Raw genomic sequence first — 51,817 nt, 5'->3', positions numbered from 1 at the left:
AGGAGAAATTCCTCACAGGAATAGAATGCATGAACAGACGAACATGTAGGACCTTTGGGAGCAGACAATGTTGCCACGTGGAAGATTCCTTCATCCTTACCAAAAAAATGGAGGAACTCCTCTCATGAGTAGACGAACGCGTGGGACCTTCTGGAGCAGATAATATTTCCACGTGGAAGATTCTTTAATCTTTCTAAGGAGTCTGAATCAGAGTATTTTCAAGAACGTGACTAGCAGACTAGCACCCATTATCTTTCCCCAAACAAATTATATATGAAAGAAAGAAAGAAAGAAAGATGTTACATCTGCATAATGCTGACGCTTCACACGCACAGTACCCATCGGAGTGAATATGGACAAACAGGTTTCACAGCGGAATTTTAATTTGCTATTATTTAAAGTCAATTCGTTAGGATTTGGAATGAAAGAAATGCTAAAGGGAGTCCAAAAAGCGTTCCAACCCTCTATCAACATAATCTTACACCGCACATCTTATATATGATAGGTCGATCCCAATCTCATAGTGAGATGTGCCGTGTTAAATTAAGTTGGTAGAGGGTTAGAACATGTTTTGTTAGCAGAAGATCTCAACTCTGTTTTTTGTTGCCAACTATATATATATATAATAAAAAAAAAAACAAAAATCAAAATAATTTGGTTTTCATTGAAAACAGATTCAGTCTCAAATAAAAGCATAGAAATTTTGTTCTTGATTGTGAATATGTTATTGAATCTCTAGTTTAAAAAGCAGATTTTCTTTGGGTGATTTAATATTATGTTTCATAAATTACAAGACATGTATAAATAAATTCTAATCATATGGATATTAGTTTTCTCTTCTCTTATTTCTTCCTAAATGGGCTTACAGCTAATCTAGCCCATATTATATGGCTACAAGCTGGCCCAACCCCTTATGTTCCTTGGGCCAAAGCCCATGGTTATTGTTTTTTTCCTTCATTTCTTGACAATATGGAGTTGATCCCGTATTTGCATACAGTTCATGGTTTTGTATAGTGAACAAAAATACAAGTGAAGCGATAAATTAGTTCTTTAAAATGAATTAAACAAGGAGTGGTTTGGGTCCATGCTGATGACTTGATGAGGTTATTTGGTCAAGGGGGTAGTTGATGGGGTTTTTAACTTTTTTTTTAGTACTCGAAAGAGTTTTTTTTTTTTTTCTGAAGCAAATTTTGTAGATGAGTAATATCTGATGTTTCTAAATTCTAATATCCGAATCTGGTCAAAGCACAATCCCAATTGCATTAAGTGGATAAGGACTATAAGAATGCTTGGTGGTCTAATACTAAGTGCAAACTAGGCCCAAGCCCATTTCAAAATTAAGGTTCCATTCATTCTGTCTTCTTGCAGATCCAGTTGATATGTATCAGTCATCACTCATCAGACGTGTTGGGTCTGATCTTACACGAAAACAGGAAATGGAGAGATAGATATCTTATTACCCTGTGAAAATCGATCCAGTGGTGACAATGACACCAGCTTTACAAATAATTCAACTCAAATTCCACCCGATCTGGTCCATGGATTAGCATTAGCTAGATATTATACCTATCCTGTTATATTCCAGCTTCTTATTTTGCTTTTTAGTTTAAAAGAATAAATATCAAATCTTCTTCGTCAGTTGGATATTTCCTTCGTCATCAAATCCTAGAGTAAGTAAGGGGATCCAACAGTAATAGATATCCAGCAGATGTAACTTCACAAATCCTATATATTATATTCCTTCTTTAAACATTTCATGGTCACCATCATCGTCGTTGCGTCCATTGTCCAACCTGGCTACCTCCATTACCGAACAATACCAGTCCCCATTATTTATCATCCTCATCTTCTTCTTCATCTGATTTTAATTAAATTAGGAGTGTCAATTTGGCCTGATCCAATATGAATCCATTACAGATGGACCAGGCCCAATCCAATCCAATGAATTTTTTGGGCTATTTTGGATCAGTCCAATTCAATGTCTGAACCATATATCCAATCTGTTCAAATTTGGCTTTAATTTAGATTGGTTCAAACCTAAACCTAGTGCACTTGACATCTATATTTTTGATCTTTTATAAATGGACTGGATGCTGGTTCTATCTAACCCAATACAATATAAATCCATTGCAGATGAATAATGTCCAATCCAATCCAATAAATACTTTGAACCATTAAGCCTGGACTGGTCTAATCCAATGTGTCTTATTGGCCCATCCAATCTATCTAGACTGATTTTGATTTGGACAGGTCCAGCTCAAAACTGATCCATTAATTAACAACCCTAAATTAAATTAAACCACCTCTAGCTAATTTCATGTTGTTGATTTGATTTGAATGCAAACCCGGGTTGGTTGGCTCTAACTTCAAGCTAAGCCACTACAGTTAGTTAGCCTTTGGATTGCAATGATCAAACCATGATGCCTTAGAAATTTGAAGTTGGTGTGGAGAAATTCAATTTGTGTTAAAGACAATGTACAAGCATCTATTCCTTAGCGTCGGGATTCTACCAATTCAAATTCATGCATTCTGTTGGTTCTTTTGCTTTCACAATTAATTAGGGTAGCATACCAGAGAAGTCCATTAGTATCCAAATTCTATTAATTTATGTCAAGCGCCATTCTCGTGCACTCAAACTAATTAATTGTTCTAATTGATCACGCCTTCCTATTGTTTAATTCATTATTTACACCAACAATTCAAATCAAACGTGCCATTTGCAACTGCAACCAAATTCCATCCATCCATCCATCATAATCCAAACCTCTCCTGGACTCCTGCTATTGTGAATTTGGTACACTACTGTTAAACTATACAAGAATTTGCATAAAAACAGGTTTTTATAACTAATAGTCCTCCAAACAGCATAAAATTTCATTCAACCAACTTCCTCTCTCTCTCTCTCTCTCATCCCCGGCAATTGGCATCAAGTGAAACTGGTTGCTTGTAAAACTCTACCAAGTGTAATTGATTTCTAGCATAATTTCCAAATGTTTCAGCAGCCGCAGATTGTATTTGTAGCTTTCATAGAATTTTCACTTTCTTTTGACTCTTCATCTTTACAACTGGAAATTAATGAAACGGGTGATCTGGTTCTGATTCCTATGGGCTTTAAGACAGATTCCAGTTATTACCAAACGAGTGAAGAAGAGCATTGGCATCCATGGAATTAATTAAAGGTCTCTGATGCTCTCTATTTTTATTCCTTGCAGCTAGCCTGCAGCCAACGGTAGGAGATTGGATTTTGGCACATGAGAAGAATGCGGTACGTAAATAACACGTGAGGCCAAGCCATCCATTTTTAAAAGCTCTGTATTAGCAGTAGCAGTCACCAAAAAAAGAAAGATTCGTTTGGGGTCACGTCCGTCCATCTCTCTCTCTCTACATATATATACAAACTACAAAGAATGGGGGATACTCTCTTAACTCTCTGCAGTCTGAACCATTGATAGGTCTACGATATCTGGGAGAATCTTTTTCGTTTGCTAGAGAGTGAGAGAGAGTCCAACACGTTGGTAAGTCATCGACTTGTCAACTCTTTACAACTCAACACGTGGCCTTTCCAAAGACGTTCACCATGCAATTAGATAGACCCTCAACTTATCACACAACAAATGTCAGGTCACCATTAGCCAACATTAATTGTCTCATCTCTCATTCTCATTAGTCGTTAAATCGTGCATGAAACAACACAAACTAAACACACCCATTAACAAATTTCAAACTAACGGCATGCCCAACCCAATTGCCCATGTATTTTGGAAATTACAAAACAAAACCAAAAAAAAAAAAAGAAAAAAATCATCATGCAACACGTCAGCTCTGGATCCACATTTCAAGCTGACTTGGCTCATCATCATTAGTCCATTACATTTGCTCCGGATAATTCAGAAAATCGGAATATATTTGGCTTCTTAAATTTGGTTGTATTTGGTATCAGTTTTTGTTTCTTCATGACACGTCTAAAGTTGATCAAGAGAAATTGGTCTTAAAATATGAGTTGTCATGTCATGTCATGTCATATAATCAGAAACGTTTTGGATTAATCGATACAAATTGTTAAACATCAACTTTCATGTTTCAACTCTAAACATCAATTATCAGAGCCCACGCACCTATTTTTTTCAGTTGAAGTGATAACACGATAATTCATCATTCTTGCCAATTTCTACCGATCAACCCCAAAATTTTTCGTGGCAATGGTACCAAACACAATCTTAGTGCGCAAATGTCCTTAAAGCTTTAAACTAACAGACGCCTAATTGCAAATTGCCAACTGGCAAGTTTTGGTTGTAGCAGAGACTTGGGTTATCTAAAAAAATGCATTATTATGAAAAAATACAAACTACTAACAAGCAAATGTCAAGTATTTTTTATGACTAATAAAACTCCAAAAATGGCAATATCAGTCTGGAGTCGAGTGACTACTCTGAAAACCCAGAGTTGGAGAGCGATGGTTGCATGCATGTAGCAGAGTGGAGAAGTTGCTAACCTGCAACGTGATTCCACCTTTATTATTTTAGGCCCCGTTTGGCATATTTTTCCGTGTGGTCTTTCGGTTGCTTACAAGTTGGAAAGACCGAAAATCGGTTTATTTCCGTTTGGCATGCGAAAGATCTCGTGGCCAAAAAATGGAGTGCCAAAAAAGACATAAAAAGCCTATTTTGGACTGATTTTGAGAAGCTCCAAAGCTCCAAATGAAGCTTTTCGTATCTTCCGCATTTTAATATCACAATGAAAGACCCGAAACAACGCACAGAAAGATGCACGTCGACTAAACGGTCTTCGGGCTATCCAGATCTTATGTCAAAAGTTCAATACATTTATTGACTGTCAAAACTACAAGAAGATCTTCTCAAAAGGACTTGCCAAACGAATCCTTAATTTTTCATTTCTTTTTTCACTTGAACTGGAATTTGTAGACCGTTCATCACCCCATCATGGGATTGGGACTCTGAAAAGGCCAAAGAAGTAATACAGAATATTGTTAGTCACCATCGATCATTGGACGGTGTCGGGAGGAGTGGACAGATAAAAAGATAATTTGAGCAAATATAAAAGCGGGTGCTCTCACTCTCAGTCTCTCAGGTTCAAAGCTGTCCTTTTGGTATGATTGTAAGCCCAAGGTTTTAGCTGTTTAGCATGAGACCAAGCAACGGCCCTTATCCAGGTAACCAATTAAACCCGTCAGATAAGTTGTTGGGTGCTCTCCTCTCTTAGTAATATTAGTAATACCTTCATCCCCATGGGCCATAACCCAACGCTGAATTGGATTTCTAACTTTCTTCTGATGGAGTGAAATTGACCATTACTTAATTAATTAATTAATGTATATGTAAAAGTAATTGAAAAGGTGCCGCTGCCGATGCCGATATAGATGATGGCAATGGCATTGTTTTTTGGGCTTGAATTTAATAATAAAATCATAGAGAAATATCATAATCTCTCCAACATCATGGAATGCTACCAAATTTATTATTAAATGCATAATGACATTAGCCTTCATTTATCTCCGAATTGAACAATGGTCCCCCCCACCAACCACGCAAACATTCTTACCCTTTTGCTTTAATTGATGAGGAGAAAAATTTAGTTCCCTATCCCTGATTCTGGGTTCTAATTAGAGAGAGAGAGAGAGAGAACGAAACATGGGCTTCCAGGTTTGCTTCCCATGTTTAAGTTGAGTTGGGTTCTCTCCGTTGATAGATAAAATAAACCTGGAAACTTGATATGTATGTGAAAGTGATGTTGTATGGATATGTCCAGGATGTTCTACTCTACTGATGTAAAGGGTCACTTCAATCAACATTTCTTCATATATTGATTTTCCATTTTGGTCGCTGCATCTTGATACTTCATGTAAACCCTCTTTCCACTACACAACCCCACCCATCGAATAAATTTTGTTTGCTAGGCACACCCTTTACAAGTAGAGATAGAGAGGTTCAGCTTCCCAAACTAAATAGCGTCTCCATTTTCCTGCACAGCCTACATCTCTTTGCTTTTTTCTCTGTCCTATTGTTTTTTTTCTCTACCTGACTTGATCGATGTTGCTAATTATTCAACTATACACCACCCTCCAATCACAACTTTTCTATGTGTACAAGTGCTACGTGGAAAGACAAACTTTGTGTTTGTTTAAACAGGAATTTTTCTCCTAAATGATACAATCGTTAGCTAGGCTACCCAACCAATTAATTTAATTGATTTAATTAATTAAAGCAGCATCATCAATTGTAAGTCGTAACTTGTATCAATTACTTAATTTGCAGTGGGTCGCTTATATGGAGACAAATTACTTCACCATGTCTGGGCTGGGCCTTCTTCCTACAGCCCCAAACCCAATACATCGCCCCTTCCATCCATAAGGTGACTCGTTTGCTGAGCCAAGTCCCTGAATTTTGATGAACACGGCTATTCCTTGATAGATAGATAGATAAATATTGACGTTGAAAAAGTTTCCTACGTGAGTCGTCACCAAACCTCGCTACGATGATACGGCAGTTGCAAACCGTACATCATGGCTGCTTGTTCCTTTTCATGAGTTGCCTATGTTATTATGTAACTATGTATATTATTCAATACTCCCATGATCTAACTCAGCCTTGTGCCCCCATCTCGATGATTTTCTCCCTTTAAATATTAGCCGTTCGAAATACTGTATTTTAATATACGGCGAAATCTTCACCGTATATGAGTGGGCCAGTAGGAATGAAAAATAAAATAAAATCAGAAATGCCGAGTGGCAGACAGAGGATGTCGATCGGATCAGGCCGTCAATAAGACATTTTTAAAGTAGGCCTCAGTAACGTCATTATTTATTAATCTAAAAAGCAAAAACTAAACAATAACCAAATCCCTCTCCCTCCAATTTTACCTCTTTCTTGTTCGTTTCTTTTACAAATCCCCCAACCTTACTGGGAAATCACCGCGATACACAGGATCGTCAAACAGAGAGAGAGAGAGAGAGAGAGAGAGAGAGAGGCATAGTGAGTTCAATTCTGCTTCGCCACAAACCAGAGAAGGAATCCAAATCCTCCGCCAACGGCAACGATGATAGCGTTCCTCGAGCGATTCGTTCATGAAAATGAAACTGAAACAAGACCAGGCGACGACGACGATGCAAGCCTATTAAGAGGCCTCGAGTTACAAGGCACAATAGATTTCGTCCGCACCGCTGCTGCTGCCAAGGATTTCGGCGGTATCATTGAAGCAAAGCCGCTAGCAGTCATCAGGCCAGCCTCCCGAGAAGACGTAGTAAGAGTAATCAGAGCGGCTTCCAGGTCCGCCCATCTCACGGTCGCTGCAAGGGGTAACGGCCACTCCATCAATGGACAGGCTATGACGGACAGAGGGCTGGTGATCGACATGGGGTCCATGGAAACTCAGATTGAGGTGGTGAGGTTTGGCGACTCGGCTTACGTCGACGTCGGAGGGGGAGTGCTGTGGGAAGATGTGCTCAAACGGTGCGTACGGGGCTTCGGTCTGGCGCCCAGGTCTTGGACCGACTACCTTGGCCTGACGGTCGGTGGTACGCTATCCAACGCCGGGATAAGTGGTCAAGCCTTTCGCTACGGACCACAGACATCGAATGTAACGGAACTAGAGGTCGTAACGGGTAAAGGAGATATCTTAGTTTGCTCTGAGACGCAGAACGCGGAACTATTCTTCGGGGTTCTTGGCGGTCTCGGTCAGTTCGGAATCATTACCAGAGCCAGAGTTCCGTTACAAACCGCTCCAGACAGGGTGAGTATCATGACGATACGTAACGTAGTCCCTGGTGTATTTTGAGTATTGCATGTAAATTTGATGTTTGTGTTGTTTGGTGGCGACCAACGGATTTCCGTGATGGTTTTAGGTGAGATGGATAAGATTAGTGTATGTGGAGTTCAAGGAATTCGCGGGTGACGCCGAGTTCCTGATAACTCGGCCGGAAGGAGAAGGTGAGTCGTTCGACTACGTGGAGGGATTCGCTTTCGTTAACAGCGACGACCGGGTGAACGGTTGGCCGTCGGTGCCGCTACGGTCAGACCAACGGTTCGATCCTAGTTTGATCCCTGGAACCGCCGGACCCGTGCTCTACTGTCTGGAGCTTGCCTTGCATCATCACAACATGAACAACAACAACGACAAAGACGACGATCCCTCCACCGTGGATGAGGTATAGTTCCGGTTCCCCTCCTTATTAAAACTAAAATGCGGCTCCGCTCACTTGGCAACCATTAATTGGCTAGTGGAACCGGGGGCGGGGTTCCATGATTTGCAACTATTTACAATGTCACCCTTCATCCTTCCTTCATAATAATATTATTTTCTCCCGTCCATGTTGTATAAGTAAAAGGCCTTTACCTAAAAACGTTGTCGTCTAGAGCAGCACTTGTAATTTTTTATTTTTTATTTTTTTTGTTTAAAGAGAGAGAAAAGAGGAAATGCTTTGAGTGGTCACTCTCCTTCACTCACACAAACACAAGCACACATTGAATTGTTTTGGCATTTGGGTTCATTCATAGTTTGTGAGTTGTGAGTGGCTCCGTATACCTTAATAATTTAATTTTACCATGGTGTCAAAACAGCTCAACAGCTGATGGGATGATTTTAACCTTCTACTTGTACCATTCCTTATTCTCTGTTCCTCGTCATTGAGTCATGACGCTAGCATCCATTCCCCATTCCTTCAATCCTTCTTCCCTTATTTGGTTAGAATCGATGGATTGTTATGTTATGATATGGGGTCCATCGTTTCGTTGCTTGCATGTCTGGAAACTGACTATACGTACGCCCTGTACATCTTCCGTTGGATTTTCCGATCTACTCTACTGCGCAAATGCCCCTACGTCTCTCCACAATTTACCATCAACACCCCACCCATTTTCCGATCATCGGTTTCTCTCTTCCTCGGATTTGCTTTCCCATTATATATATATATATATATATATATATATATATAATTTGCGTTAGCGTGGTGGCTCCTTAATTCCCTCCCCGCAGCGCAAATGCGCAATAATCGCCAATCGGGCAGTCCGCCTCCGCCCGGCGCCCTTGGAAGTTTCGCAACTTCTCTTCTTAAATTAATTCTCAACTCTCGAGTGTCCATTCTCGTAATTTGAGAAAGTGATATTAGGGGCAAGGCAGTAAATCCCGATTGGCTTTCGTACCCCAAAGCTGAATTGCTGATTGGGATTGAGAATTGGCTGACGCGGCGGGCCCCTCGTTTCCGCAATTGTCCAAACTCCCCCATCATTTTCCTGGATGGGCGAATCCCCATCCCCCCACCCCGGCCCAATCATGAAAATACACGTAGGACCCTTCTAACATCACCACCATTTTACATTGTGCAGGTGATGGGGCACAATCTTGGACGGCTGAGATTTTGTAGGGATCTCAAGTTCGAGCTGGATACTAGTTACATGGAGTTCCTACTGCGTGTGAAGCGGGTGGAGCAAGAGGCAAAAGCCAACGGCATCTGGGACGCACCTCACCCTTGGTTGAACCTCCTCGTCTCCAGCCGGGACATCCTGGATTTCGATCGCCTCGTCTTTAAGAACATCCTCAACCATGGGATTGGTGGGCCCATGTTAGTCTACCCTCTACTCAGAAGCAAGTAATCAATCTACCCCATTCACAACCCAATTTTCATTTATTTGTTCATTTATCTTGATTGAATCGGATTGGTAGGATTGGGGAAAGGATGGGACCAATTATCTATCCCCATTGCCCTCAACGGCTAGGATTTGGCAATGGATTATGGAGCATGCAGCATGGGATCCAGGTAGTGTAGTACTCTACTAAAACGGTAGGGCCGTAAGGGGCGCTGGTCTACTAAAAGGGTTTAACTATGCCTTTTTCTTTCGGTGGGTGTGGCGTGTGGGTCCCGACCATTTTTTTTGTTTTTCTTGTCTGGGCACTGGGCAGCTAGCTGCGGTGGCGTGGTCCTGCCTCCCTTTGCTACTACTAGCTTCACATTCACTGCGTCATCCTGATCCATCCATCCGACGGTGTGGAGCTGGAACCTGGACCACTTCATCAGCCACCCAATTAGATGCTTCCTTACTTCACATTTTATTTCTTCTTTTGGTAGTAACGGGGAATGACGGATGATGAGGCCGGGCCCCCACCCCCCAGTGGTGTGACAAACGTACTATTGTCCACCATCAGGATCAGGATATCTCTTTTTGTCCATCTATTTTATTATATTATATTCTTATTTGGGATTTTGGATTGAGGGAAGAGGGAGAAAGGTAATTTTCATGATTCTTGAATCTTGACTCTCAAGTCTCAACCTGTTAGATCTGATCGGACGGTCACCTTAGGATCTATTCCTGTTGAAACCCATAGTTTTTTTTTTTTTTATTTAAGCCACCACCATCTCATAGTCGTAGTCATGGACGGTGGAGAGTGGTAAGAGTGGATCTTAGTCAGCTACTGCTAAGTACCAACTCAATCAACCGTCCGGCTGACGTGCGAATGACATGAACCACCTGGGCAGGAAGAGGAGAAATTAGATCTTTCTTCCGGATTCCAATCCGTCGGTAGTCTGGATTTCTAACCTAAGAGAAGGTCGAGTGACACGGCGATGGCGTGCGATGCCCATGCCCGTCGCAGTCAAAGGGAGTATGTTTTAGGAATTAGGATTAGGCTAAAAAAAAAAAAAGGTGGGGGTGTAAAAGAGTAGCGTATAAGCAAACACGACGCGCCCGATTTTTAATATATATTTATTGGTAAGTAGAAGACGCGCCCGATTGAGACAAAGATGCGGTGGGCCCACCCGAATCGCGTTGCATAGGTTAATAGGGTGGTCCCCACTATTTTTGAGGTTTCTTATTATTCTTGGACTTTTCGAATTCGTTATATTTATTATCTAATAAATATCAAAATATATGTGGGTTTTTGTTTCGTGGGGAAATGGAGTAGGAGGAGGCTCATAGCCGTAGCCGTTGATTTGAATGTTGTTGAATTAAAAGAGACTCAGGTGATTGAGTTTTGGATGATTGTAGGGGTATTCTTGGAATTATATGACATGCGGTCTACTAAATTGGAAAATTGTTGATTTCAGGTGGGATGGCCGGACGTCGGTGGTATTACCGGAAGCTAAAATATTCTATTTGATCGCATTGCTGCGGTTCGGTCCTCCGTGTCCAAAGGGTCCGGCCGTGGAAGAATTGATATCCCAGAACAAGGAGATCATCCAGTGCTGTATAGATCACGGGTTCGATTTTAAGCTCTACCTCCCCCACTACCGATCAGAGGAGCAATGGAAGTTGCACTTTGGAGATCAATGGTCCAGATTCGTCGAGAGGAAGGACCGTTTTGATCCGTTGGCCATCCTGGCGCCGGGACAGAAGATCTTTTCCAGGACCCACCACCCGTCGCTCTAATTAATTTTTAATTCAACTTATCTATTTATAAGAAAAAGGAAAAAAAGCAGTCCATATCTTGTCGTCGTCTTCATTTATTGTTGTTGTTGTCGTTAGTTGTAAGAAGGTAACGGTGATATGACGATGAAATCATTTGTTGTTCTCAGTCAGTTATTTATTATGAATGCAAGAATATGACGTTGATGAGGGTGACTTAATTTGATCGTCTAATCGGATCAATCTGAGCCGTATGTTGCTTCTTTTCTTCTGCCTATTACTCAAAGTGTTCATTAATGTTCAATAACTGTCGATGGGCCAATAATAATCCAATCTATAGAAGAGAGTTGACTTTAGAAATGAGAGTTGACTTAATGTTGATTGGTTGATTGAGTTTTAGGGGAAAGAGCCCACCAATGAAAAGTGAGTTGAGTTGTGGTCAACAAAAGTTGGAATCAAAACTTGAAGAAGAAGAAGAAGTAGGAAAAGAAATGAATAAAGAAGAGACAGAAGGGAAAGGAGGGGAATCGGATTCTGTTGGACGCAGGGGCAACATCTAAATCAAATCTAAGTTAGATTGGGTGTGTTGTTTCATGTAGTTGTTGTCGTCGTCGTCGTCGTCGTCGTCGACTTAAAAAAAAAAAGCATAAAGAGGAAAGAAAGCAGAAGTTGCAGAAAAAAAGAAAGAAAAAAAAAAAGGGAGAGAGAGGGAGTGCAGAAAGCAAAAGAAGGAAGTTCAACGACAAGAATAAATATAAGAGAGGATGAATGATGATATGTTTGTTGTAAGAAACAAGAAAGGAACAATAAAAGATGTTGCCATGCAAACACGTCCTTTATGGTTGGATTGATTAGATAATAGATACGTTCATGCACTCACTCACGCAAAACTCTGCGGCTGCATATCGGATTCTGACCAGACTTTCGTCTCTACCGATGCAGATCACCGGATCAGATCAGATTTCACACGCACCTCGAATCCGAATCACATCTTTCTCTCGCTTTCTCTCCCTTTTTCTTTTTGAAAACTGGAACAGTGCAACGAAAACTTTTTGGGGAATGTGAGTACTACACTGTTACTAATACTACTACGAGGACTGGACTGACTTCAATTCAATCTATGAAAGATTTGAGTCCGTCGTTAAGCAAGCAAGTGGATGGTTAGATAGTACAAAGACCAGGAATCTTACACGTGGACCCGCCTAGGAGACCATTTCCCTTTTTCTGCCAACGACGACTGGAAGTGGACTCCATTGGTGTTTGGTGCGCCCTTTGTTCCTTCTTTTTATTTCAAAAGAAAGAAAAATCCAACACACAGAACATCAAACACAGAACTGGAAAACAACATAGATCAGAGGAGATAAGAGAGAGAGAGAGAGAGAGAGAGATCTTTCCCTCTTCTCTTCTCTTCTCTTCTCGGGGTGAGTGGATCAGTGGTGCAAGCCTGCAAGGGAGTGGCCAATATACTAAAATTCCATTTCGTGAGATTTTAATTTTGAAAGAAAGAGAATTCCTGATTCTCTTTTTATATATGTATTATAGGGTCCCCCCCCCCCATTGAAAAGGGAATTGGAGCTGTAATTTCCATTTTCCAATGCCACTTGGAAGAGTGGGTTTGAGAGAGAGAGAGAGAGAGAGAGAGAGAAGAAAAGGTAGAAGATTGATGGTGGGGCAGTGGGGATAGAGACGATTCTAGGTATACAACATTGTTTTTGCTGTGAGTTTGTGACTTGTGACTTGTGAGAGAGTGTTTTTTTCCAAGTTCGAACGAACAAACAACACATGATTTCAACATTAATTTGACACCAACATACTAAAGCAACTCAGCCTACCTTTTCCCCATTTTCTTCTTTCTGGATGACATAATAAATTTGAAAATCTAAGCCTGTTGTCATTACCTTTCCTCTTTAATAGAAATCCTCCTTATCCACCCTAAAACAAATAAACAAACAAAGCTATTGACATTGGACGGAGCCCCACCTATACAAGCATTAGGTTTTGCCCCCAGATATCAAAAGTTGAAAAAAAAAAAGCCAAGTAGCCAAACCCCGAAAAAGAAAGCACTTTGTTTCTCACGTTTTCAAATCCTGGTCCTAAACCAGACGTCTCTCCTTCTCGATATTAGCCCTTAATTTAATTAGATGTGGATTTCTTGTCTCTTTTACTCTCTACCAAGTTCCGCCTCCCCTGCTCATTTAAATTCCCTAAAAGCTAAACTATTCCTATTCCCCATTTTGATTTAGATATGACGAGAATTTTCTCCCAATGACTGATACGTCTACATTAATTTTAAATATTATTTTGATGATTAAACAAAAGGAACACTCCTACTAACTTTATCAAAAGCTTAAACTACTCTCGAGCCTCGACCAAGTCCAACATGCAACAGCCTGCAATTCAACGTCCTTGCCCGCCCAATCCACCCATTTTCAATTCCTTATTGTTTATTTGGTTCCTTCCTGGCCCCAACTTCATATCATTGAATTATGGCTTATGGGCATGGGAGAAGAAGAAGAAGATGAAGATGAAGACCCACCAAATCTGTCTCATTCTTAATGCCACTCGTAACGCCAGTGCTCAATTACTACATTGCTGCTGTTGACTGTTATTGTGTTGAGGCGGCAAATCACTACTTAGTTTTTGTATTTAGAACAAGTAGATGTTGAATCTTTGAAACGGCGGAACCAACCTAATGACCTACTACTAGTGCATTTCAAGAATATTCTAAGCTCAGCCACCGCACAGCATGCACCACCCCTTGCACTCCGTGCCAAAAACTGCATTCTTCTTTCTCCAGGTTCTAAACAATTATGTTTTTTTAAATACACAACTACCCTCGAAACACAGAGATTAAGGACATATCAGATATCTCCTTCCATGTAGTCAACAGCAAGAAGGTATGCATCCAATAATATGTGATCATCAATAATCCCCTCTTGAGGCATGTGGAGAGGTGACATGGCCCATATAGAGCACCCATCTGCATGTCATCCCTCTAAACTGGATAATTGAATAACTACCCACTTCTCTTCTCACAGAGAATTAGAGACTTTCAGGTAGGATAATGTATTATAAAACAGGAGGGCAGTTGTTGTTCCACTTTCGGATAGGATATAGGCTCAATGATCACAATAACTTGCCTCCATACAACGACAAATTTCTCTTAACATTATTGACTGCCTGACAAGATTAATTTCCTTTGGTCCTATCCCGACCCAACAGATCACAATAACAGTTTCTTATTCTATTCTCAGGCTTGAGCTGAATTACATTTGTACAAGATGATGTGGTAGGAAATCAAACACATGTTCTATAGGCTATGTCCCAATACTATCCTACTCAAGTACTCATTACATGCCACGTCTGGCAAAGCAATCCCCACAAGGGAATTTAGACTTCCAATCACTTGGGTTTCTAATATAAATGGGACAAGGCACCCATAATTTAACAATGAATAGACAAGACTTAGATGATGATGATGATGGTTAAATCACTTTCGTTTCTGATCCCCTCAACTTACAACCTTACAAATAGCAGGAAAGAGATTGTTATGTGGCTAATTCTGATCATCTACCTGCTTGAAGACCTCTCACTCTGCAATGCCAACGTGTTATAACTTTCATATCCACATCAACCTCATTGCACACCCCCCCCCCCCTCCGAATCCTCTATTAATTAATTTAAATTTGAAATTTCCGCCAAGAATTTCAACAGCTCAACCATCAATCCAATTTTGTGGAGTCCTTTATTGGGCCCCCAAATGATGTTGCCACATCCAATTACTGAGCTGTTACGACTTACCTCTTACGACTCTCTCTCTCTCTCTCTCTCTCTCTCTCTCTCTCTTGTGGAGATGACTAGACGACTCGTCTTGGCAAGCCGTGCCCCCTAATAACATCAACAATAGGCAGGAGAATGATGTATCTTGACGTTCTAGAGACTTAGTGTCACGGGGTAGTTTTACAGTAGAAGAAACCCGTGTGGCGTCTAAGCCAAGGGAGGCCAGGACAAGCCTTATATGTGCTTAGGGCTAGAAGTTGCCCAATGAGATGGTTCCACCAAGATCAGTAGCACTGGATCATGACCTCAAGGCTCATGGTCGGGGCACTCTACTAGCTCTTGCCAGTCCATGGGAGGCGCCACTTATGTGCCAAAGGGGGATAGCCATGATGAGAGGCGACTTGGCGCCGATGTGAAGGGACTCCTGTATGCCGATGATGTAGGCACCCGATGTGCCGCTGATGATAGGCAACCACAAGTCGGAACACACCCATGCACTAGGGGCAACGAGATAGCTCAATCAGCTTGGGCAAGGGGCTAACAAGGTGTAGGGACATGCTTAAGCCAGACCCGCATGTCAAGCCTCCCTTTAGTGGGCGGAGGCGCAGTGCCGATCCATGCACTATCCCCATGAGTATGTGTGCACTCATGAGAAACCCTAGTAGCCATGCTCTCCATTAACCAAAGCCACCCCGCAAGGGATGTTGGTTTAAGAGTGTCAAAGTCAGGCACCCAAGGAGGTCGACCATCCCTCAAAGAATACGTTAAGCTTTTGGTGGTCTACCTAATAGTATGCATTCTAGGGTTGTTCATAAGAAGACCCAACCCGACTAAACCGACCAACCCGAGTCGGCCGGTTTTTCTTCAACACTGGTCGGTTTCGGGTTATAAAAAATCATAAACCGATGATACCAAACCAACTTAGTAGTTAGTTCCTAGTTAGTAGTTACAACCTACTTAGTTCCTACTTAACTAAGTTGTCTCTATCCTAGTTACAACCTACTTAACTAAGTTGTCTCTCAAACTCTACTCCCTCCACAACTGGATCCATGGATGGGCCACAAAACATTAAGGAAATGTTGGTTTTCTTTGGGAATGTAGAGCCAGAAATGAACACTTGAACAGCAATTAAGTCACCACTAAGTAGAGCCGAAACCGACTCAAACCAATCAGGTCGGTTTTGCTTAACACAAGGTCGATTTCGGTTTCAATTTCAAGTAACCCAACTAGGTCGGGTCGGTTGGAAAAACATCAATAAACCGACCCAACCCGACCCATGAACAGCCCTAATGCATTCTCCCAAAAATCATACAGGCAAAATTTACAATAATATCCCTTAACGTAAGCCCGCTAAGCATAGGCAAGACTAAGCCTATATCAGACCGTCACATTAGGGTGTCAAATCAATCATGAGTCATGGCCATTGGATCCCCTTAGCTGTATTTTGTTTCAGTCATCATTGATAGGCTATGCCCGCAGATACAGTTAATTGCACCATGTGCCTGTACGTTTGGATTGGAATATTGTCTTCAACTGTAAACACATGGGGACCATGGAATATTAGCTGCAGAACTCGGTCTATTCCGTGACAGCTATTTTTGTTTTTACTAGTCCCATTTCAGAAAACAATAGGGACCGGGCCCGACCAATCCCCCTGTCTAAAACCCCAGTCCATTTCTAGCCAATTCAAGCATTGTTGACAGCAGAAGCAATGCTAAGAACAGGATGGGACCAGATACCCGCGGTCCAACTTGGCCCATATGGCACAGGGAACAAATTTAGAAAAAAAAAAAAAGAAAGAAAGGAAAACGAAACGCAAAATGGTAAATGGTTCCACTCAAGTACCTGTACCATGATAATGCCTGACCTGTGCTTTGACATGGACGCTTCGTCCATTTAGAAGAGTCCATGCAACACCGACCAATGACGCAGCCAATCTTAGCCATAAATTCCTTCACATGCCTTTCAGTTTAATATTAACAGCCAAGAGAGCAGTTCACATCTCAGCGCCATAGTTCGTCTAAATTGGGGCCACTCTCGTACTCAAATCGCAGATTCACAAGCACAACCAAGAACAGAAGTTTCAAACGCCCTACAAATTTTAATAAGCTAGACTGCCCTTTTGAACCAGCAAACCCATGATCTGGTCAGTGCTTTTCTAATGGCCGTTGCTGCTTCAAAACTCCAAACAGGTGCCATCCCTCCGGCAGCCCTCATGTTCTTCTAGGTCAATGTTTATTCTTGTATAAAATAGATAGCCCCGTCCAATCCCTTGTTCTAGGCCATTTCTTCATCCGTAGTTCAATCGACATATCCATACACTTACACACACAGACAAGGCTGAGCATAAAAGACAATTGAGTCAAAATTTTAACTTGAATTTAAGTTGCTCAATGTCTCAATGTGCCAAGACTGGACGACCAATGGAGCCAATATGACCAACTCCTCCAGTGGTCAAGACCAAGATTATCATCTCATGGTTGTGATAATGGGATGCACCCAGTCTTGGGTGGGATTTTTTCTTTTTTTTTTATCATTTCTAAGTATACATGCAAGGCTAACCTTATAAGACGATAAGTAGCAACCTAGTTCCATTTCTGCCTCTTTTGTTGATTACTAATCAAGACGAATATGTGCCATCTGCACGGTATAAGTTTATTACAAAACTTGATTTTGACTAAAAGAGATGTTTGATTGAATCCTGTGTGGGTCAGTTCAGATGCCAAATCTTGAAGAAACAAAGAACACACACTATTGAGGACATAAACAGATCTAGTTCTGATTTTACATCTAATTTCTTACTGAGGCAATCAGTTGAGCCATAACAATGGCATACTGAACTGCTGTGTGTTGTGAAGTATAGTGGTCTGAGAGGCCATACTCTGCAAAGTTTGGCTCAATATGCATAAAATGACCTGGCAGCGACCTTTTTGATACAGTTTCCTGCCATATATCAACAAAGTCTTCCATGATTTGTCTGGATTTATCTAGTGATGAAATAGGAAGATACTCCACCTGCAAATAGAAAATGCACAGTTCAAGCATCTCTCATACTGATTCAGAATTAGAATGCATATACTTACATAATTTTCAAATAGTTAGAAGCCATAAATACAGGTCGACCAGTCCTGTAAAACTAACGGGTGATATGGCAATTTTGATAAGCAAGGAAAAAGGAATTTAATCATTTCACAATATAGGTTGCCTGGAACATGTATAAAGAAAGACCTTTTGCAGTTTTAAGATTGGGGTTGATAAGTAGGAATATTAGATGGCTAGGAGAACTTTCTTTTTGTTTATTTTATTTTACTTTAGTGGTAGAGAAACAGATGAAACAAAGGCGTCAATTACATGTGAAGGTGATGAGGAATCAAAATTAGGGTGTAGGCTTGAGAAAATTTAGGGTTCTAGGTTTGAGAAGAATTGAAGGGTCAAGGAATTAAAAATAAGTGGTTAGGAATAAGATTGAGACCACAGAGATAAAACAAAAATAGAACAATCATCAAAGACACAGAATAAACAATTAAGAAAGATCGTTATTGATTAAAAAATTAAACAATCAAGAATGAAGAATCTAAGGAACCAGAAATGAAAAACCATAGACAAAATAACAATATGGTCTTAGAAGACGAGGAAAGACAGTGTGGCTTACGCCTCAAGTCAAGGTGGGAACAAATTGTCTTGCCTCAATCACCACATTACATGAGGCCTATGGCTTATATTGCAAGAGACACCTCACTGCCTTAAGCATACATTAGAAAGTATTGCGACACCTTAATGGAGTTGTTTCCAGTAGGTAGTCATATGGAATGAGCACCATACGCGATGATTTCTTAAAGAAAACAGAAATAAATACTTTATAGAATAAACAAATACTGCATTGTATCTCCCTCCCCAACCCCCCTACACACACCCACACACAAAAACCCAATTATAGACTATGGGGGTGTACAACCAGGCCAATCACAATAGGGTTCATTTTTTTCAACCTGTCAAGAAACCAGAACTATACTTATTATACAAGTCATATAAGCTTCAAAATAAGACATATCCCTCCTAGGCAGATAAACATTCTATAATTAAAAATAAATTGTTTGCTTTGGACAGCCTTGGGGAAAATACCCACAAGAGAACATCTGGTAACTAGAGGAATGCACTTGAAAACTTTCTGCTGCCTATATGGCAACCCGAGTAAATCTTCTAGACATTTGCTTTTGTACTGCCCATCCTCTTAAAGAATCTGGTCCCATTTCTTGCAGCTCTTCAGAAGACGATGGGTGTTACCTGGTGATTTGCATAGCCTGCTCTCCTCTTGACTGACTCAAGGCTTCAGTGCCAGAGGCAAAATTCTTTGGAAGTTGGCGCCTCTAGCTTTATACTGGAACCTTTGGAAGGAATGTAACAGCAGGGTGTTTGACAACAGTGATCACCCTATGGAAGCCATAATGGGCATGATAGAAAAGACTATTGTTGGGTGAGCAAGCTGCTATAAGAGTTTACAGCATGTCAAGCAACAGCATTTTTATAATCACTGGGAGGGCATCATTTTTTATGATAAACTTGAAGTTTAAAAAGGGGACAGATTGTATCTTCTATCTTTTTTCATATACAGATCATACATAGTTGTGCATGCTTTGATGAGGGAAACTATCCTTCTAAATTAATACACAAAAACTATACTTTAATTACCAAAAAAAAAAAAAGAATTGGGCAAGTCTAGGTAATGAAGGATTTCAAAAATGTCATCAATTGATTTTAATATGAGCTGATATTTATACGATTCTAGCAGGTCTCAATCTCTTTACCAATAGAGCTCAAGTTGTTTAGAAGCTATAGTTTCTAATGGTTGTATGATGGTGTCCATGTTAGTGTGCTAAAAATCAACCAAATCCTGCTTTGGCTGTCCAGTTAATGCCATTTTGTCTGGCCCTGTCCCACCTATGATAAGAGCCTTCTGTTGGGAGGTTTACCATGACAAAATTAACAATTGTGAGAACTAGTGTTTTAGAGGCGCTCCTGAGGCGGGCTTATGCGCCTTGCCAAGGCCCAAGTGCAGCCCCTTTGAAAAGGTGTGCACCTGGTGCACCTTGTGCCTCAATTCAGAGGTTCACTTGCTCACTGAAGTTCTGTTAGCCCCCTATTTGCTAATGTTGTTCATACATTCATCCTAATAAAAAAAAAAGTTATTTTTAAAAGATAAATTCATAATCCCTATGAAAAATGATTTATAATTTTAACATGGACTTATTTGGGCTGGTGTGATGTTTAACATCACATTAGCTATTTGAAATAATGGAATTGGAAAGAAATAAAGAAATTAAAAGTTTGACATGCTTGAATATGTTTTGTTTTGTATATTATTTTTTTTATTTGTGCATTTTCACTTTGAATATGTTTAATATGTTATGTTTATGTATTTAAATTTGAGCTAATAGGCTTTTTAAAACATTCAGTTTGAAATTGATTTTTAAATTTTTTTAATTAATACTATGTTTTAATGTTTTATTAATTTATTTTGAATTTTTTACAATTTGCAATTTTTTGGAATTTTTAAAATTTTGTGTGTTGCTTCAAAAAGGCGTGTGCCTCACCTTATGCCTTGCGCCTCAGGCACAAAATGGCCTTTGCACTTTTTTTGCACCTCGCACTTTTAAAACACTAGTGAGAACTTACAGCGAAGGAGACCTTCTTGGTGCATTTCTCCCTACTGTTGCCTTCTATGCAAATCAAATGGTGAAATTTCTTTTCACTTGCTAATCTCTTGCAATTTTGCATCTGCTATTTGGGGTTTTTCTTTGATCTTTTTTGATGCAAGTGGGTACCTCCAGCCAATCTTTACTTTTCCTCCAAAAAAAAAAAGGCAAAATTCTTTGGAGGTGCAAAAATATGGCAGTGTTGTGCATTTGGGAAGGAAAGAAATCTAAGGCTGTTCAAGGAAAAAGAAAGAAACGCAAGGGAGACCACTGAAAATATCTTGACAAAAGTGACACATTTGGTCAAAACAAGGGAGGAGTTTTAACCATGATATATTAAGATACCGGAGGTCCCTAGCAGATTCATCATCAAGGAGAATTAAAGTAAATAAACACTGGTAAAACCCGGTAGCTGGTCTCTTCAAATTGAATTTCGATGGGGGCAGCCTGGGTAACTTGGGTCAAATGGGAATTGGGGATGTTTTCAGGTTAGAAGGGGCATACACTAGCATTTTTTTCTTTTTGATAATAAATAAAAATAAAATTTATTAAGAAAGAGAGGAGTACAAGAGAGGTGATAAGATACCACCCACAAACAACCAAAAATAAAAAAATCCCAGCAACCCTCCCTCTCCCATGCAATCTATCCAAATTCCAAACAAGAAAAACAATCCCACACCAAATACATATAAAACCTCCTAAGAAAAAACCACATGCTTAAGATAAACCCTCCATCAAATCCTTTTTATCCTACACATCCACCAAAAGCTCAACAATATCTCCCAACATCAATGCCCAAATAATTAGCTTTTCCTGAATCTTGAACGCAATGCTCTCTACTTCTATTGGTCAGTTTCTATGTTTTCTTCACTTAATGATGCTCAATTAATCAGATTTTCCAAAATCTTGAATGCAATCCTCTCTACTTCTCTTGGTGAGTTTCTTCACTTTCTTCACTTCCTTAATGGGCCTGCTCCCAAAAAATCCCTATTCAATCTGGCAAAAACCTTCAACACTTGGAAATAGGGGTGGATTCGAGTCAAGCTGAGCCGAATATCTGGCTATTCGAGCTCATCTCGCTCATAAACTATCAGACCCGAGCTCGACTTGAATTATATTAGAGACTTGAGCTCGAGCTTGGCTCGAGTCAAAAGCTTAGAAGTTCGAGCTCGGCTCAGCTCGAGCTTGGCTGCCTCTGATTGCAAGTCTCCCTTAGCTACTGAAGTGCCGAACCAATGTCTCCCTAGAAGGCCTCCCTCAGTCGTCGGGGTGCCAAGCCGAGGTCTCCTTCAACTATCGGGGCGCCGAGCCAAGGTCTTCCTCAGTTGTCGAGGTGTTGAGCCAAGATCTCCCTCAATAGCTGAGGTGACACCCTATGTACATATATACTCGATTAGGCTCACGAGCCTTACGAGCCGAGCTTTATTAAGCTCGAGCTTAGCTCGGTTAGCAAACAAGCCTATATATTAGGCTTGAGTTCAGCTCAAAGCTCAGTTTAGACCGAGTCGAGCTCGAACAGCTCGTGAGCAGCTCGGCTCGTGGCCACCCTACTTGAAAAATCCATTGATTTCATTGAGATATGAACCTTCTAATTGCATTAGGACTCTTCTCAATATCCTTCAAGTCAAAAGGATTTAGCATTAATCCTTTCTAGTTCCCCACATCATTTTCAAAGATGTGATCTGCTACCAACTCACCATTCCTTTCATGCCCATCCCCTTCAACTCTAACTACTCTCAATCTATCATGGTTCTAATTATTCCTTTCATTACTGCAAACCGCTTCATGAGGCAACCTATTTCTTTATCCGTCAAAGGCATTAGGGGTGGACATGAATCAAGCTTTTCACAAGCTATTCAAGCTTGGCTCGTGAAAAGCTCGATTCGGCTCGGTCTAAACTAAGCTTCGAGCCAAGCTCAAGCCCAACGAAGCTTAGCTCATGAAGCTCACGAGCCTAATTGAGTTTATATTATATATCATTTTTAATTTTTATATGTATAACTATAATGTTTTATATGAAGCTTGGCTCATTGTCAAATTCAAACACAAGCCTTTGAGTTGATCCGAATTTGAGCTCAGGTCTCTAGCTCGAGCAAAAGCCCGAGCGTCATTCTTTTCCACCAAGCCAAGCTCAAGTAAATAAATATTCGGATCGGCTTGGCTTGAATCCTCCCCTAAAATGCATCATAGACCTATCAGATTTTTCTTCCATTTCCTTAAAAGGTTTCCTTGTGACTTACTCTCCTCCTATAAAGAACAAGCCCAAAGATTTGCTAACCTCCACTTCAATATTTACTATTGTTTCTTCACCCTCTGTTAGTGTTTTGTTCTACATTTCTTTTTTCATTTATACATTTTATCTCTTTCTTCTTGCAAGTTGCAACCACTATACCCAAGCACCAAACCATCCTCTAGATTGACACCCCCACCTCCTTTCTTGCTCCTTCCTTCTCGTCATTTCTTCCCACCTCTTTGAACACCAAAACTTCCTTTGTTTGATCTCCAGAAAACCTTACCTCTTCTTCCTTCCCCGCAATACCCTTCTATAAATTTCCTCTAAAGATTAAGGCATAAGACTCCAATGCACTTGTGTTGCCTAATGAATCCTTTACAGTTCCACCATCCTTAACCAATCTTGTGTCCGCACCTGCACACACTTGTAAACTTTTTTCGAATCAAGATCTGGAACCACAAACTTCTTTTCCTTCTCTTTTCGTAAAATTCCTTCATCCTTTGAAATGCAAACATTCACATTGATTGAAAAGCACTTCAAAATCTTACTTCTGTCGAGCCTCATCATCACCCAATTCCACTGGTTTGACCTGGTCAATTGAGACTTAAAACTTGACTCACTTGTGCCAGCTCATCCATTACATTGCCCCCACTATTTGCTTCACCTGCTTGACAACTTGGCCCAATCTTAAACACCACCCCCCCCCCATCACCACACATGGCCCCCTTACCAATATCTAAATTGCTGTCCTGCCTTCCCAAAGAAACCTGTCAATTAAGATCCCCTTTCTTGCTGAGCACATCATTGCAATTCCAGATTGGTGTCACTTTAGCTCCCTCATTTGTCACTGCTTGCACAATGGACCAGCTCCAATTCCCATCTCCATTTTTCAATGTCAAGATGTTAATAGGAATTAAGGGCTTGGAGATTCAACCGGTGCAGAATTAGGGCTGTCCTAGAAAGTTTAAGAAGGGCCAAATCTATGAATCCCAGGCATCTAGTAGGTAAGAAGAAACAAAGAAAGCCCATGGAAATATAGGCACACTGTAAGGGTAGCAAAAGATATTTTGAAGGCTCTTCAAGCCACAATGGGTTGGGTTCCAAGATCTGCAAATGCTTTGGCAGTTTCACTTACAAAGCAAGGGGCAATAAGGATCAAATATATTGGAGATTAATCCCCCAAGGGGGGAAGGTGTAATTCTAGGATGAATGCTTTGTGTGGTTATGTGGTTAACCATCACTGCTCTGAATTCTGTAAAATCCTTTACTTAATAATGTTATTTGTTAATTTTCAAAAGGGAAAATCTATGATGCGGGAAAGATATGGTATTGGAAGAGTTCTGACCAATCAAAATCCACCAATGAATTTTGGGCTACCACATTTGTGATTCTAATTGACTGGTCAGACGTTTTTCAGATATCATATCTTTTCCATATCATAGTCGAACCCTTTTCAAAAAAAAAAAATCAACCAGAGGATATTGCTAGAGCGCAGAGCACTTGACCACTTTAACCCCCCAAGACCAGGAAGGCTTAGACTAACCTTCTCTTTACAGGATCCTTGTACTCAAGGTTCAAAGTATCAACACACCCAATAGCACAAACATGTTTATTGGGTGTTTCAAGTGACTCAAAAACCTTTTTTTTTCCTTTTTACCTTCATATTTTTACAGGGGCGGTTTATATGTTATTTTAACATTTAAAATATGATTTTTTGGGAAAAAAAACTTAAAAAAGGTGTATCAGTGGCCTGCCAGAAGAATAATATGATGCACCCAATACAGGGCATATCATATTAATATACTTTGAACAATTGGACCTTATTTGTACTGTCTTTTTTTATCAATGAACCTTAATTGTACTGTCTGAAAAAACAAAATCTCTTGAATAGGAGATAAGGAAAGCTATTTTCTCTATGACAGGGATAAAGCGCCAAGGCCTGATGATTTCTCAATAGGTTTCTTTCAAGATTGTTGGGAGATAAAAAATAATGATCTAATGAAGGTGTTTTATTAGATATAGCAAGCTGATAAGGAAATTTAATTTTCAGGAAGGCTGAAGGGTTGGAAGGAGCTGCTTTGAGTACTACAGGACTTCAAGGAGAGGAAAGAAGAGGTTCAGGTTGAAGTCAGTAAACCTGAAGAAGTTCAGAAAACGGGTAATAAACCAGAAGAGTTGAAGAAAGGAAATCAGCCAATGGAAATTGATTTTACAGAAGATTTTCTGGTTTGGAGAAAGAGATTTAGTAATTACAAGATGGTAGCCAATAACAGGAGAGAGGAATGGCAAAGGAAACTTGTGATTGAAACTAATGTTGAACCACATGATTGGAGATAGTAGCTGAAGCCTTGATAAAAGGATTGAGCTTAAAAGGTGTGCTAATTATCACCCCATTTGACAGGTGCAAGGCTCTGCTAGAATTGATAGAGGATGCTGTGGAAATAGCCTCAGTGAACTTTAAAATCAATTCAGGCAATGTGACAGTCTCTAAGTAGTGTCAACTCTCAAACTCAAAATGAATGGGTGTCCAGGATGAAGTTGTCATTTGAGCTGTTGCACTTCCATTTCACTGGAAGCAGGAAGTTTTTGAGTCTACCGCTTCAACCTGTAATGCTCATTAGGATGGCACCTTGGATTTTGATCTTTGATCAGCTGCTATTAAGGTGAGTGGAGTAAAGCCTCAAAAAATCCCCAGGTTGACTGAGATCTACACAGACAAGATATTTTTTTCAGGTCTGTAAAGAGACTGGGCCGAATGGGCCCTAACAGCCTCTCGTGTGATATCCTTTATTTTATCTTTTATTTATGTTGATGGGCCTCACTTAATGGGCCTGTTATTTGTTCTTGTTTTATTTTCTTTATGTAACTGCCAAGCTGGCCGCCCACTTAAGGGTATACTTGTCATCATCAAATTTTTAGAGATTAATAAAATAGGGTTAGAGGAGAAGGGTGAATCATTCGACTTCTTCTTCTCTTACCTCTTCTCTTCGCCATCTTCCTCTCTTATACTGTTATTCAGATCTGTTCTATTCTGTTAATCACTAAGTTTCAATCTTGATATTAGAAGACTAATTTACATCTTGGTATCAGAGCGGGTTCAGTTCCTCTTCCTTTTTTCTCTTTGTTCCTGTACACTCTAAAATCAAGAGAGTGTATGGAGAGATAGGTTCTCTCTAGTATAGAGAATCACCTGCCTAGTTGGTAGAAGGGTTTGGAGAGTTTAGTTCTGGCCAGATTTTGCCAAGAAGTGATGCTGTTCTGCTGCTGCCCAAAACCCTAGCCGACTAGAGAGTTTCGAGGTTACCAGGAAAGGTGAAGCCTGGGTGTGGCGCTCTGTGCTTGGAAGGTGTCTTGTGACTGCTAAAGGAGGGCGGTTCAGGTTTGGAAGAGTTTGGGTAAGTCTGGTAGGTGCGGCAATGTCTTCTCTCTTCCTCCCATCTGCTAGACAGAGCAAAACCCTAGTTTTCAAGCACCCAAGTTCTGGTTTGACTTCAAGTAAGTTTACATAGTCAAATTTTTTTGTTCTTTGATTTCCGTTTTGATTAATGGTGGCATACGGAAGTGAGTTCAAGCAGGTGCCAGTTTTTTTACCTGCTTCAGTAGATTCCGTTTTGACTGGTGTTACCACAATTAAGCTAGATGGAACGAACTATCTTGCTTGGGCACAATCTATAAAAATCTATGTTTGTAGTAGAGGAAAACTCGGGTATCTCACAGGCAGCAAGGTGAAACCCGAACAGACAGACCCTGAATTTGAAAGATGGATGCAAGAGAACTATACTGTTATAGGACGGTTACTCAACTCTATGCAACCCCATATAAGCCAGCACTATCTCTGGATGTCTTCGGCTAAGGAGATATGGGACAGTGTAACTGAGACCTATTCACAGAAACTGAATGTAGCCAGAGCATACAAATTGAAAAGTGATGTGAAGAACCTGAGACAGGGGGAGAAGAGTGTGGCAATCTACTACTCTATACTAAAATCCCTATGGCAGGAAATTAATGTTATGGAGACAGTGGTATGGGAGAGTAAAAATGATGCTGAAATGTATAGAAAGCTAGTGGAGAGAAATAGGGTGTTTGAGTTTCTCACTAGACTCAACCCTGAGTTTGATATTATCAGACAGAACATTTTGGCCAGGGATGAGGTTACTCTTTCACAGGCATATGCTAAGATAAGTAGTGAGGAGAGTAGGCGGTAGGTGCAGTTGCAGAGTCCATCCACAGAACATTTTGCACATGCGGGAATGAAACCGAAGGGCCCTACTGAGAAAAGAGAACAGGTGTGTGAATATTGCAAGAAACCACGACATACAAAGGACACCTGCTGGAAGCTTCATCTTGAACTTCTTCCTGATAGGTTCTAGAACAATAATAACCCTAAGAAGGGCAGTCAAGTGGGAAAATCCAAGACTGCTAATGCTGCTACAGTGCCTGAAGGGGGAAGGAAAGTGAAGAAAAATCGACTATTGAGCAGTTGGCTGCAATGAAGCTGGATTTTGAGAAGTATGGGAGGCTCCTAAATCACCTGGAAGCTACGGTTTCTTCGACTCACCCTTCCACCAATACATCATCTTCATCGGCTTTTGCTCACTCAGGTACTCGTGCTTCTACGAATCATGCTTCAACTTCAAGTAATCATAAAATCCCTTGGATTATTGATTCCGGTGCATCGGACCATATGACCAGCCTATCTAACCTGTTTTGCTCATATCACCTCCTCTCTGGGAAAGAGAAAATATCCCTTGCCGATGGGTCCCTTGCCCCCATCTCTGGTAAAGGTGATATAAAGACCTCTGACACCCTGTTCTTATCTTCTGTTCTTCATGTCCCTAAGCTTAACACAAACCTCTTATACGTTAGTAGTTTAACAAAGTCAATGAATTGCAGCATAAATTTCTTTCCCACTCATTGTGTTTTTCAGGACCTGCAGTCTCTGAGGATGATTGGGAGTGGCCATGAGGCGAATGGAATATACTTGCTGGACACACCAGATCATGCCTTGGGACCACCTCATGGAGTTGCCTTAGAGTCAATCGTGTCAGAGTTTGTTAACAAAATTTTATTATGTCATTTTCGATTTGGTCACTTGTCCTTTTCTGCTTTGAGTCATCTGCTCCCAAATATGTTTAAAGGAGTGTCTTTATCGAGTCTTCATTGTGAATCATGTGAGCTGGCAAAGCATTGTAGACATTCCTATTCAATTAGCAATAAAAGATCATTTCTCCTTTTCATATTGTTCACTCTGATGTGTGGGGGCCATATCACATGCCAACCATGGGGGGCTACAGGTACTTTATCCTTTTTATTGATGATTATTCACGTTACACTTGGATTTATCTCATGAAATCCAGGGATGAAGTACCGGCTATTGTGAAAAATTTTCATGAGCTCATCCTCACCCAGTTTAATACCCGTATCAAAATATTCCGCTCTGACAATGCTAAGGAGTATTTTGAGAGAACCCTCTCCACCTATCTTGAAAATTTTAGGGTTATTCATCAAAGTTCTTGCTCCTACACTCCACAACAAAACGAGGTGGCGGAAAGAAAGAACAGGCATGTGGTTGAGGTTGCCAGATCCCTCTTATTTGCATCCCATGTTCCTATAAGGTTTTGGGGAGATGTTGTTCTTACTGCTACCTTTCTGATCAACCGTATGCCCTCCCGGGTCCTTGGCTTTAAAACCCCCTTTAGTCTTCTCTTCCCGGATGAGGATCTCTTTTCTCTTCCTCTCCGTGTGTTTGGGTGTACTTGCTATGTGCATATTCATAGTCACCAAAGGCACAAGTTTGAACCTAAGGCTCATAAGTGCGTGTTTCTGGGATATGCTTCCACACAAAAGGGTTATTGCTGTTTTGATCTAGTTTGTGGCACCCGCTAAGTATCTCGGGATGTCACCTTTGCAGAATTGACTCCCTTCTTTAGTATTCCTCCTGAGGGAGAGAAATCTGGTGAGTATTTTGCTGTCTCCATCTGTTCCTCTTCCCATCCCTTGTGAGTCCGATCATGGGGTGTCCACCTCTTCCACTGGACCTACCCCTAATGTCCTTGCTCCCCCTCCTGCTTCTGCTCCTGCTCTCCAGAGGTGGTACCAAAGGCAGAGATTTAGACATGTGCAGGTTGTTTCCACTCCTTCAGAAGAGCATCTCAGCCCTCTACTGACCCATCTTTGACTGTTCCTGACCTTGACCTTCCTATTGCTCTTCGCAATGGCAAGCGGAAGTGTACAGCCCATTGTATCTCCAAACACTTATCTTACAACCTTCTCTCCCCTTCCTACTACTCCTTTCTTGCCTCTATTTCTTCCCATGTGATACCCAGGTCTATACCGGAAGCTTTATCTCAAGCTGAATGGAGGGATGCTATGATGACCGAACTTGATGCATTGCATAAGAATCATACCTGGGATATTGTGGACTTGCCGAAAGGGAAGGAACCAGTGGGTTGTAAATGGGTGTTTACTATTAAATATCACTTTGATGGCTCTGTTGAGAGGTTTAAGGTTCGGTTGGTTGCTAAGGGTTACACCCAAATGTATGGCATTGACTATCTTGAGACATTTGCTCCTGTAGCTAAGATGACTTCAATCAGGGTTTTACTTTCTCTAGCAGCTACTTTTGACTGGCCCCTACACCAGTTTGATGTTAAAAATGCCTTCTTGAATGGAGAACTGCATGAAGAGGTCTATATGTCTCTACCTCCAGGAGTTTATGGGAAAGAAATAAAAGGCAAGGTGTGTAAACTACACAAGTCTATTTATGGTCTCAAACAATCTCCTCGGGCTTGGTTTGAGAGATTTCGGGCTGCTCTTGTCTCTTTTGGCTACATTCAAACACAATCTGATCATACACTGTTCTTGAAGAGAAATGACTCTCTGGTGACCTTCTTGATTGTTTATGTTGATGATATTGTGGTCACGGGTAATGACATTGAAGAGGCTAGTAAACTAAAAGCATTTCTCAACTCTGAATTTGAAATCAAAGATTTGGGAGATCTTCGGTATTTCCTGGGCATTGAAGTTGCTCGATCTAAGGATGGTATATTCATATCTCAGTGCAAATATGTCATTGATCTTCTTGTTGAAACTGGTAAACTTGGAGCTAAACCCATCTCCATTCCCATTGATCCTAATCATAAGCTTTCTGCCACAGATGGTGAACCTTTGTCTAATAAGGGAGTGTTTCAGAGACTGCTTGGGAAGTTGTTATGTCTTTGCATGACTCGGCCAGATATTTCCTATGTAGTAAGTGTTATCAGTCAGTTTATGCATTCTCCTAGAGATACTCATCTAGCTGCTGCAGATAGGGTTCTGTGCTACTTGAAAGGTACTCCAGGGAAAGGTATTCTATTTGCTAAGCATGGTCACATGAAGCTGGAAGCCTTTACTGATGCAGATTGGGCAGGAAGTATTGATGACAGAAGGTCCACCTCTGGTTATTGTGCTCTGGTTGCTGGGAATATTGTGTCTTGGAGGAGTAAAAAACAATCAGTAGTTGCTAGATCCTCAGCTGAAGTAGAATACAGGGCAATGGCTCATGGTGTGTCAGAATTACTATGGCTACGATCCCTTCTAGAGGAATTGGGAGTGGTGGACTACGAGAAACTAATGATGCTCTATTGCGACAACCAAGCTGCTATCAACATTGCACATAATCCTGTTCAACATGACAGAACTAAGCACATTGAGGTTGATAGGCATTTCATAAGGGAAAGAGTCTCTTCAGGAGAAGTTTGTTTACCATTTATCACATCAGAAGAGCAACTGGCTGATATCTTGACCAAGGGAGTTCCCAGGGGGAAATTGACATAATATATAAGCAAGCTGGGCATGATTGACATCTATGCTCAGCTTGAGGGGGAGTGTAAAGAGACTGGGCCGAATGGGCCCTAACAGCCTCTCGTGTGATATCCTTTATTTTATCTTTTATTTATGTTGATGGGCCTCACTTAATGGGCCTGTTATTTGTTCTTGTTTTATTTTCTTTATGTAACTGCCAAGCTGGCCGCCCACTTAAGGGTATACTTGTCATCATCAAATTTTTAGAGATTAATAAAATAGGGTTAGAGGAGAAGGGTGAATCATTCGACTTCTTCTTCTCTTACCTCTTCTCTTCGCCATCTTCCTCTCTTATACTATTATTCAGATCTGTTCTATTTTGTTAATCATTAAGTTTCAATCTTGATATTAGAAGACTAATTTACATCTAGGTCTGGTTGACAATCTCCATTTGAAGCATTGTTGTGGAAGGAAGCTCGAAGGGTGGAAGACGAAGTGGTAGAAGAAGGGTGCTTACGTGGCAAGAGAAGAGTGGGTGATTCAAATGAGAATGGAAGTCTCACCAAAACTGTGGAACGAAGGCTGGGAAGAGGAAAAGATGAGGAACTAGTCACAAATAAATCCGTGCATGAGAAAAGAGGTTGGGCTGGTGCATGGACTGCCATATGTTTGGGCCTTGGGAGGTGGAGCTATTGAAAGTGGGAAGGCAAAACAGAGGAGACGAAAGGAAGTCAAAGAGGCCCATAGAAGAGGGGTTGGACCGAACTTGGGTGGAACTGACAGGTCAAGAGCACTTGTGTGACACTTTAAAACATCACGTGGGCGTCAGTTTTAAATAATTATGGGCCAGTTATCTTGAAGCCCATGATTGAAGGGGGAAAAGAAACTAAATCAAATGGGCCAGTCCTTGGTTTTTAAGCCCAGAGAAGGCAGGGCACATGACTATCCTAAGGAGCATGTGTCTCTTAATGGAGGGTTGATGGACTGTAATCCTGGTCCACCATCGTCTTCATCGAGAAGGAGAGTGAAACCAAAGGGTGAGCCAAAGCAGATCGGGTGAAGGTTGCGTAAAATCAGGGTGACAAGAGGATTTCAGCCTTAAGGGGAAAGATGGATGATGACAAATGGGAGTGGGTTACCACTACGTTTGTTCGGAAAGAAGAGGAGGCTTTGATGAAGAGAAAAGGTAAGTTCTTCATCAATTGTTGAGGTTGGACAAAAGCTTTTGGAGAATGATTGCACCAAGAATCCTTTGTGTTTTCTTGAGATGGAGCGGATCTTCAGCATCAGGGAAATATGGTTGTTCCTGGTGAAGAAACGACACTGGATGTAACAACTAGTATTGAAGGCACAAAAATGATGGCCAGGGCAATGAGAGTTTTCTCTGCTGACGATGGTTTAGATGAGGCAATATCAGTCACAGCTACATCAACGTTGATGGAAAATCAAGAAGAAAATGAACCTGGTCTGAATTGGAGTTGGATAGATGTGGAAAAGGATCATCGTCTATTGGAGGTTGATGCTGAACCTTCCAATGAGACTGGCTACGCAAGGTTGGAAAAGGATGGTTATGATCAAGATGGGAAAAAGAAAGAGACATTTGATGAAGATCAAAAATAGAAATCAGAAAGGGGATAAGAAGAGTAATTTTGCTGATAAAGTACAGAGAAAGATTACGAAGAGTAAGATGGAAACGACTTCTGATTCCAAGGAGAAGGAAATAGAACGAACGTGGAAGAGACGGAGGAAGAGAGTGGAGATGATGAAAAGGATGGAAAGGACCAAGAGGAAGATGATGAAGTGATCTTAGATCAAGTGAGGGAGATAGCGAAGAATGTTGATTTGGAAAAATTGTTGAATGTAAAATATTGGGGCTGTTTTTCTTGGGAGGGGAAGAATTTGCAAGAAAAAAGTTGATGGAATTGGAAAAGGAGTATATTTTCAATGCTGATTTTTTTGTTGGGTGGAAGGAACTTGGATATTGGAAACTGGTGAGTCAAATTTTTTGGGTGGTTTTGAGAGGCTTGAAGGGAGGCTTTTTGTTTGTTGAACGTCTGGGTAGGAGCTTGAATTTGTACTTCAAAAGTTTTATTGGAGGGTGGTGAGCTATTTCTTTTTTTTTTCTTTTGGGTGTAACTTATCACTAGGGCTGTCAATGGGTCGGTTCCGACCCGATGGACCCGAACCAATTGTGCCGGTTCTGGTTCTAGGAACTGGAACCAACAGGTCGGTTCCAGGCCCTGATATAGTGTCCCGATTATTATCGGTTCAGAACCGGTTCCACCCAGCCCCAAACCGATTCAGACCTGACATGAGCTATATTCATATAATACACATAATATATACATTTAATATATATATATTAAATGAATTATATATAAATAAATTATATATAATATACATATAATATATAATGTATAATATTTAATATGTATTAAACGTATTTATTTATTTATTTATTATAATCAGGTCCACCGGGTCAGACCCGATTATCCCGAGAACCAATCAGTTCGGTTCTAGGTCTAAAAATTACAGACCCTATCGGGTCCGATTCAGTTCCAAATCCTCGATATTTCCTATCGGGTCGGTCCCAGTTCTAGATGGTCCCTGCCCAAACATGACCTGTTGACAGCCCTACTTATCACCTTGTTTTGTAATCTTTCTCTTCTTTTATGAATAAATTTTCTTCTTTTGTTTATTACCAAAAAATGATAGACCCTTTATATATTAATATGAGAACAATCATGCACAAATGCTAGATGGCTTATACCATCCTACATATCCATGCTAGCCACAAACAATAGCAAAACAAAGAAGAAGCTTCATTTGTATTTCTTTCTTTTTTATAAATAAATGAACTTTTTATTAATTTGGAAATATTAGCACATACAAGTAGCCCTTGGAGAGGCGCGAGCTGTGATCTCTCCACTAAAGAAGAAAACAAAAGTAATAAGTTACAGTTTTTGCCCAATACAAAACTCCCCTAGCTGCCCCTTGCTTAGCTAGACAGTCCGCCATAGCATTTGCTGATCTCCCCACCCATTGTATTCTTAGGTCCATGTTTCTTGTCAGCACCTAAAACTTTTTAATTTCATTCCTAAAGCACCAAACTACTAACTCTGGGTCCTGCAACCAGCTTATTACAACCTTTGAGTCACCTTCAACTATTAGCTGGTTCACCCCTAATTGAGCTGCAAATTGTACACCTTGCAGGGCAGCAAACATTTCTGCTCTAGTAGAGTCTCCCACTCCTAAAGGACCTGAGAAGATAAATATCACATTCCTGACTTCATTCCTCAATACCCGACCTAACCCAGAAGGACCTGGGTTTCCTAGACTGCTTCTGTTAAAGTTCAACTTCAAGAAGCCTGCAGGAGGTGATGACCAGCTTTGTTCTCACTTTAGTCTTGGAAGAGGAACAACTTGCCACTGCTGCCCAATTCCTCCAAATGTCATTAAACGAGAATTGGTGAAACAAGTCCAAAGATTTCAGCCAATGAATCACCCTAACCAAGATGTAGTCCTTTATCTATTGAAGGTTTCTTTCCTTCTCCAAAAAAGCTCTAGCATTCCTTTCTTCCCAGATTGTCCATATCAATGCAGTGCTTGCACACCTCCACATGATTTTACCCCTTTTCTGTTTCCAAACAAAAGTAGGGGGATCAAAAAGCAGTCTTAAATCTGCTGGCAAGTTCCAACTGCTCCCAAACAAAGAGAAAAGCCAATCCCATAACTCTGCAGTAAAGGAACAAGAAATTAACAAATGATAACAGTCCTCACTCTGAGATCTGCAAAGGATGCACCAGTTGGGGTAAATATAGAGAAAAGGTCTTCTATATTGTAGTTTGTCCAAGATATATACTTTCCCATAGTACACTTCCCAACAGAATGCCAAAATCTTAGGGGGAACAGGTCTGTACCAAACTTCCTTAACAGGGAAGGCCTGCTGAGGGTTAGAACAGCAAAGGGATTTGAAAAAAGATCCTTCCAATCGAGGTATCCAAATTCATTTGTCAGGTTAAAAGGGGTTCAAACAAACTTTTTCAAGAAGGCAGAGTAAACTGACTAAGCACTCAATCTCCTCATCCCTTACACCTCTACGGAACCCAAAATTCCAAGTAGGAGCCCAAGGGGTTTCCAATGAGGAGCAAAATTTGGAAACAACCTCTTTTTTTGTATCGAAAAACTGAGAACAGGGAGGGGAAAAGGGTTTTCAGGGGAACATCTCCAACCCAAATGTCCTCCCAAAAGAGGACGGAGTTGCCATCACACACATCATACCTGATATGACTGAGGAAATGAGGAAGAATATTGTGCACTGCCTTCCAAGGGGTTGCCGAAGTTGCCTGCCTTGATACACCAGCATCCCATCTATTCCCTGAGCATCCATGTATGCTTCCGATCACCTCATGCCACAACCTGACTCTCTCTAATGGCCACCTCCACAGCCACTTCCCCAGTAAGGCTGTATTTTTCTGAATTAAGTTCCCTAGTCCCAAGCCCCCTTCCTCTTTACTCCTACACACCACCTCCCACTTAATTAAAAGGTCTTTCCTATATTCATCTCCAACAATTCTATTGCAGTCCCACTTTGAAAAAACAGCCTTAAACATTAAATTTAAAGAATCCTAAAATTTTGAAAAGTTATGGCTGTAATCACTTTTCTTTTCTTGCAAACCAAGCTTTAAGAGGTCAACTTGTCAGTTCTGTGTGATTTTTGTCATTACCTATCCAATAAGACTAAGGAGCTGTTTGATAACTGCTTAAGTGTCTGAACTGAATGGCTTATTTGTTTGTCTTTTAGCAAACAAGTTATTAAGGAGGTTATGAAAACCTTAATGGCTGAAGCTGAAGTTGGGTTGAGAACTTTGCCCTTGAATATTCTATTATTTTATTATTTTATTTACTAAAATACAAAACAATATGTCATTCAGTTCAGCCACTTCAGCCATTTGATAATGGCTCCTAAGATCTTCTGAATCTGTGTTCTGGGAAAGTTACAGCTATTTTACTATAGGGTTTAAATCAGTGAATGGATTAAAAAGTTTCTATTTTTGGATGTTTTTTATTATTCTCTATTTTTGGTTTATCTTGGAGTTGTCTTTGGTTTGCTTAGTTTTAGTAGGATTGATAATAGGTATCTAAAGTTGGTTTATGACTTGAGTGTCCTAAATGGTTATACATAGATTTGTCTTAGTTTTAGAACAATTAGAAGTCATTTTTTGTCATTTTTCACATTAGAGTTTGAGTCTGTAAAGGGAGATCCGAGCCCTGAGTCTACAAATAGAAAACATTGTAATTGAAATATGAGCTGATTTCATGAATAAAAATTTGGTTACTGTTGAAGTTTGACCTGCCATAGAATTCTGTCTTGTTCGTTGACTGTAGAGTAAAGTAGACAGCAAGAAGTAGGAGAGGAAAGAAGAAAAGAGAGAAGAGAGAAAAGAGAGAAAGGCTGGTTCAAATTAGGGAAAAAAGTTAATCCCTTGATTCGGCCAGACCTATTATTATATTATTGACTTATTGAAAAAGACTTGAGTGCCCTTCTTTAAGTAAGAGGCACTCGAACTAACATAACAGTACACATCAGCATTCTCAACAAGTACAAAGACTGAAATACCCCTTCACTAACACCACTAACACTCCCCCTCAAGCTGGTGAGTATATATCATATAATCCCAGCTTGTTACATATGTAGTCCACTCTCCCCCGACTCAAGCCTTTTGTAAACAAGTCTGCCCACTGGTTTCCCGTACTAACATATGCAGTTTCTATCACCCCATTCAGCACCTTCTCTCTCACAAAATGACAGTCAACTTCGATGTGCTTGGTTCTTTCATGAAACACTGGATTGGAAGAGATATGAACCGCTGCCTGATTGTCACAGTAGAGCTTCATTGGAGTACTGATGTCATATCCTATCTCCTGTAGAAGGTTCCTCAGCCACACTAGTTCACAAGCAGTATGTGCCATGGCCCTATATTCCGCTTCTGCACTGCTTCTTGCCACAACTGTTTGCTTCTTACTTTTCCATGTTACCAGGTTACCCCCCAGAAAGGTGCAATAGCCTGTGGTAGATCGTCTATCAGACATAGAACCTGCCCAATCAGCATCGGTGTATCCTTCTACTACCAGTTTTCCACCACTTCTGTACAGCAAACCACGACCAGGAGCTCCTTTCAGATACCTCACAATCCTTAGCACTGCATTCCAATGTGGGACCAAAGGTTTCTGCATGAACTGACTCACCACACTAACCGCAAATGAAATATCTAGCCGAGTAATGGTTAGATAGTTTAGTTTGCCTACAAGTCGTCGGTATCTGCCAGGCTCTTCAAACACTTCACCTATATCACTGCTCAGCCTCGTATTTGTTTCCATAGGTGTCTCAGCCGGTTTAGTACCCAACAATCCTGTTTCTTCCAGTAAATCAAGCACATATTTCCTCTGGCACAAATTAATGCCATGCTTAGATCTTGCTACCTCTATGCCCAAAAAGTATTTCAACTTGCCAAGGTCCTTTGTCTGAAAGTGTTCCTGTAGGAATGCCTTCAATCTGTCAATGCCCATTTTATCATTCCCAGTCACAACGATATCATCCACATACACCACCAATATTATTTTACCTGCCGAAGAGTCAAGACTGAAGACAGAGTGATCAACTTGGCACTGTTTCAGACCAAACTTCTTGACCACCTCACTGAACCTACCAAACCATGCTCGAGGGGACTGTTTAAGTCCATAAATAGCCTTCTTAAGTCTACATACCTTACCATCCTCCCCCTGAGCAACAAACCCAGGTGGTTGCTCCATGTAGACCTCCTCGAGCAAATCCCCATGCAAAAAGGCATTTTTGATATCGAGCTGATGGAGAGGCCAACCAGACATAGCTGCAAGGGAGATGACGACACGAACTGATCCTATCTTAGCAACCGGGGAGAACGTCTCCGTGTAGTCAATGCCATAGGTTTGGGAGTACCCTTTGGCAACCAGCCGCGCCTTCAGGCGCTCAACACGACCATCTGGCAAGTACTTAACACTATACACCCACTTACAACCGACAGCCTGCTTCCCAGGAGGAAGAGCGGTGAGATCCCAAGTGTGATTATGATGCAAAGCAGAGAGCTCTTCTTCCATAGCACGGCACCACTCTGGAGAGGTAAGGGCTTCCTGGACATCCTTAGGAACAACCACGGAGGATAACAAAGATATGAACTGGCGATGGGAAGCGGAGAGGTGGGTAAGTGAAACAAAATTGGAAATAGGGTGAAGGGTGCAAGTACGCTTACCTTTCCGTAAGGCAATAGGAAGATCTAGGTCGGAGGCTGGTGTCGAAGCTGGAGCTGGATCTGTCGACGGTGATGAAGCTGGAGGAGCTGCAGCCGGTACACGTGGGCGATGTGTATACACGTGACGGATGGGTGGACGGTCAACCAATGGTGGCACCGGAGGCAAGGACGTAGGCATGACTGGAACCAAAGGAGGTGGATCAGCCACAGGAAGAGGAAGAGGAGGTGGTGATGTGGGGGAAGCAGCAGCACCGGACCCCACGAAGAACGGAGTAGACTCAAAGAATGTAACATCAGCACATACCAAGGAACGACGAGAACTAGGATGATAACACTTGTACCCTTTCTGAGTTCGGGAATAACCAAGGAAGATACACTTCAGGGAACGTGCATCTAACTTGTCAGTCCCGGGACTCAGATTATGAACGAAGCAGACACACCCAAATACCCGAGGAGAAAGCGGAAACGGAGACATGTTGGGGAATAAGACACTAAAAGGAGAACGACCATCAAGGATAGACGTGGGCATCCGATTAATTAAGAAACAAGAGGTGAGCATTGCATCGCTCCAAAAAGTTTTGGGAACATTCATGTGGTGCATGAGGGAGCGTGCCGTTTCTACAAGATGGCGGTTCTTTCTCTCAGCAACCCCATTTTGTTGCGGAGTATAGGTACATGAAGTTTGGTGTATAATCCCATGGTGGTCCAAGTATTCTCGAAAAGATGAGGACAAGTATTCACGACCATTATCAGAACGGAAAATTTTGATGTGAACACCAAATTGATTGCGGATCTCAGCATAAAATTTCTGGAAGATGGAAAATAATTCACTTCTTTCTTTCATTAAATAGAGCCACGTCATTCTTGAACAGTCATCAACAAAAATAACAAAATATCGGTATCCATTATATGACATCACTTTATAAGGACCCCAAACATCTGAATGAATTAAAGAAAAAAGACTCGACACACGGTTATCGACCCTAGAACGAAAGGGAACACGATGGTGTTTCCCAAATTGACAAGACTCACAATCTAAAACAGAAAGTTGACTCAATGAAGGGACTAAGGACTGCAACACTTTCAGCGAAGGATGACCAAATCTACAGTGCCACTGGAGAGGAGAAATGGATGACTGAAGAGCCGTTGACGTTCGTCCACCACCATCAAGATAATACAGTCCACCGGCTTCATGCCCTCCACCAATCTTCATCCCCGTCTTGAGATCCTGAAAAACACACATAGAAGGGTAAAAAGTGATGGAGCACTTAAGTGACTTGGTCAGCTTACTAACAGACATAAGATTAAATGGAAGCTTAGGTACATATAAAACAGAGGATAGGGATACAGGGTCTAGGTCAACATTACCAACACCACAGATAGATGACGTGGAGCCATTAGCAAGGGTAACAGATTGTGATGTTGAGCAATGAGTGAGAGATGAAAACACACCTGGAGTTCCCGTCATGTGATCGGAGGCTCCAGAGTCAATAATCCAGGGGTTGGGTGTGGATGCCAAACAAGCCATACCTGAGTGTGCAAAGGAAGCTGTGTTCTGCTGCGACTTGGATTGAACAAACCTCTCATACTCATCACGAGGAACACTCACCATCTCCTTGCCTGGACCATCTGAGGGAGTAGAAGGCATCGGGTCAGCTGACCGTTTCTCCTGTGTAGGGCTGAAACTGGTGTCACTAGTCATGGCATGGTTGGCCCACGTCGAGGGAGGACCATGTAAGTCATAGCAGTAGTTAATGGTATGTCCATCCAAACCACAGTGAGTACACTTCCGTGGACCCGAGCCACGTCCTCTACCACGAGCTCCCCCTGAATCTCTGCCTCCAGTACGACCACCACCACGGATGTGTGTAGATCCACCACTACCACTCCTGCCAGGCTGGGTTCCTCGAGTCCCACTTCTGCCACCTCGGCCTCTTGACACTGCAAATGCTGATTTATCGGAGACATTAGAGTCCATAGATCCAATGGAAGCCCTCCGAAGACGAGCAAACACCTCCTCTAAAGATGGAAGAGCAGATCCCCCTAGTATCTGGGCTCGTACTGGTTCATACTCAGACTTCAGCCCCACCAGAAACCGTGTTACATCAAGCTGCTCTCGCTGTTGCTGTTGAACTTTGACATCTGAAGTGAGAGGATGATAGACATTTAACTCATTACGGATATTCCTCACATTGGCATAGTACTCCTCAAGGCTCTGATTTCCCTGTTGCAGATTGAAGTATTCCTGATACAGTTGATATACCCTAGTGGTATTATCCTGACCTGAATACAGTTTCTTGGCATGATCCCACACCTCTTTGGCTGTGTCAAGAAACATGAAGTTCACACAGATTTTGGGTTCCATACTGTTCCACAACCATGTAATGATCTGTGCATCTTCCTGTTCCCAGTCTTCATACTCCTGAGAATTAGCGGGGGGTTTCTCCTCTCTTATATGCTTCACTTTCTTCTTCGCCTTCAGAAAAACCTCTACAGACTTGGCCCAAGGGACATAATTCTCTCCATTCAGTTTAATGGAGGTCATTTGGACATTCAGGTAGTCAGTAGATATCATGACACTAGGTTTACTATCACTGTTATCTGCCATTGCCGAACTCCCTTAATTCTGAGCACTGAATTAGGAGCACTACACACTGCACACTACACACAGACACTTCATCGAAATCTGCACACTGATTTCAACAGCTGAGAACTGCAACACCACAAACCCTACTCACCGAAGTCTGTACACTGATTTCAGCAGTATTAAATGTTGAAAACTACAACACCACAACCCCTACTCACCGAGGTCTACACACTGATTTCAGCGATATCAAAAGCTGAAAACCACACTTGTAACACCACCAACATTAATCCACAACTATAGGAAGCTTCACCATTAAGTAGACACTATTGCCATTCGAATCACACACAAACCAGAATAAACCCTAGCATAAACCCTAGCATACTGCAATCTGAGAACCCATCATGCGAACTGTACTACACCTCTCATGTATTCCATAACAAAAAAAAATATATAAAAAAACTTTACCTCATCGCCTGAAGGCCAACCATACGAAGGGCTGAGACACCACTGCACCACACGTACCAGCCCTAACTAGGGCTTAGAAACCACAGCAACCAATCACCAACGACACAATCGGAGGCATAGAGACCTCCTAGGGAAGAGGGCGATCACTCCTTTTCAGCCCTTTTCCCAGTCTCCAACTCACAACTGAGAACCCCAAGTGAAACCCTAATTCGAATGCGCAGAAGGCAGAATTCTAGCAAGTCTGATTTGGTGAACCTAGCTCTGATACCATGTTGAAGTTTGACCTGCCATAGAATTCTGTCTTGTTCGTTGACTGTAGAGTAAAGTAGACAGCAAGAAGTAGGAGAGGAAAGAAGAAAAGAGAGAAGAGAGAAAAGAGAGAAAGGCTGGTTCAAATTAGGGAAAAAAGTTAATCCCTTGATTCGGCCAGACCTATTATTATATTATTGACTTATTGAAAAAGACTTGAGTGCCCTTCTTTAAGTAAGAGGCACTCGAACTAACATAACCGTACACATCAGCATTCTCAACAAGTACAAAGACTGAAATACCCCTTCACTAACACCACTAACAGTTACTTTTATATTTGTAAGGGGATATCTTCTAATTTCTTATTTCTGAAGTCTCTATTCATCAACAGAGTCATACAGTCTAGCCAGAGTTAGTCAGGGTAACTCCCTGAGGACTGAACTGCTGCCCTTAGTCCAAGGACCGAAACTGTAGGTAATGCAAGAAATAAGGAATGTGGAAGTAGAGGTGAGTGTCAAACAATTATCTGTTGGATGAGGACACAAATCAGATCCCATGGGAATATGGGTCACTGGTGAAACTGGCTTACTTGCTAGGTGCTTCCCTTGACCACCTCATTGAATTGGGTGCCTAGGAGTGCTAATATGCTGATTCTTTGGCTAGGGCTGGGGTGGAAGGGAATGTTTAGAATGGGGTTGCCCAAGGCCAGGCTGTAATGGGTATTTGCTTTAAAACAATTAGACTGATGAAAATTAGCTATTGAGATTTGGAGTGCAGACAAATGGCCTATGGCAAAGGGTCATTGCAAGTAAATATATTACATAGCTCGAAGATAGTTGAGGAGAACTGCCAACAGGCAGGCAGATAGCTTAGCCAAGCAAGGGGTACATAGAACACATACGTTTTGGGTCAAATGTAATTTTGAATTGGGACAGCTTCTAAAACTGGTTTTCTTTCACAACTTCTTGTTATATCCTGATTTCTTCTAATTAATGAAATCTTTTTTCTGTGTTGACGACAAAAAAATAAATGCATAGCTGGGAATCCCAACCTTAATCTCTTATGGTTTGATTATATGGAGGGTTTACTCTCAAGTCTCAACACTCAGCTGAGTTCAATCAATTCATTCCAATTTTGTAGAGATTACATCAGGTTCAGGGATGATAAATTGACTGGTTAGGAACCTCTTCAAAAGGCATTCAGCACTCTCAGGTATTTTTCATTTAGCCACTGTCCACCAAAACTATGAATTGGTGACAAGGGAGGTAGTATGGAACATCCAGTTGAGAAGAAAAGGAAAGAAGCCCTAGTGGCATTATCTGTACAAAAAAGAGGGGTAGGACCTGTGGAGGTGCACTAGAGCAGCACTACTTTGGACTGTTTGGGAGGAAAGAAATGTAAGAATATTTGAAGAAAAGGAAAGAAGCAAGGAAGCCTTGGTAGAAACAATAACTTTGAGAGTGGCACATTGGGCAAAGAGCATGAAGCTGTTTTCAGACTTCAAGAATGAAGATTTTTTAAGAGCTTGGAGTGTAATTGCTGCATCCTCATCTACAACACAGAGATCTGTTGAGACATGGTCTCCCCCAAAAAATGGCTGGAAGAAACTGAACTTTGATGGGAGTTATTTGGGTAATCCAGGCCCTTCAGGTATAGGGGGGGCATTAGGGATGAAGGTGGGAACATAATTGCTTTATACTCCGGTCCTGTGGAGCAAGGTGATGTGGCAAGGTCAGAGTTTTTGGCTGCCATTTATGGGGTTGAGAAGGCAAAAGAACTGGGTATTAGTAGAGTGATTATTCAAGGAGACTCAAAAACTGTGGTAAAGTGGCTGCATAAGGGGGCTGGGGTGACATGGCATTTGAGGAATACATATGTCAACAGTTTGGCAGATAGCTTAGCCAAGCAAGGGATACATAGAACACATGTTTTGGACTCAAATGCAATCTTGGATTGGGTCAGCTTCTAAAGCTGGTTTTTTCTTTTCATAACTTCTTGTTGTAACCTGATTTTTCTAATTAATGAAATCTTTTTCTGTGTTGCCGATCAAAAAAAAAAACAGTTGAGAAGAAAATGAATTGCTAGGAGGCTGATCAACTCCTTTAGTGCTTTCAATTGCACAATCAGTCAAGAATTAGACCATCCAGTTCAGATAGGATGGTATAGAACCCAGATCCCAATGACATGTTCAAAATCAAATCTAATTACCAATCTGTTCATTAACTACTTCATTGCCCCTTTCTTGCAAGATTTGGAATCATTTCATTAAACTTTTCAAGGGAGAATGAGTGATGCTCACTGATATGAGATCTCTTAGCTTGTCATGACCAGTCAAAGGCTTTCCTGTTCAGTCTTTTTTTTTTTTTTTGTCCAGGATGTTTATGATATATATTTTGTACATCTGTCATATATGACCATACATATAAACTTTACAAATAGGATATCTGCTTCCATTGTATCACAGAACTTTCTGTTATTTAAAAAAAAAAAAAAAAAAAAAAGCTTCAAACAATGAAAATTTTTCAAGGGAAACGGTTAAAAGTTAGGGCTGGATTAATAGGATATAAAAGCTAGGGATTAGCTATTTCAAAAGTAGCCAAATAAAACAGAAGAGGAACAAAGTTGCTTTTAGAGCTTAGAACTACAAAAAGAAAGGTACAACATAATTAATTGAAACTAATCATTATCAAACAATTTTCATCAACTTGCACAAAAGCATCAAAGCATGTGATACTTCTAATAAAAACTGCTTATCATGGATGAAACTTTCTCATCTTCAATTGCTGAGATGTCAAACCAACAAGGTACCATAAGTGCACTAAAGTTGCTTAATCTCCTAGTTCTGCATATCGTAAGTAGCACAAAATTTAAGTACCCTTTAAAAATGAGAAAAAATCGACATAGTATGAACAGAAGACTCTAAGAAAGGAAGGGGAAGACCAAAAGAAATGTGTAATTAAGTGATATAAGGACTTAGGGTCCATTTGGTTCACAGTCAGAATCGGAATCAGAATCAGAAACAGCTAGAATGGATTCTCATTCCCAAGGGAGGGGGAGGGAATGGCCGTTCCCTCAAATGGAGGAATGCCATTCCACCAGGAATGGGAATGGGATTCCGATTCTGCCCAACCAAACAGTTGGAATTGGAATGGTACCCCTATTCCCGTGAACCAAACAGACTCTTACAATTTGACAGAAAGCATTTATCTTGATAGAGCAGAATGTCAGAACACGATTCATGTAACCAACCCCAAACAGTTGGCATTAAAGCTATGTTAAGGTATTTACAAATGAGGGAAATGTAACTCGATTAGTCCCTAAGAAGAAAACAAAAGTGCAGATAGTTCTGATGATCAAATCTTAACATGCTAGAGCCTAGACCTTGTAAACAATGCAAAAGCATAGTAACAATCAGAGATTACTCAAGTGGTAAGTATTCTGATTTGTACCTCCATGACAATTCCTCTCAAATTTTCAGAATGAGTAGGAACAACCTTCCCTACCCTCAGTTGGAAATCACCAAGTTGATACTGAAACCCCTATATGGATAAATAAGTAACAAATGTTAATAAGCTATTACTATCACCTGAAAAAAAAAAAAAAAAACATATCTTCTTATCTATTGTTTTCTGTGGCAGCAATTTGGGGAAAAAAAACACAACTTTCAAAATTCTTGAAATGCAGATTATGTGTAGAAACCTGAGCAAAGGTTGATGCATAACAGGGAAAGAAAGCTGCAAATACAAGATTCATGATGACATTCATAAGAACCCATTCCCTGGTCAGTAGGAAACTTATAACTTTGATAAGTCAATAGCATTCAATAAAAAGAATTTGTTCTTTATCAAGCACGGATCTCATAAAGTACTGGAAGGTAAACTTTTGTTTTACCAAACATATGGCTTCCAGGTAATGCAAACAATCAATGATGTAGATAGATCTCTAGTTGTTAACTAAAGTGCATCAAAAATATTATGATACAGGGGATGAAAGCAAATAAAATAAGGAGAAACATTGCAAATTTGGGGGAAACTTTGGTGGTGTTTGGCGCGTCTTTCGGTCTGCAGGAAGTTCAAAAAGACCAAAAAATGACCAAAAGACGCGAAGACGAGTGTGTGGAAAGATCAAAAAGGCCGAAAATCAGGAAGCTTCAAATGAAGCTTTTGGCCTTTGCACGCTGAAAATAGCCTTTCTAATTGTTTTTAACAGCCCGGTAGACCACGACACAAACCAAACAGTCTTGAGCTTTAAAGACAAGACCCCAAAAGCTCAGTGTATGTGCATCTTCTTGTCTACTGGGCTATCTACCTAGAAAGACTTCCAAACAGCCCCATCATTTCTTCATCCAGCCATCATTGGGGCTGAGCCCCCACCCCCCCACCCCTCCACCCACCCAAGATGCACCTTGTTGGAAACTCAAATTTGGGAATAAAATAACTCTCAAATTAAAAAGAGTAAGTACATTTTTTGTAATTTCCTTTTGGTCCAAAACAGTTGGGATTAGTCCAATCTGAGCTCTTATTGTATTGTTAGCATTTAAAACTAGATTTAATATTTATAATTGGACACAATAAGCATATTGTCTAACAAATTGGTGAAGCAAGGAACATGTTTTAGCACGCAGGCACAATCCAGGGGTGATTAATTTTTTCTATAGGTTGCAATGAGGTGATTATCGAAACAACACTTTGATGTTTGCACAATGCGGAAACAACCCATCTGATGTGGCGCATTGGAAACTGAAATATCAGAGCACTTTTCTGAGTCGCCACATCCTAATTGCTGCAAATTTGTTAAATAACAAAAGCAGAACACTCTAGATGCCACATTATCATTATTTTCAGGATTCCACTAGAAACATTGCATTGTTTTGCTGATAGAGGCAAACAGTAACACCAAAACAACGCAGCAATTCCAAACACCATTTACATCTACAACATGCACTCTTACAGCATGTCAGGGGAAAGTGTTCCATGGGGAGAGAGAGAGAGTGAGAGATCAAACCTCAAAATAAAGTGAGACCCGGGATTTATAAGACTGTAATTTCTCCATTATCATCTGAATTGTGGAATCTGCCTCAAGCACAATCCGCTGACTACGAAGAATAAAGTAGTATTTATTGGGTTGCTCCTGAAGCGAAATCCCCAGACAATCACGAGGGTACTCGGCTTGTAAAGTCTGGTCTGATGAGCAATGCTTAAATTAGAACCAACAATTCAAAAGCCCAAAAATGAACTAAAACAACGCAGGCCTTAACGTAATTAGAAAAAGCACTCCTAAATTTGGGTTGTAGTATCTTGTGAGACTCGTTGGGGAGGATGGAAGATAAAAGTAGGACTGAAAATCAAAAGAGAAGTAAAGTTAAACAGAAACAATGGAAATCCTTCACAGAAAAATTAAAATAACTGACCTCTTAGCACGGGTCTGTAGAAAGTGAGGGTAGATTTCCATCTTCCTTCCTTGGCGCCATTAATGCTCTCGACGCATTGTGAGACTTCTGATAGTATTTGACTGTTAACAGTTGTTCCTGCATTCGGCTGCCAATGTAGGAGCCTGAAATTACGATTTAAAAGTAACCACCAGAAAGGGGAAAAGATCAAATTTCCACTCCGATTTTTCTGAAGTTGTACACATAAAGATAAACAAAACGATTGTTCGGAGGAACCGACATATCCACATCCATATAAACAAACCCTAGATTTTAAGACATTTATAAATACGAAAAACAGTCATGAACTCCATAAATCCATAACAAGTGAGGTTTTTCAATCATACCATTTGAGAGGCATGGTCTCCGCGGGAGAGGGTGGCGGTTGGCCAGTTGGAGGGAGAATAGACACACGATCTTGGAGCCTGTTTGTGTAACAAAAAGAATTGCCAATACAAGTAATGCATTTTCTTCTTTCATTTCTTTCGGTTTTGCTGTGGCCGTTTGATGACGTCTGAAGTTGCTGAACTGAACAACTTATTGTTTTCTTTGTGGTGAATAAAATAGTATCCGCATTCTGTGAACCCGCCAATGAAAGACGAACACGTCGTCTGAGCAAAAACAGGCTAACGTTAACGGACTAACGTTAACGGGCTTTTGGTAGTGTGTAGTTGAACCGAACACAAAACGACAAAGAAGCTGATTAAAACCCTTTTCAATTCGAACCCTCCCTCCATTTTCTCCTTTCTCCTCCATCGAACCCTCCTACCTCATAGTCAACGTTATGTGTTATGTGAACCGTGGGTTAACGAAACGCATAAACCCGCCCATAAGAGACGATCACGTGAGCGTATTTAAAAGTTATTAACGTTAATGGACCTTTAAATGTTCATCAAAAAAATCCGATCGAACCAACATAAAAGGACAAAAAATACTTAAAAAAGTTATAAACAATTTAATTACATGAGATTTTTCCGTCTTCCTCCCATTCTCCACTCTCCCCCGCTAAGCCCTAACCTAGAAGCATCCATCGACACGGCGTCCGTGAATGTGAAAGCCGCCGGCGGACAACATTAAGGGTTACAACTTTATTTGCCGCTGGATAGCGCGTACTGTCTCCACCGCCATCGTCTCCGTCAACTACCGTCTTTCACCAGAACATCGGTACCCAGCACTGTACGACAACGGATTCAACACTCAGGTGTTCCTCAATGCAAGAAATTGCGAGGGGTTTCAGTTAATGCCGATATCACTTCTTTATACTATTATTTTTTTGTTGTTTGTGAATGTTTCTAAAGCTGGCAGTACCTGAACCACTTTCTCTGAAACGAACAACCACATCCCCGAATCGTCAGTACTTTGATAGAAGGCAATCTATCGTAGTTCCAAAAAGAAACCAAATCAAGAGGGCATTTTCTGCAAGTTCTAGACTTTGTAAGCAGCTATAAATTTAAGAGTAAAAAAATCAACGTTTTATTTTTTTACTTGCAACAAATTTGTATCACAAAGTAATAGAGCTTGGTTTGAGGTGGTGCTGAAGTTCTTCCTTGAACTCCTCAAGCTTAGCAGATCAACATTTTTTTTTAATTCTAAGGTTAAGGTAAAATGTTGTATTAGTTTCATATAAAACCTATACAGGCATAACTCATGTACGGTGAACAACCATGCATTAAAATTATAAAAATCATTTTGGAAATTCTACAGTGAGATGAACTCAAATAGCATTCAATCTTGGAATTCTAGTAAGAGAATTGCTTTTAGAGATTTCATTTCTGTAGTCCAAATTCCAGGTTTTTTCAGCTCTCAAAGTATTGCAGCAAGTCTCATAGAACTGTAAACAGACAAGGAATTCAGTTCTTCTACATTAGACAAAGGGCGCCAGAGCAACAGGGAACTGAATCCGGTTTTGTTTTTGGGGTTTTGATAGATTGCCTTCAATGAGGGTAGCACTGACTTGGGGATGCGGATGTTTGTTTTAGAGATGGAGTTTAGGGGTAATGTCGACTTCAAAAGTATTAAAAAGAAAAAAATAAGTTTATAGGGAAGGAAAAGAAGAACAAAAAGGATGGATTGATTATTGTGTTGGGGTTCGGAGGAGAAAATGGAAGGGAGTAAGGATGAATTCTCACATCCCAATCCTAAATAATTCAAAAGAATGAATTATTTTAGTTTCCTTTGTCTTTTTCTATCTGGTTCAACCAGATTCAGTTAATTAACGTCCAATCGCCCGTTAACGTTAGCTTGATTTCGCCCGGACAACATGGTCTCTCATTGGTGGCACGGGTTCACAGAACGCGGACTCCCTACCTCACATTACCGGCGAGCACATCACACCGGCCATCGTCCATCGGCGGCGGGAGCTCCGGCCATACGTTCTCTTGCATTCTCCTTCTCCTCCTCTTCTTCTTCCTTGTTTTCTGTTTTCAACAAATCGAATCAAGCGACCCACCTCGCGAATTGGTGTACAGAAGACAGATTTCTTTAGTTCTTGGTTATTATGGTTTAGGAAAATGTGGTTAATGTGCTCTCTGATGTGATTTTTCTAGTTTCTCTTATTAGTTTGGTAGTTCCTCCCAACCGGCTTCTTCCGGTTTGTTAGATTGATAGAGCAATCGATGTCTTCGGTAACAATAATTGATTTAGAAGTCGTCTTCATGAGAAGCTTCCGAAGCTCTGAATTGGCATTTACTTCAGTGAGCTCAAGATGATCATAGATGTCATAGCGAAGGTAATTGGCCATGGCGGCAATCATGCTCGATTTACCAGTACCAGGTGGGCCATAAAGAAGATACCCTCTCTTCCAGGCTCAACTCGTCGTCTGGTAGAACGATTGCCCATCAGCGAAGTCTCGAAGATCAGCCATTATCTCGGCCTTCTTTGCTGGGTCCATGGCCAGAGTGTCGAAAGTACTTGGGTGCTTGAACGGAACCGATTCCCATGGGTGACCCCTCGAATCAAGCGACCCACATCACGAATTGGTGTACAGAAGACGGTCCTAGTTCTTCCGACGGGTCTCGCTGGCCTTGTCCATGATGTAATCGAGATAAGAATCGAGGATCAGGGCTTTATCCTTCTTCCTAATTCGCAGTGTGAAGCCTCTCTTCTCGTCGGGTAGAGGTCGCCATGAGAAGGTCTGTGTCTGTCGCTGCGTGACGATGTGTTCCCACCAAGCGGTGACGCCATTGAAGGTATCGACGAGGCAGTCGTTATTGGATAGGCCCGAATGTAAAGGCGCTTGAATTGAGGGCCCGAGTGAGGCTGAGACGGCTGCTAGTGATCGAGGCCAAACTGCTCAAATAAAGCTGAACAGCGTTGTAGAGTTCGCTGGTGTTCACGCCAAGAACTAAAGAAATCCGCTAGTGTGTGCTCCTTTTTGGGTTCGCTCACCTTCATTCGCCTGAAGAATGATCACCGGTGTGAGCTGAGGTTCGGATTAGAAAACGTAATTAACGTCGGTGTGAGCTGAGGTTCGCGTTAGCTTCGATCTGTTGAAAATAGAAAACCAGGAAGACCTTTGTAAGAAGAAAAAGAAAAAGAAGAAGAGGAGAAGAGAAGGATGCCAGAGAACGTATCGCCGGAACTCTTGTCGCCGATGAATGATAGCCGATGTGTACTCGCCGGTGTATAGGATAGGAGGGTTCAGTGGAAAGGAGAAAATGGAGGGAGGAACCGAACTGAGAGGGTTTTAATCAGCTTTTTTGTCGTTTTGTGCGCGGTTCAACCGCACTCTCCGATTAACACTAAAGGCCCGTTAAACGTTAGCCTGTTTTTGCCTAGACGACGTGATCGTCTCTCATTGGAGGGTTAACACGATCCATTAACTCGAATTCAACATGTTTACAATTTATTCATATAATTTCATTTAAATCTATGTATTTAAGGAGTCGATGACAGTTTCATAAATTTTATTTTCAATATATTTTAGGGTAAATTTCTTAAACTATCCTTATGGTTTAGTTAATTGACCAAATGTATCCTTATTGTTTGAAAATTAATTAATACTATTCTTATTGTTTCTGACAATTGAATAACTCTTCTCTTAATGTTAATGTTTATTAACAAAAAGGCGGAAAAGACTATTTTACCCTTTATTCTTCTTCAAATTTTTAAAATAAAACAGAGGAAAAGCGAAAGAAACACCAAACTCGGTGATTTCAGCACTTACATTCTTGTCATTTTTGCACCTAAAATCCCCTTTCATAACATCAAATTCTGCTTGCTAGAGAATCTACAGTTTGTTGTCGCTGTAACGTCTAGCTCGAGTTTGGGAGTTTGAAGACCATGGTGAACAATGCTCTAAAACGCAAAAATAAATGAAGGAAGGGGTGGGAAAAAAAAGGCAGGGAAGAAAAAGGCAGAGAGGTGGCAAACCAGCGACACCCCCCTTCTCGCTCTGGCAGCAACAATGACCCCTCTTCGAACGAAAACAAAGGGGCGGCGAACCAACGGCACCCCTCTTCGAACACTGGAGAGTGAAGACACAGCGGCGAACTAGCGGCACCCCCCTTCTCACTCCGGCGGCGGCAATGACCCCTCTTCGAACGAAAACAGAGGGGGCAGCGAACCAGCAACACCCCTTCGGTTAATGGATCAGTTTCCACTAAAGATGGAAGATCTTATGTCATTAAAGAGAGGTTCAACCAAAGATCTTGGCCTGACGATCGTGGCTTCCCTCTTTGTCCCCTGTTATCCGGTGACTAGGAATTGGATGAGGTAGCCATCCACTCTGAGCTCAGCGTTGATGGTGGCTTCTTGCTCGCACGCTAATTGGGATGTGTAGCTAGGGGTGGCAATCTCCGCTCCCCTCCTCTCTCTCTCTCTCTCTTTGATCAAGATGGCGATGACCACTCTTCGAACAAAAATAGAGGGGTGGCGGTGAACCAGCGGCACCCCTTTGGCCATTCTCTCCCATTTCTCTCTCCTATTACAGTACCTTTCATCATCGACCTCTGCTCGAACC

General features: G+C 41.1%; 2 protein-coding genes and 1 pseudogene across 2 annotated transcripts; 1 reads left to right on the top strand and 2 right to left on the bottom strand.

Annotated features, from left to right (window-relative positions):
* Positions 1 to 6,791: 6,791 nt before the first annotated feature.
* On the top strand, positions 6,792 to 11,573 carry CKX7 (cytokinin oxidase 7). The gene is made up of 4 exons (XM_010263624.3): positions 6,792 to 7,746; positions 7,859 to 8,161; positions 9,339 to 9,601; positions 11,054 to 11,573. Exons 1-4 carry the CDS (start codon positions 7,054 to 7,056, stop codon positions 11,373 to 11,375), a joined length of 1,581 nt encoding a protein of 526 aa, XP_010261926.1. The 5' UTR covers positions 6,792 to 7,053; the 3' UTR covers positions 11,376 to 11,573.
* Positions 11,574 to 17,697: 6,124 nt separating this feature from the next.
* On the bottom strand, positions 17,698 to 47,380 carry LOC104600584 (mediator of RNA polymerase II transcription subunit 20a-like). The gene is made up of 5 exons (XM_010263623.3): positions 47,205 to 47,380; positions 46,840 to 46,982; positions 46,434 to 46,612; positions 44,879 to 44,968; positions 17,698 to 18,146 (listed from the first exon to the last, which is right to left on the bottom strand). The coding sequence occupies exons 1-5, from the start codon at positions 47,216 to 47,218 to the stop codon at positions 17,922 to 17,924; spliced, it is 651 nt and encodes a 216-aa protein (XP_010261925.1). The 5' UTR covers positions 47,219 to 47,380; the 3' UTR covers positions 17,698 to 17,921.
* Positions 47,381 to 49,392: 2,012 nt separating this feature from the next.
* LOC104600796 (AAA-ATPase At5g57480 pseudogene) lies at positions 49,393 to 51,058 on the bottom strand (annotated as a pseudogene).
* Positions 51,059 to 51,817: the final 759 nt, after the last annotated feature.

This window comes from Nelumbo nucifera, chromosome 8 (assembly GCF_055504915.1).
Source record: "Nelumbo nucifera cultivar China Antique chromosome 8, China Antique-T2T, whole genome shotgun sequence".
NCBI classification, from domain to species: Eukaryota; Viridiplantae; Streptophyta; class Magnoliopsida; order Proteales; family Nelumbonaceae; genus Nelumbo; species Nelumbo nucifera.
Note: the sequence above shows the minus strand (reverse complement) of the source record. Positions and strands in the feature narration are given on the sequence as shown.

What these genes read in the sequence shown, in the direction of transcription:
- CKX7 (XM_010263624.3), top strand. Translation starts at nt 7,054, where the DNA reads ATGATAGCGTTCCTCGAGCGATTCGTTCATGAAAATGAAACTGAAACA. An exon ending in TACAAACCGCTCCAGACAGG is followed by an intron (nt 7,747 to 7,858) that starts GTGAGTATCATG and finishes TGATGGTTTTAG; the next exon opens with GTGAGATGGATAAGATTAGT. An exon ending in TACCCTCTACTCAGAAGCAA is followed by an intron (nt 9,602 to 11,053) that starts GTAATCAATCTA and finishes TGTTGATTTCAG; the next exon opens with GTGGGATGGCCGGACGTCGG.
- LOC104600584 (XM_010263623.3), bottom strand. An exon ending in GGGTCTCACTTTATTTTGAG is followed by an intron (nt 44,969 to 46,433) that starts GTTTGATCTCTC and finishes TTATCCATATAG; the next exon opens with GGGTTTCAGTATCAACTTGG. An exon ending in TGAGAGGAATTGTCATGGAG is followed by an intron (nt 18,147 to 44,878) that starts GTACAAATCAGA and finishes TTCTATTTGCAG; the next exon opens with GTGGAGTATCTTCCTATTTC.